At 35.4% G+C, this 72,089-nt stretch overlaps 3 protein-coding genes across 4 annotated transcripts; 1 reads left to right on the top strand and 2 right to left on the bottom strand.

The window, feature by feature from the left end:
- Positions 1-17,151: 17,151 nt before the first annotated feature.
- LOC139858559 (germacrene A synthase short form-like) lies at positions 17,152-54,333 on the bottom strand. Of its 2 annotated transcripts, XM_071847402.1 has the most exons (8): positions 54,195-54,333; positions 50,895-51,362; positions 19,735-20,005; positions 19,277-19,652; positions 18,665-18,883; positions 18,027-18,165; positions 17,679-17,927; positions 17,152-17,611 (listed from the first exon to the last, which is right to left on the bottom strand). In XM_071847402.1, exons 2-8 carry the CDS (start codon positions 50,949-50,951, stop codon positions 17,318-17,320), a joined length of 1,605 nt encoding a protein of 534 aa, XP_071703503.1. In that variant the 5' UTR covers positions 50,952-51,362; positions 54,195-54,333; the 3' UTR covers positions 17,152-17,317. The 2 variants fall into 2 exon arrangements, with proteins under 2 accessions (XP_071703503.1, XP_071703494.1); XM_071847393.1 differs by lacking the exons at positions 50,895-51,362; positions 54,195-54,333 and adding an exon at positions 20,127-20,275.
- A 2,349-nt stretch (positions 54,334-56,682) lies between these two features.
- On the top strand, positions 56,683-59,524 carry LOC139858549 (alpha-crystallin domain-containing protein 22.3-like). The gene is made up of 3 exons (XM_071847387.1): positions 56,683-56,801; positions 58,144-58,478; positions 59,083-59,524. Exons 1-3 carry the CDS (start codon positions 56,785-56,787, stop codon positions 59,325-59,327), a joined length of 597 nt encoding a protein of 198 aa, XP_071703488.1. The 5' UTR covers positions 56,683-56,784; the 3' UTR covers positions 59,328-59,524.
- A 1,136-nt stretch (positions 59,525-60,660) lies between these two features.
- On the bottom strand, positions 60,661-62,677 carry LOC139858538 (uncharacterized). Its single transcript, XM_071847378.1, has 3 exons — positions 62,505-62,677; positions 61,458-61,576; positions 60,661-61,003 (listed from the first exon to the last, which is right to left on the bottom strand). Exons 2-3 carry the CDS (start codon positions 61,561-61,563, stop codon positions 60,864-60,866), a joined length of 246 nt encoding a protein of 81 aa, XP_071703479.1. The 5' UTR covers positions 61,564-61,576; positions 62,505-62,677; the 3' UTR covers positions 60,661-60,863.
- Positions 62,678-72,089: the final 9,412 nt, after the last annotated feature.

The raw sequence follows: 72,089 nt of genomic DNA, 5'->3' as shown, positions 1-72,089 counted from the left end.
TTGTGGTCAGTATATATAATACTTTTGACCCCATATAAGTAATGCCTCCAAGTCTTTAATGCAAAAACAACAACGCCCAATTCCAAATCGTGAGTCGTATAATTTTGCTCGTGAATCTTCAATTGTCTAGACACATAAGCAATTACTTTCATTCGTTGCATTAATACACAACCGAGACCTTGCTTTGAGGCATCACAATATATCACAAAATCATCATTCCCTTCAGGCAATGACAATATAGGTGTCGTAGTTAGCTTTTTCTTCAACAATTGGAACGCTTCCTCCTGTTCATCCTTCCATTCAAATTTCTTTCCTTTATGCGTTAATGCAGTCAAGGGTTTTGCTATTTTGGAAAAATCTTGGATGAATCTTCTGTAATAACCAGCCAATCCTAAAAATTTACGTATATGCTTCGGAGTTTTCGGGGTTTCCTAGTTTACAACGATTTCAATCTTTGCCGGATCAACCTGAATACCTTCTTTGCTCACAACATGTCTGAGGAATTGAACTTCTTTCAATCAAAATGCACACTTTGAAAACTTAGCGTACAGTTTTTCTTTCCTCAACAATTCCAGTACTTTCCTCAAATGTTCTTCATGCTCTTGATCATTCTTTGAGTAAATAAGTATGTCATCGATGAAGACAATGACAAACTTGTCGAGATATGGTCCACACACTCTGTTCATGAGGTCCATGAACACAGCTGGTGCATTAGTCAAACCAAACGGCATAACCATAAACTCGTAATGACCGTATCGCGTCCTGAAATCAGTCTTCGAAATATCATCCTCCTTTACCCGCATTTGATGATATCCAGAACGTAAATCGATCTTCGAATAAACCGACGAGCCTTGTAGTTGATCAAATAAGTCGTAGATTCTCGGTAGTGGGTAACGGTTCTTGATGGTAAGTTTGTTCAACTCTCTGTAGTCGATACACAACCTGAATGTACCATCCTTCTTTTTGACAAAAAAAAACAGGAGCTCCCCATGGTGATGTACTTGGTCGTATGAAACCACGCTCTAGAAGTTCTTGTAATTGGCTTTGAAGTTCCTTCATTTCGTTGGGTGCGAGTCTGTATGGAGTACGAGCTATTGGTGCAGCTCTCGGTACAAGATCTATTTAAAATTCAACGGATCGGTGTGGAGGTAATCCCGGTAATTCTTTCGAAAATACATCGGGAAATTCTTTTGCGACGGGAACATCATTGATGCTCTTTTCTTCAGTTTGTACTTTCTCGACGTGTGCTAGAACAGCATAGCAACCCTTTCTTATTAGCTTTTGCTCCTTCAAATTACTAATAAGATTTAGCTTCGCGTTGCTCTTTTCTCCGTACACCATTAAGGGTTTTCCTTCATCTCGTACAATGCGAATTGCATTTTTGTAACATACGATCTCTGCTTTCACCTCTTTCAACCAGTCCATGCTGATTATCACATCAAAACTCCCTAACTCTACTGGTATCAAATCAATTTTAAATGTTTCGCTACCCAGTTTAATTTCTCGATTCCGACATATATTATCTGCTGCAATTAATTTACCGTTTGCTAATTCTAGTATAAACTTATTATCCAAAGGCGTCAATGGACAACTTAATTTAGCACAGAAATCCTTACTCATATAGCTTCTATCCGCACCCGAATCAAATAAAACATAACCAGATGTATTGTCAATAAGAAACGTACCCGTAACAAGCTCCGGGTCTTCCTGCGCTTCAACCATATTAATGTTGAAGACTCTTCCTCGGCCTTGTCCATTATTATCCCCCTGATTTGGGCACATATTTTTGTAATGGCCCTTCTTCCCGCATCCGAAACAGGTAATATCGGCATAACTTGTTCCGGCATTATTTGTTCCCTTAGCCATTGATTCGTAGATTTCGCACTTTGTTGCACGATGGACCTTTCTATTACACTTAGTACACACTGCTGTACAGAGCCCAGTTGGATGGTATCCTTCACATCTCTGGCAGAATTTCTGCCTCTTGTTGTTATTGTTGGGATTGTTGTTGTTGCGGTTGTTATTGTTGTTGCAACGGTTGTTGTAGTTGTTGCTGGGGTGGTTGTTGTTGTTGCGTTTGTTGTTGCGAAAATTGGTGCGATTGTAGTTGTGATTGTTGGGTTGATTATTGAAATTGTGACCCTTGTCACTGGTTTCTTCCCATTTCCTCTTGACTTGTTTCGTATTGGCTTCTTCGGCCGCCTGTTCTTTAATCCTTTCCTCAATTTGATTTATAAGTTTATGGCTCGTGTGAACTTATATCCTCTTGGATCCTTTTCGATAACCCTTTTACAAATGCGTCGATTTTCTCTTCTTCATCTTCGAATGCTCCCGGACACAATAGGCACAACTCTGTGAATCGTCGTTCGTACGTGGTAATATCAAACCCTTGTGTTCGTAACCCTCTAAGCTCTACCTTGAGCTTATTAACCTCGTTTTTGGGATGGTACTGCTCGTTCATTAAGTGTATGAATGCTGACCACGGTAGTGCGTAAGCAGCATCTTGTCCCACATGTTCTAGATAAGTGTTCCACCATGTTAACGCAGTACCCGTGAAGGTATGCGTAGCATACTTTACTTTATCTTCTTCAGTGCACTTACTTATGGCAAACACCGATTCAACCTTCTCAATCCACCGTTTTAATCTGATTGGACCCTCAGTTCCATCGAATTCCAAAGGTTTACAGGCAGTGAATTCTTTGTAGGAGCATCCTACACGAGTTATCGTGGCGTTAGTTCCATTGTTGGATTCAGAGTTATTGTTATTTTGCATCGCAGCCTGTACTGCGGCTATATTTGCTGCAAGAAAAGCACGGAATTCTTCCTCGCTCATATTCAGGGTGTGTCGAGTAGTTGGTGCCATTTCCTTCAAAAATAGCCAAAGAATTTAGTTAATCATATAGAATATCAAGAGTAGTCAATAGTATTTCGTAGCATAATATGAACTTATTTATAAAAGCTTTTTCTTCATATTAGCGTTTTATAGTTTTTTTTTTTTTTTCATTCGGGTAGTACCTGCCCGTTAAGTTCATACTTAGTAGCTACTATACAATTCAACCACTACAATTCTATATGAAAAACTGATTATAATAATATTTCGCGTTCAAACTATTACACAATATTTTACAAACTTACAATACCGCTATATAGCATAAAATATAGCACACAATATCATTGATACAAAGCAGTTTCAATGACAATCCTAGTTAATACGCAAGTCGTTCAACAAAGGCAATAAAGACACGTAGTTCATAAGTCCAGAAACAAATCATGCATTCTGGTTTTACTAAGACTACTTCCCATCCTTGGTTTTGTGGAACATAACCGTTGTGTCCGTTGATAAGACAGCATGTTGTAACATCGTCAAAGGGACGAGGGTTTCCTAATGTCCAACAGCCCCGTAACAATCTAAAAACCTTGTTTCTCACCCCAACTACTAAGTTCGTTACTTCTGGGAATGTTTTGTTTAATAGTTGTAATCCGATGTTCTTTTTCTCACTTTGGTGAGAAGCGAACATCACTAACCCATAAGCATAACATGCTTCTTTATGTTGCATGTTAGAAGCTCTTTCTAATTCACGAAGTCCTATGTTGGGATAAGTTGAGTCAAAATAGGTTCTTAATCCGTAGCGCAAAATTGCACTTGGGTTCTCCGCATTTAATGCTTTAAAGAAAACATGGCGTAGCTTACGGTCTCCCCAATGTGATATACCCCAACTTTCAAAGGAAAGCCTTTTATAAACTAAGGCATTCTTGGAACTCTCATCAAATGTTCTACAAACTAATTTCGCCATAAATAATTGCGTCGACGAATTCTGACCAACTTTAGACAAGATTTCATCAATCATGTCACCGGGTAGGTCTTCTAAAATTTTTGGTTGTCTATCCTTAACGTCCATTGTGTTTTTATACTGTAAAACAGACGAGGATTAGATTTGTAAAAGATAATTATCAAATAATACAAGCACTTTTTTTTTTACATACAACATAAAAGTACAAGCACAATTATATTACATATATTACACCGCATGATTATAACCCTTTATTCCGACTCGCTTGTTTCTTCTTCTTCGGACTTAGTTCGTTTTGCTAATTTTCTAGGGATATATGGTGCTCCCCTAATACGAGCTGTCGTTTTCCACAATGTTTTAGAAAAACCTGATGGTTTAGAGGTTCCCGAGTTATTGTTACAATTTAGGAAATACGGATGTTGTCGATACATATAAAGTTCATCGGGGTTGGAATCAGGTTTCTCTATTTTTATACCTTTTCCTCATCGGGATCCGATTCATCGGAGAATTGGTAATCTTCCCAATATTTTGCTTCCTTAGCGGAAACACCATTGACCATTATTAACTTTGGTCCATTGGTTGAGGATTTTCTTTTATTTGACCGTTTTTCTGTGCTTCCTAATATTTCCCCCTCCGGAACCTCTTCTTCTTCTGGTTCCTCTTCTTCTGGTTCCTCTTCTTCCGGTTCTTCTTCTTTCGGTTCTTCTTCTTTCGGTTCTTCTTCTTCCGGTTCTTCTAGAATTTGTGAATCTTCCCAATATATATTCGACTCTTCATTATTATTAGGTGAGTCAATAAAATTTGTACTAAAGGTAGACATCTATCACACAATATCAAACACGTTAAGAGATTAATATATCACATAATATTTACATGTTAATAATACATAGTTTCCAACAAAAATGTTAAGCAATTATTTTTAAAGAAAACACGGTCGAAGTCCAGACTCACTAATGCATCCTAACAAACTCGATAAGACACACTAATGCAAATTTTCTGGTTCTCTAAGACCAACGCTCGGATACCAACTGAAATGTCCCGTTCATATTGATTATAAACGTTCCATATTAATTGATTTCGTCGCGAGATTTTGACCTCTATATGAGACGTTTTTCAAAGACTGCATTCATTTTTATAACAACCATAACCTTTATTTTATCGATAAAGGTTTAAAAAGCATTACGTAGATTATCAAATAATGATAATCTAAAATATACCGTTTACACACGACCATTACATAATGGTTTACAATAAAAATATATTACATCAAAGTAAGTTTCTTGAATGCAGTTTTTACACAATATCATACAAACATGGACTCCAAATCTTGTCCTTATTTTAGTATGCAACAGCGGAAGCTCATAATAATCACCTGAGAATAAACATGCTTAAAACGTCAACAAAAATGTTGGTGAGTTATAGGTTTAACCTATATATTATCAAATCATAATAATAGACCACAAGATTTCTCATTTTTCATAAATATCATTACACTCGCAAGTGCATAAAAATTATTCATATGCTGAACACCTGGTAACCGACGTTAACTTAATGCATAGAATATCCCCAAAATAGAACCTCTCGTCTGTATAATAATCTCGAAGTACTAAACCATCCATAACCTGAATGGGGGTTGTTAAGCCCAATAGATCTATCTTTAGGATTCGCGTCAATTAGGGGCCATTTCCCTAATTCCTAGGCTACCAGACTTGAAGGGCGATATTCGGTTTAATAATCCAACCATAGAATGTAGTTTCGCATACTTGTGTCTATTTTGTAAAACATTTATAAAACTGCATGTATTCTCATCCAAAAAATATTAGATTTTAAAAAATGGGACTATAACTCACTTTCACAGATTTTTACTTGGTCAGGATGTAAGACTTGGCCACTGGTCGATTCACGAACCTATAACAAATATGTATGTATATATCAAAGTATGATCAAAATATATTCACAACACTTTTTATTACGTTTTAATGATTTAAGTGTATTAAGTCAGCTGTCCTCGTTAGTAACCTACAACTAGTTGTCCATAGTTTGATGTACAGAAATAAATTGATATATATTATCTTGAATCAATCCACGACCCAGTGTATACACGTCTCAGGCTAGATCACAACTCAAATTATATATATTTTTGGAATCAACCTCAACCATGTATAGCTAACTCCAACATTACTGCATATAGAGTGTCTATGGTTGTTCCAAATAATATATATACATGGGTCGATATGATATGTCAAAACATTTGCTGTGTCTATGGTATCCCAAGATTACATAATATATTAGAATACATGTAATACAATATAAGTTAGCTAGGATATGATTGATATAGATTTGTTACCAATTTTCACGTAGCTACAACAAGCAAAATTATCCAATCTTGTTTTACCCATAACTTCTTCGTTTTAAATCCGTTTTGAGTGAATCAAATTGCTATGGTTTCATATTGAACTTAAGTTTATGAATCTAAGAAGAAAAAGTATAAGTTTATCATCGAAAATATAGGTTACTTGTCATTTACTAAAGAGGTAGTCATTTCCGTCGAAAGAACGACATCTTGATGACTATTTTGAAAAACATACTTCCACTTTGAGTTTAACCATGATTTTTGGATATAGTTTCATGTTCATAAAAAAAATCATTTTTCCAGAAGAACAACTTTTAAATCAAAGTTTATCATAGTTTTTAATTAACTAACCCAAAATAGCCCGCGGTGTTACTACGACGGCGTATGTCCGGTTTTACGGTGTTCATCGTGTTTTCAGGTTTTAAATCATTAAGTTAGCATATCATATAGATATAGAACATGTGTTTAGTTGATTTTAAAATTCAAGTTAGAAGGATTAACTTCTGTTTGCGAACAAGTTTAGAATTAACTAAACTATGTTCTAGTGATTACAAGTTTAAACCTTCGAATAAGATATCTTTATATGTATGAATCGAATGATGTTATGAACATCATTACAACCTAAAGTTTTGTGGATAAACCTACTGGAAAAGAGAAAAATAGATCTAGCTTCAAAGGATCCTTGGATGGCTTGAAAGTTCTTGAAGCAGAATCATGACACGAAAACAAGTTCAAGTAAGGTTTCCACTCGAAATAAGATTGTTATAGTTATAGAAATTGAATCAAAGTTTGAATATAAGTATTACCTTGAATTATAAAGATATCTTACTGTAAATAAGAAAGATTTCTTGAGATTGGATGATCACTTGAAATGGATTTGCAAGATTGGAAGTAAGCTAGCAAGATTTCTTGAAGTGTTATTGAATGGTTGTTTTTATGATGATTAAAGCTTGTAATTGAAGCTAAAAGATGGTAAAAATGCTTGGAGATGATCAAGTATGATGTTAGGAGTATTTTGAGAGAGAATTTGGAGTGTAAGTATGAGAAAATGGAATGGAAAAATGGGGTGAAATCATAAAAACGAAATTACTTGTTATAAAGAAAAAAAAAGATCCTTAAGTTTGTTTTTATCTCATTAGTCATACAAGTTGTTAAATAATGGTTCCACATGTTTTTGACTCTAAGATGGCTGCTAAGAATGAATGATTAAAGGTGTATATACCAATAGTAAATACATCTAGAAGCTGTGTATTGTACGAGTACAAATACGGGTGTACACGAGTAGAATTGTTGATGGAAACGAATGAGAATGTAATTTTGAGCATTTTTGCTAAGTAGAAATACTTTGATATATGTCTTGAAGTCTTTCAAAAGTGTATTAATACATCTTAATATACTACATGTATATACATTTTAACTGAGTCGTTAAGTCACCGTTAGTCATTACATGTAAGTGTTGTTTTAAGACCTTTAAGTTAACGATCTTGTTAAATGTAATTAATCCATTGTTATTATACTTAAATGAGATGTTAAATTATTACATTATCATGATATTATAATGTATGAATATATCTTAATATGATATATATACATTAAAATGTCATTACAACGATAATCGTTATATATATGCCTCGTTTCGAAATTCTTAAGTTAGTAGTCTTGTTTTACATATGTAGTTCATTGTTAACACACTTAATGATATACTTAATTATCATTTTATAATGTTAAACATAGTGTATCAATATCTTAATATGATTCATATGTATTTAGTAAGACGTTGTTATAACGATAATCGTTATATATATCGTTTGCGAGTTTCTTAATTCAATAAACTCATTTTTATGTATATCACTCATTGTTAATATACTTAGTGAGATACTTACTTATCATAATCTCATGTTAACCATATATATATATCCATATATATATCATCATGTAGTTTTTACAAATTTTTAACGTTCGTGAATCGCCGGTCAACTTGGGTGGTCAATTGTCTATATGAAGCACATTTCAAATAATCAAGTCTTAACAAGTTTGATTGCTTAACATGTTGGAAACATTTAATCATACAAATATAGTTTTCATTTAATATATAACATGGAAAAGTTCGGGTCACTACACCCGTCTCTTAATCAAAACAGGTACTTTATTCTCTTCATCGATGACTATTCTAGAATGACGTGGGTTTATTTCATGCATGAAAAATTAGAAGTCTTCACGATATTCAAGAAATTCAAGAATTACGTTGAAAAGACTAGTGGCCATTGTATAAAAACACTAAGGAGTGATAGAGGGAAAGAATACACCTTTACACAATTTAGTAAGTTTTGTGAAGATGAAGGTGTTAAACGCCAACTCACTGTTGGTTATGCTCCTGAACAAAATGGCGTCTCTGAACGTAAGAATAGAACTGTAATTGAAATGGCCAAAACAATGATGCATGAAAAAGGCATTCCAAACATTTTTTGGGCTGAAGCTGTATACACAGCTGTATATATATATTGAATCGATGTCCAACGAAATCCGTAGAAAACATGACTCCGATAGAGGCATGGAGTGGAAGGAAACCGTCGGCAAAACATTTACGAGTATTTGGATCTATCTGCTACATCCATGTTCCTAAGGAGAAACGTCACAAACTCCAAGAAAAATCAGAAAAAGGAATATTTTTTGCCTATAGCACACAGTCAAAAGGCTATCGAGTCTATAACCTGTTGGTGATTTTAGTGTCATCAGACATTTTGTGTGATAAGGTGATTTACTTGAGACAAATGGATTTCTAGTTAAGCTCTATAACAAGTTTGGAGAGTGTGGAGTGCACGCTCGTTCGAGTTAATTCAATAAGGTATTGGAATTTACATCTTTTCATGGAAAGATAACCATGAATGGTTACATCTCTTCATGAAGAGTGATGTCATTTATAAAAGATGTAAATGAAGAGTTGCATCTTTTCGGTGAAAAGTTGCATATTTACATTGAAAGGTTGCGTCCTTTCACTCGCACCTTTTCACTTCCTATAAATATAGGAATATGTTTTTGCTTTCAAGATGAACATAAAAACAGAAACACACACATACTCTCTAACAATTTGATCAGTGATTTCATTGCCAAAAACACTGATTGCGTTCTTGTCTTATCCCTGTAAAGATTTCGTGCAACCGAGGCAATCGTAGGGTCGAAATACTTTATAGAGAAAGTGAACACACGATTCAAGAACGAATCCGGCAGTCAATTCTAACCCTCATTTCTAACAAATCTATAAAGTATTAAGTTGAAAAACATGGATTGGAATCGGATGGATGTTTGAAGTTGTGAAATTTATCTGAAACTCTCTGATTAAGAAGATGCATGTAGTGGAATCTACATGGGATATCAATCCTTCTTACTTACAGATACGCTATTCTGTCCTTTCTATTTATTTTCATGGCATGACTAATTAACATGAATTACATGTGAGAATTAATTAATTAAATTAATTAACATGTATGAATATCACTGTGATTCTAAATGATATTTTGGCGTTGGTATTTGCAATGGAATTGCATACAGGAAAAGTCATGTATACATATGTATGTATGATGTATCCATGGAAATGGTTTTTTTTTTTTATAAAATATTGTAATAAATGATTGTTCAACAAAATCACGTGACCGCATGGTGGGCAAGAATTTCTGCAAAAAAGGATTTTTTTTTTTTTTGTGTGTGTGTGTGTGTGTGTGTAATAGTTACAAAGATTTGGTGGTTAATTGAACTTGCCCTTAGACCCTTTGTGTTGCATCTTTATTTCTGGATTTAAAATCACGAGATTATTAGTTTGTCATGAAATTTTGCAAATCGATAATTTGTTCGACTATGAACGATACTATGTTGAGTAACCAACGTTCATGAAAGTTGTGGTTAAGTTGACCATAATTAGTCGTTGGTAACTGGTGAAATAAGGGGCAACAATAAACCATATAATTTTGGTGAAAGGGTTAATGTCGGTACATGAGGTGTCGGTTACTACATGGACTTTGTATAAAGTCATAACTGTTTCATTTCATGTTATTTAATTGTAGTAAGTATAAATTCATGTTGTTTGATTCTAATCCATAAAAAGATTGTTATGGTGTCTGTTAAGACATGGAAACCAATAATCTATTGATTACATGAATTTAATATGGATAACAATATCTTGAAGATGTTATAACTTCGCATGCGACTCTAATGATATTTTCATTAACATGTGGATGGATATGATGTAACCAACATTGTTACGATGATAATTATATTTATATTTCAAATAAATTGATCATATATTTTGAAGCATGGACTTGTTTCAAATATTTGATGGTTATAATTAGGTCATCAATATGATCCAACAATTGCTACAATTATTTATGGATACTTGATGTCAATAAAAGAATATTTTGATATATTCTTTGGATATTAATATGAACGCCCCCATGGTCGTTAATGTTATTATTGTTGATAAAACAATGGTGATTAGTAACAATTGATAGGATATTTAACGGGTGGTAATAATCCGTTGGTTAAGTCTAAAGACAATATTATATTATTGTGATGTGACTATTTTGTTACTAATAAAATGATCATGAAATCTTTACTCATTGGTGAGACATGTCTACAATAACCATTTGATGATTTATCAAAATGGTACAAGTTAGTGAAACAAATATATTTTGATATGGAATAAGGATTAGATGTTGCTTAATTGTTTCTGAGTACCGATTTGCTTTGAAAATTGGTGATATGATGTATGTGATACATCAAGTGACTAATTTAGCATGGTGTTAGAAAGATTAAACATGGTCTAGTGGTATTCATTGTGATGGGACTTAAGTATTTTAATACTTGTAAAAGTCAACCATAGACTATGGTTTAATTCACAATGATAATCCTTAAAGCATAATAAATTATATTGAATTTACTATTTACTCTTGATCAATAAGATGATACATCTACAAGTTGTTGGATTTACACTTGGTATAGATGAGATATCTTGGATCAAAAGGTTGATGTTGAGATTATGGATATTATAAACGTGTTGTCATTACTTCTTGGTTTTAGAAGTGGACTAGCCAAGGTATGTTTATAATAATAATCTTACCATCTAATGCAATGGTAATAATTGTGTGCATAATGATAATGGTGATACATTATCAAGGGTGTACAATTATAGGTTTACATTGGTGACTTGTGAAAAGTGGACATGTGCAATGACTAATCAATCAATTAACTTGAGTACTCCCGTGTTCCTTATGGTATAATAAGAACTTGGTAAATCCTTGGTTTAAAGGATTGCTAAAGAAAAGGAAAATTGATTGAATTAGTAATAAATGAGGTGGTGATTCCTAGTTATGGGATGTCATGTTACTAAGGCATTTAGTTAAGTATACAAGGAAAAGTCTAGACACTTATGCCTTAGACAAATTATGTTTCGTGAGTTGATCACAAATGAAGTGATATATGTGAATTTTGTTGGGTCACAACAAAGTTTAACTAAATCACTTGACAAAAGCATTAGCCGGAGGCGCGCAAAGGTTGGCTAATGATGTGGGATTGAAGTCCAACCAGATCTTCCAAAGTGAGACGCCCAATTCCCTTCTAGTACAACGCTAGGAGCTGAATTCAATGAGGTAAGCTTACTTTCTGAAGATTGAAACACATAAATATTCTGATCCCAAAGTATGTGTTTAGACCCGTAAGTGGAGTTAGGTTGAAGTTTAACTTCTTAATAGTTCTTTTGAAAAATTGCATATGCGGGTGCAAGATGTAAAAGAACTACCTATGTGAGCATGAAGTTTTGCCGCTTCAATGGAGCTTTGGACTTAGCTGCCAATATGTTCACTGAAGGATTGGGACACATGGCTTATAATAGTGTCAAGATTGTCTTAGGGATATGTAAGAAACTGATGTGTATATTATTTTATAGTTTTCATATGAATTGAAGGGTTCAATTCTTCGTGAACACCCTGATTTTCGAATTCTCGTAAATATTATACTAAGTGGAAATTCAATTCTTCACGAACATTTCCATTTATGCATTAGTTTGTTCTGTTTGTTTAGTTAGTTTAGTAAATCAAGGATTACACTAAAATGGGGGGGATTTGTTGGTGATTTTAGTGTTATCAACAATCATTTTAGTTAATTGGGATTTACTAGAAAGCAAAGGCTTATCGAATTAAGCTCAATGACGAGTTTGGAGAGTGTGGAGTGCACGCTCGTTCGAGTTAATTCAATAAGGTATTGGAATTTACATCTTTTCATGGAAAGATAACCATGAATGGTTACATCTCTTCATGAAGAGTGATGTCATTTATAAAAGATGTAAATGAAGAGTTGCATCTTTTCGGTGAAAAGTTGCATATTTACATTGAAAGGTTGCGTCCTTTCACTCGCACCTTTTCACTTCCTATAAATATAGGAATATGTTTTTGCTTTCAAGATGAACATAAAAACAGAAACACACACATACTCTCTAACAATTTGATCAGTGATTTCATTGCCAAAAACACTGATTGCGTTCTTGTCTTATCCCTGTAAAGATTTCGTGCAACCGAGGCAATCGTAGGGTCGAAATACTTTATAGAGAAAGTGAACACACGATTCAAGAACGAATCCGGCAGTCAATTCTAACCCTCATTTCTAACATAACCTAAAGACCAATAACATCGTGATTAGCCGAGACGTGGAGTTTGACGAAGAAGCTTCTTGGATCTGGGAAAAAGATAAAGTTGAAAAGCAAACATATCTGCCAAGGATATCTATTGAAACTCCAGCTCAATAACCACTACAAACGGAGCATTCTAGTGATGCAAGTACCGGAGAAACGAGCCCTACTACGCCAACTTCTCCGACGGCCACATTACCCATAGCGCAAGAAGATTCAAGTCCGGAGTCAACACCGGGAAGAGTTAAAAAGTTAGCAAAGGTGTACGAGACTTGCAACTTCACAACTATAGAACCTGAAAGCTATGAAGTTGCATCCAAAGATGAAAAGTGGGTGGCTGCTATGAATGAAGAAATTAGAATGATCGAGAAAAACAACACATGGGAGTTAGTTGATCATCCCGAAGATAAAGAAATCATTGGAGTTAAGTGGGTTTACAAAACAAAGCTCAACCCTGATAGTTCTATACAAAAACATAAAGCAAGGCTAGTAGCTAAAGGCTATTCGCAACAGCCTGGAGTCGACTACAACGAAACTTTCGCACCTGTAGCACGACTTGATACTATAAGAGCACTTGTGGCGCTAGCAGCTCAAAGAAGGTGGAAGATTTACCAACTAGATGTAAAATCAACATTTCTAAATGGATTTCTGGAAGAAGAAATTTACGTGGAGCAACCACAAGGGTTCATTAAGAAAGGAAAAGAAAATCAAGTCCTAAAACTAAAAAAAAGCCTTATATGGACTTAAACAAGCACCACGTGCTTGGTATAGCCGCATTGATAGCTACTTCACAAGTTCAGGATTCAGGAGGAGCCAAAGTGAGCCCACACTCTACATCAAAACCCAAGGTAACTCTGACACTCTCATTATTTCCTTGTATGTCGATGATCTTATATATACGGGAAACAATGAGAGAATGACACAAGAATTTAAAGAAGACATGATGAAAACATTCGAGATGAGCGACCTTGGTTTGATGCGCTATTTTCTTGGCATCGAAATCAGTCAAGAAAATGAAGGCATCTTCATATGCCAAAAGAAATATACTGAAAATCTCCTGAAAAATTTAAACTATACGGTTGTAAAACTGTCGCGACGCCACTAGTTGCAAATGAGAAGATGAGACAAGATGATGGATCGGAGAAAGCGGCTGCTTCAAGATTTAGAAGTCTCATCGAAAGCCTACTTTATCTGACAGCAACAAGACCAGACATCATGTACGCAACGAGTCTGCTATCTAGGTACATGCAAAACCCTACTCAAATACATTACGGAGCTTCTAAAAGAATACTACGGTACTTGCAAGGTACCATGGACTATGGTATATGGTACAAGCCCACAATAGACTCGAAGCTTCATGGATACACAGATAGCGATTGGTCCGGATCGGTAGATGACATGAGAAGTACTTCAGGATACGCATTCACACTTGGATCTGGTGTATTCTCATGGACATCAAAGAAACAAGAAACTATGGCACAATAGACAGCCGAAGCCGAGTACGTCGCTGCTGCTAACTCAGTTAATCAAGCGATTTGGCTAAGAAGAATTCTAGAAGACATGGGCGAAAAACAAGATGAAGCTACAAAAATATTCTGCGACAACAAGTCTGCAATCGCAATGGCAAAGAATCCTGTGTTCCATGGCAGAACAAAACATATTGACATCGAGTATCACTTTCTACGAGAAGTCTCAGCCAAGAAAGATACTGAATTAAAATACTGCAAGACCGAAGAGCAGATTGCAGATATTTTCACTAAAGCACTACCAAGATCAAAGTTCGAGTTCTTACGCAACATGCTCGGAGTAACATCAAAAAACATTAAGGAGGAGTGTTAAAATAGTAATGTTTTTCTAGTTTATTCTAGAATTAATTAAATATAGTTAGTAGATTATTAATTAGAAGAAACTAGAATTACCTGGTAAATATTAGATACTTAAGAAGTATTAACTAGAAGATAGGAGAATATGTAGAACTTACTAGAGGGAGTTGATCACCGACATTTGAAGCCTATAAATAGGCCAAGATGTATTTCAAATCAAATGTACTCAACACACAAACAGATCAACAATTCTCAATAAAGATTCAAACTTTCTAAATATCAAGTCTTCATATTTCTTTTACTAAACATCCCCTCATAAATTTAAATCAATATTAATCAACTACTAATTAATCTAAACTAAAACTATAACAATTCTAACAAGGTGGATTAATAAATTATTAAAAACTTGTCCCAGACTGTCGCTGTATAACATCAAAGTGATGCTCACGTCCTATATAAATATATAAATGTCCATATTAAAAGAAGTTGTTGGACGGTTTGGTGTAACCACGTACGATTACATAATTCGATCGATTCCAATTTATTTATCTATCAAGTTTGATCACTTACTAATGTTTATTAACCACGTGCATTTGTGGTTCATTATTTTGCTAGAGATTGTAAGTCAACATGTTTTATTTACAACAAGATTTGAACAATATGGACAATGATCATCATCCCATACTAAAAAAGGTTAGAATTGTTACTAAATCGATTAAGTTGAGGGAAACGATAAAATTAATCTAGTGACCGTGAGTGTTCAAAAGTTAGTATTTTAGGAGCCTAGATAGAGAGAAAAATTGTGACCTCGAATTGCCATATTTGTTAAATCTTGAACCAGAACATGTCAGTTTTCAAAATCATAATTATTTGAAACCCAAAATGCGGGACCAAAAGTTGGAAGTTCTGGGAAAAGAACGAGTATCCGTGAAATGCACTCCATCTAGAGCAAAACATCTTCATGCTAATGATACATTAATTTTAAATTGGCGTCCAAATTCTGAACGTATGTTGTATGCAGTAGGACCATCAATTGTGCAATGTTAATTGTGATATGGCTGTATTGGATCACTTATTCGTGACTATTTTTTAATAAGTGTACAACTATAAGGCCTACTTACAAAGTCGTAAGTGCAACTAAAATAGATAGCAAAACGGGCAGGTTAGGGTCAAAATGGGCTGCTGTTTATGCAAGTCGAGTTGTTCTTATCATATATGCTATACTATTATATATAAATCATATCATTTCAATAAATATATCGCATCGATGGGCCCATTAGAGGACAAGAATACGTCAAAAGAAGCACTCAAAAGTCGTGGTTCGAAAAATCAACCTCTACTAAGAACACAAAATCTTCTTTGTTAATTTTGTGTACTTACAGATATTTTAGATTGTAAAATTTGGTTCCAAATATTGTGTGGAGGTCACCAAATAAACGAAGAACTGATGTATTATAACGTTCACACAGAGGTCCAAACTTCAAAAATAAAAGCAGAAATGTGTGTGAAGAGTATATGGGTCCCAATAACTTGCATCATGACTCGTATAAATTTAAACATATGTATAGGTATAAAAAGGTAAAAGGTATAAGGTTTTCTCTGTTCGGGCTATTCGGGAGGGCAAGTAATCCTACCTCATGCTCTGATGACACAATCCAACATTCCCACCCTTCTCTGGCCACCACTAAACATATGTATAGATATATATAATTATAAAATCATATTTTGCATACCAATTAACCCAACAATAAATACGTAAACAAAGAGAGTCGAATATTGGCACAAACAAATGTTAGTGCCATGAACTTATGTTGCTGCCTGATAGCACGACTAGGTTTTGTTGTTTCCCAAGCAAGACCAATATTCGGTAACCTACCAATTTCTAATTTTGATGAAACCTGTTTGGAACCTCATCCACTTACCTTAATCCGAAATCAGAAATCAGTAATTAGATTGTAGTTCACAAATTGATACACCAAAATAGTACTCAGATACTTTTTTTAGAACCAGTAGTACAGGCATATATACATGTAAAACTAATACAGTATCAGTGAAAATTTCTACTTCAGAAAGATTCACATACAAGTACAAAATTTACCACACACAATATGATACGTGTATATGCTCCGACTACAAGTTGTACATGGGTCTATCAAGTAGCACTTTACCAATAATTCAGTTTGTATGAGTGAAGTTATGTTACACGTTCAAACAAGAAGTCAGGAAACTTTCTCTACATCATGGCCACTAACTCATGCACATAATTAGTAGTTTTATTATGTAGTAGTTTTATCATTTGTCGATTGGTAGTAACCGCTACTAGTAACCGTATGGTACGTTAGTATAAATATGTACATGTTTTATAATTATGATGAGGAATGAATTGTTTGGGTTAATCCAAAGTCTCTCTTCTTAATCTTGTTTCTTGGGAGATTAGCCATCTCGAATCGGCTTTATCATTGGAGTTAGCGGTCAACTCGAAGAGACCGTATCGCAATATATTCTTTTATTCTTGCTGGAACAATTATTGGAAGTGAACACGAAGCTGCTTAGTACACAGTCACATAATTAACAAAAAACATAGCAATCACCATCAAAATGGGTAAAAAATCAAGAAACAACATAAAGATGTACCATCAAATGGGTACAAGATCAACAACAACGTAGCAATGCACCATCAAACAGGTACAGACTCAACAAACAACATAGTGATATACTCTTTTATGGTCTTTTCAGGAAACGTGAACCCGTCGTCATATCTATATATCACATCTATCATTCTAGTAAGGTTAAGAATCAGGCCAATCATATCTATCGACACTTCTTTCGTCACGAGACATCCCTCATTTACGTCTTTCCATGAATCTTCAATTATTTTATTGAGCTCGTTAATAGCATCCTTTTCTGACACGCCGTAGGTCTTCATATATGATTCAACACCAGTGATACAAAATCCTCTATCACGCTCGAACTTTATAAACAAAAGAATTTATTGTTAGGATACATGATGTTTTATGTATCTGAAATGGAAACTTTACCTTGTAAGACATGACATCATCTTGAAGTCTTGAAATCACCTCCGAAGCTTGTAAAGATTTTGGATGGCTTTTATACCAAGACAAAACATCTTCACTAACTATTTCACCCATACCCATTAAAGCAGTTTTCAAAATAAGATCATAACCGGAAGTTATCAATCCGTTCTTCATATACTCAGTAAATGAAGGTACATATTTTCTGTTTACCCACTCAGCTTCTTGGAGATAGCCTCTTGCTGAGTTCTGGAACTACATTCCATTGCAGAGAAAAGCAAACATTAAGGTGAATCAATTGCACAAACTAAGATAATTATTAAAAAAAAAAAAAACAGAATGTATATATAGTACCGCTTCTTTTGAAGCGATAACGGTATTTGCTCTCCCTTCTTTAGCTAGTTGTTCTTCAAGTTCAGCATACTCATCTATGAGACTTTCGTAGAATGGTCTAATGTACTCTGGAATTTGCTCCATAGCAGAAATGTCCCATCTTAAAGTAAATAGTATGTTAACATCATGATTTTCTTAAACAAATAGAACATATAATATGGTTCAATTTTCTTAATGTGTTCTTGCAAATGTCTTTTGTTTTTAACGGCAGTATTAAGGTCACTGACGGCGGCCATTAGCCACCCACCCAATCATATCAGACTCACATGTCATGCTCACTTCCTACACCCGTTAGGAGAAACCTCATGATATTGCACCCAAGGAAAACTCCCGAGGGAACTGTGCTAGATTTGAGCATAACCTACCATTTGTAAGAAACCTTCAGATGAATCCATAACCAATTGAAAAGCAAATTGCATTATGGAAAACCACAATTGAGGCTCGAACTCGAGACCTCTCGGACACCCAGGAAAGGGCGGTAACCACTAATGGATATGGTTTCTTGCAAATATGTCTTAATCATGATTCTTTCGAACGATATTATATTTTGGAAATATACAAAAAAGGAACATATGATGACTATCGTGTATATATGGTACCCATTTATTGCATCTGTTAGAAGACGGTTCTCTTCAATTGTAGCATAAGAGTCAACTGTGTCATCTAGAATAAGGGAAAACAGAGTAATTTTTGTGGCGATGATTCGTGCCGAAGAGTAATGAGGCTCAAAGTATAGTCCTGACATCCATAAGTAAATCTCTGGCACCCTATTCCTTACATAAGGATTAGTCTCTTGAACCTTCATATCCGTCCACCACCTGAAAGTAAAGTGTAGAAAGTTAAAGTCACAAGGTACAAACTTTGCATAATTTCCAGCATATTAATTATCAGCTATTATGGTTTTGTTGACCAAAAGGCAGCTATATATATATATATATATATATATATATATATATATATATATATATATATATTTTTTATTTTTTTTTTATTTTTTTTTTGTAGTTTACTGGAGTTTTCCGGACTACGCTATGTCGTCCCTAAATGTCGAATTTCTTGTAGTGTCATCACCTAACTTGTGTGCATTAATCTGCCATGACAATCTACAACACAAGTTCTCACTGGTTACTTTGGGTTTGTTTTCGTTTTATTTAATAATTGGTTTGTCGTATAGTTATAGTTGTTCTACTAGTTTTCAGACAATAACTTACTTTGTGACAACGCGTAATTCTTCCTTTTGTTGTAATTGCAAGTAGTTGAAGTGCAACTTCGCAAGCTTTAGTAGTGAGCCATACGTTGAACATTCTTTTTCAGAGTTCCGCAAATAAAGCCTTGCCTCCAACATTGGCATCCCTTTATGGCATGGTCTTATTAATGATTGTTTAACCTGTCGTGCAATATCGCCTTCCAAAGTGCCAACAACATTTTTAAGTTGATTTTCAACGAATGTAACCGCTTCATCTAAAATCGATTCTCCTCTTAATCTCATCTGTGCAGCTTCATATAAACTTAACATACCCTTCACATCGGTAGTAATGTAACTTTTGAATGTACCAGAGCCAGCATCCTTGAATTTGTTAAACACGTCTTCAAAATTGTACATTAAATTATTATTAATTTTTTATTCAAAAAGTGTAATATTACACGAAAAGAGGTACTAAAAACTTACCACAAGGTAGTTTGAAACCAAGGTGTCGAAAAATTTGAAAGTTAGTTGAAATTGTGTATAGATCAAATTCAGCATAATCTTGCAACTTAAACTCCTTAAAAAGGCTGTTAAGCTGGCCTTTAATCTCTTGCAAGAACATGTATGCCAAACCTATACGGTGTGTTGAATAGATCAATCCCAGTTTCTTATTTGAATCCGTTGATGGATCTACGATCAATCTTCTCAATTCTTCTTTCACCTCCTCCATGGATTTAGCATATCCTTCAAATTCCTATAAAAGAAACAATGTGTTGTAGTAAATTAAACTATAACACACCTGAGCAATTTTGTTGTGTACTATATATATTTAAGATTGTTTTGTTAATGTACATACTACTTAAGGTTAGCCTTACCGAATAGTCGAGACAAGACTCTAGGACGTAATCATCCCATACCGAAGGAGGGAAATTCGCGAGAGGACGTACTGAATCCTTGGTAATTTTGGTGTTTGAATTGAGCTCACCAAAAGTATTCATGTGCAAATATGAATGAAAAACAGGTAAACTATACTTGTAACAATAATCTTTAGAAAAAAAACTTATTTGATCATATCCTTGGTTAAAATCCATGAATGATACAACATATATATACACAAAAGTCTAAATATAGCACGTGAACGAATTGTCTTTGCATGGGTGCTATATGTGAAAAGTTCTAGAACAGACATTAAAACACTTATAAATTCTTGATTTCAGAAATGTAGAGTTACATATATACTTCTCTTTACAAATTTATTAACGGATTCAAACTTACACCACTCTTTGGTTTACCCATATTAGTAAATCTAGTTCAATTTTTTTTTTTTTTTTTTTTACTTGGAGACTCCTTATAGGTTTACCAAGGTTAGTTGAGAAGTTCTTATTGCTAACGAACGTTAATAACTTCGTTTATCGCGAGACACATGAGTATATGGTTGTCTAACTAATACTTACTCCATCCCATATTTAATGTCTAGTATTCTTTTTTTTTAGTTGTCTTACATTAAGTACATGTTGGTGATTTTGGTGTGATCCAACGAATTATTTTGTTTTAATTGAATTTACTAGGTATAAAGTGTTTGTGATCTATCGATACTTCAAACGAATTCGGTGAAGTGTGGAGTGCACGAAGGGTTACAATCAGTTGACTTTCAATGAGCATTCCCAAATACATTTGACTTTCAGTTACATGGGTGGAGGTGTTCATACTGTCCATTTCAATGTTCATTTTTATATTTTAATTTTTTAATTTTATGTATATTTGTATTATTAATTATTGTTGTTAATTAAAATAAACTTCACAAATTAGAACAAAAAATACATAATTAAAATTCATAAAACAAAAGATTTAATTACATTTATTCATAAAATAAACAAATTACTTAATTAAATGCATAAAAGTACGTGCCGTCGTCTCTGCCACCCCCCCCCCCCACCACCACCAGCAACAACAACTTTGCTGCTGTAGCATCAGCAACAACAAGTAGGTTGGTAGTGTATAAGGCTGCTTTGGTTTTTCACGACGAGTAGGTTAGGGGATGATGGCGACCTGGTCTGAGAACGAGGCAACGGCCAGGTCGGCACCAAAATGGTTTGAGTAGGACTTGTAAGCTACAGGTTGAGTGCGTTGCGAACCTAAATAAGCGAGGTCGAAATCATCGACTGTGACAACCCGGAAATTTCCGACCAAATTTAAACTTGATCTTTATATGTTTCCGACATGATAAACAAGGTCTGTAATGTTGAAATCTCAAAAACTTTGAACTGTGTTCATGTAATCAATTACCCTTTGACTGTGCTCGACGATTCACGAACATTTATGTGTATATAGATATATATAATATAGTTATATTAATTGAAAACGTTAACAAAGTATTAGATGTATAATACTTTACATAAACGTATTTGTTTCAATATATGTTTAATATATTTATCGACGGAATTAAAAGATAATATTAAATGATTGAATTATCAGATACATTGTGATATGATTACGAGTCTATGTTATGAGGTCCACTGTGATTTAAGAAATCTATTCTTTTTGACAACATTTGGAAAATGGTAAAGTGATTTATAAGTAAGAATAAATGTGTCAATTAACGGGAACTAGACAAGGGTTAGTGGAAATTCCTGATTAATTTCCAATTCATGTTTTATAATATTTTCCTCGTGATCTTGATAAGATAACTATGTTAACTTTCATTTTATTAAATGTGAAAGTAAGAACGTGGAGTGTAAATAACTTAGATGTTGGATATTGTCAGTTAAGTAACTCGACATTTTTCATTAAGATGATTTCATACGTTTATTTAACCTTTGGACTTTATCTCATGCTTCACCAACAGACTGTAATTTAAAAACTTGAAACCTATTATGAATATATATAATTCTATATTTCTAAAACGTTTTATGATATAACGATTTCCATTATTTTAACCTTTTAACAAAATGATTCTTAAATATATTTAGTTTTGGAAAACAAAATTATCATATTTATTTGATTTAGTTCCAAACGTACAAAAAAGTTTTCAGTTTAAAAAGAACTTTATTATCAAAACGTATATAACTTTTATAAATATCTAGAACCACTTTTGACAACTCATTTCTTAACCAGTATGATAAAGATAACGATATTTATATATTATTTTATTAAATATATATAACGATTTAAATTAATATTATATATATTTATACGCGTATTATACGTACATAGTTTTATACTTTTACTATACTTTAACTTTACCTTTTACTTTACTTTTACTTTACTTTAACTTTAATAATTCACTTTAATAATTCATACTTTAATAATTCACTTTAATAATTCATACTTTAATAATTCACTTTAATAATTCATACTTTAATAATTCACTTTAATAATTCAAAAATCTATTATAAATAGAATTCAATATGTTTCATTATTTCATAGAAACTTGAAAATATATTTCTCTAAACTCTCTCAATCGATTTACATATATATATTTACTCAGTATTATTTCAAGATATTATTAGTATACATAAAATACTACGACGGAGTTATGTTCAGGCGATTTCAAAATAAGTTTTCAAACAGGATAGAGCTAAGGAAATTATGGGTTATAGCTATGGAGGTTATGGGTATTGTACGAGGGTATTGCTCGTGAGGTCACCCTAACGTTTATCATTTTCGTTGCGTCTACGTACTTTCCTGCAATATTGAATCACAATATTGATACGTGAGCATTCATATTTTCACTTTTATATATTATTAGTGTATCCCTAACTAGTGCTCGAGTAGATAGGATTATACATGCTTGTACGTTTATTATCGTCGCTAGATAGGTTATGTTGAATCCTGATTTAGATACATATGCTACTGAGATAAGGTATATGTTATGCATGTCATTGGAAAGCTGACGAAAAATTAATAACTTTTCATTTAGAACTCGTATGATTTCGATGAACGGATTAAAAGATATAGTCAACTGAATTATTATTACTTTTAGTATATTTATTGTTATTTTTATTATTATTACTATCGTTATTATCGTTAAAGTTATAATTAGTATTATTATCATTATTATTATTATCATTATTATTATTATCATAAAAATAGTTATTAGTATTATCATTATCATAATATTTATTATTATTAGTATTATTATAATTAAAACTAATATTAATAACATCTAATTATTATGATTACTATTATTATCATTATTATGAACGCGATATAAAAGACGACTAAAAGCTATTAACAAATTAATTAGGAAATAATGAATATAAGTATCATGATGAAATTAAAATATTGAAAGACATTGATTTAGATAAAAATATCGTTTTCATTATTTTTACTATTAAAAGTATTATTAATATTAAAACTATCATCTTACAAGATCATCATTTTAATAGAAATATTATTGTTATTATAAGATATCATTATTATTAACATTTAGTATTATTATTAATTATCATTTTGAATAGAATTATTATCTTTATAAAATGTTATTATTAAAACTGTTAATATTAAAAAGTATCGTTACTATTATCATGAATAGAATTATCATTTATCATACTTAATATCATTTTTAGTAAATATAAATATTGTTATTTTTATTAGTAGAATAATGATAATTATTATTATTACAAAATAATACAACTTTTACTCATTATTATTACTATCAATATTATATTTTATCAAATAAATATATAATACAGAGACATTTTTACCACACGTAATATAATTACATTAATATTACATATCACTATATTTTTATGATATTAAGTTAACTTTATAAATTTTATTATTTAAGATATATAAAAGTATATTTTTATCATATATAAATTTTTATTATTAATAAATGACTTATATTATTTTCTCTAATAAAATCTGATAAATATATTTAAATATATAAAATGATTATTTAAATTTCATATTGAACATGTATGGACCTTGTAAATCATTTTGGGTCAAATCGACTTTTGTTGACTTTTACATACCGATCTCGAGCATTAGGATTGTGATACACTACGACCTGACCTAAATTGTTAGACAGTTATTGACCAATATATATATATATATATATATATATATATATATATATATATATATATATATATATATATATATATATATATATATATATATGTGTGTGTGTGTGTGTGTGTGTGTGTGTGTGTGTGTGTGTGTGTGTGTGTAATATAGGTTCATGAATCGAAGGCCAACCTTGCACTTGTTCAATGACGCCATATGTATTTTTACTACGAAATACAGTATTGTGAGTTTCATTACTCCCTTTTTAAATGCTTTTGCAATATATATTTTTAGGACTGAGAATACATGCACTTTTTTTAAATGTTTGACGAAATAGACACAAGTAATCGAAACTACATTCTATGGTTGAATTGTTATACCGGATATCGCCCCTGTTGAACTTGGTAGCCTAAGAATTGGTGTTTATTATAATTGCCACCAATTGACGCGAATCCTAAAGATAGATCTATGGGCCTTGACAAGCCCCAGTCAGAGAATTTGAACTGCTTTAGTACTTCGATGTTTATATGTTTGGGGATATTCTAGATGCATTTTGTTAATTTCGGTTACCAGGTGTTCAATCCATATGAATGAATTTTAAACACTTACGAGTGTATGATTATTGATTAAATGAAATCTTGTGATTTATTAAAATTATGGAAATGATTGATTACGATAAACTAATGAACTCACCAACCTTTTGGTTGACACTTGAAAGCATGTTTATTCTCAGGTTTGAAAGAAATCTTCCGCTGTGCATTTGCTCATTTTAGAGATATTACTTGGAGTCATTCATGGCATATTTCAAAAGACGTTGCATTCAAGTCATTGAGTTCAATAAAGATTATTACTAAAGTAAATGACAGATTAGGTCATTTATAGTTTGGATGTTATGGAATGGTATGCATGCCTGTCAACTTTCGATGAAATGAAAGTCTGTCTTTTAAAAATGAATTCAATGTTTGTAAAATTTATCATATAGAGGTCAAATACCTCGCAATGTAACCATATGTTATTGTATTCATTCTTATGGATTTGGACGGGTCGTCTCTGTAACATCCCGCCTTTTTCCGTTTACTTTTCCGTTTAACTATTTAAAGTCCGTTATATGATTATGACATCCCTCGTTAATACGCGTTTTAAAATATCTCGTTTAGGTAATTCACGCACCCGCAACCGAACTAGAGGGACCATTGTTGCCAAGAGAGCAAAGAGGTGACTAGGTCAACTAGTCAACCCTTCACTCTCATCCATTCATTAATTCTTTTTCTTTTTCCTTTTTCTCTAACACTTTCACTAAATCTCTCAAACACCACTTCAAGGATTCATCATCCAAATCAAATCGAGCAAGCATCCATCTAAACAAATTGCATATTCGGAATCCTCTCATCTTCCTCTTCGATTCCATACCGATTTCATCAAGTTTGGGTAACTTTCTAAAATCACTAGATTTTGTGTTCTTGATGTTTTTAACTTATAAAGTTGTTAATTAGTGTCTATGGCATATGATTTATATGTCCGATTTCGTTATTTGAAGTAACTAGTTTGAATATGAACTTTGGTGTGTTTGATTTGGTGATTTGGTTGTTTGAATGTTGTTAAAAGTGATAAATGCATGTATTAAATGTGTTCCTAGTATCACTAGCTTCAATTTGATGTGTAGGTTGTTTTAGAAAACTTCATAAACATGATTAGTGATTTTGATGTTGTTGGTTAGGGTTTGATAGAATTTAATGTGAACATTTAATGCTTTAAATGACATGAAATGTTATTTGTAAGTGTTAGGTTGTATTGTATGCTTGATCACCTTCGAAACGGCATATCATTCATGTAAATTGGTTGCCGAATCATCAAATTTCATTTATGAACTTGAATGCATTTAATGAGGAGCCTTGAATGTGATTTTGGTTGTTGTAAAAGTAAATGTGATTGTTGAAATGTGTTTAGTTGTTTTCCTTGTCAAAATACCTTTCCGATGATATAAGATACATATTTTGGTTGTTTGTGGGTCATAAATGGTGATTGTTTGAAGTTAGGTTCGTGCATAAAACTTAAAAACTGCCAGATTTCTCTGTACAGGTAATGGCGCGGCGCTCCATATACCCGCGCGGCGCGCCAAAGTGGTCTGTCCAACTTTGTCAATTTTCGAATAATGTTTGCTATGCTACGCACCTCCGATTCACACGTAACTTGTTCTAACATGCTCATACATGATTAAAAACCTCAGAAAAATAGTTCGGGACCCGACCCGAACGTGTTGACTTTTTCGTTGACTTTGACCGACCAAAGTTTGACTTTTTGTCAAACTTAACCAAATGTTTATGCAACCTTCCTAACTTGTTTATATACTTGTATCTTGCATGAAACTTGACAATTTGATTTCACATGCTACATAATCGAGTCGTAACGAGCCGTAGGACTAATTGAACATCTTTGACCTATCGTGTTTACCGTTATTGATACGACCTATTTGTTTAGGACAAGACTAGCACTATCCTTCGCACACGTTACTTTGTGAAGTACTTTTCATACGTGCACTCAAGGTGAGATCATAGTCCCACTTTTACTCTTTTTGAACTTACATTTGGGATGAGAAAACATAAACATTTCTTTTACTAAGTGAACACAAGTACAGGAAAACAAACATTCTACATACGAGTTTAGAACAAAATCCTCAATTCGATTATCATTAGTTACACTTGCCGGGTGTAAGCGAGAACTTATGTTGTATGGATCCATATGGGTTTGACAAACCCTCATTCAAACGGTTCGTTACCGTTTACGAATGAAATATATTTTCGTGAAACAGTGTATGTTCTAACACTATTGTGATGGGGTTCTATGGAAGGAAAGTTAAGCATTGATAATTGGGTGCTCGTGAAACAAACTTTTGGAATGTATTACTATTATATCAATGTTACAAATCTTGTGGTTCATTTGTACTTACTTACTTAAACCTATGATTTCACCAACGTTTTCGTTGACAGATTCTATGTTTTTCTCAGGTCCTTGAACGTTTTGTGATACATGCTTCCGCTCATTACTTTTGATGCTTTGCTTGGATATCGAGTATACATGCATACGTGGAGCGTCTTTTGGCTACTTTTAAATTGTGTCGCATATGTTTCAATTGTACTTTAAACTTTGTTATGTATCTAGTTGTCGAACTACTTTGTAAACCTTGAAACATCTTTACTTTTGAAATAAATGCGACATACTTTTGGTCAAACGTTGTTTTAAAGACTTATGACCACGTAACGGGACCTAAGTAGACGGCGCCGTTAAACATGATTTGGTCGGGTCGCTACAGATGGTATCAGAGCGTTGGTTGTAGGGATTTAGAGTTCATTGGTGTCGACCCCGAGTCATAGGGTACATTAGTGAATCTAGACTACAACCGGCATATAGACTGAAGTAAGAACTACTTGACTATGTGTGCATTATACTCGAACTCTCCTATCATATCTAACTCTTATTCGATCTTGATATCACGTTGTTAAATTTGATTGACACGCCACCTTGACTTTATGAAGTAGTGTTAAATGCACATGTGAATCGGGGTAATATAATTTCCGGGATTATATTACGGTGGTTCACATGGACGTTCCGACATTATGACATAAAGAATTTAAGGCGGGTTAAGGAAATTTTATCTTTATCCTTATTCCATATCACGGTTGGTATTATTGAGAATACTAACCAACGATATTCTTGTGTCTTGAAGGAACAATGGCTCGTCGACGCGCTCCTCCCGAAACTCCCGAACAAGCTCTACAACGAATGATAGCCACCGCCGTGGATGCGGCCATGGCCGGTCACTCTTCCAACAACAATAACAATAACAACAATCACAACAACAACAACAATGGAGCCGGTAACTCAAACGAAGGGTGCTCCTACAAATCCTTCATGGGGTGCAAACCTCACACTTTTGATGGAACCGGGGGACCGGTCGTGCTCACCCGATGGTTTGAGCAAACGGAAGCCGTCTTTAGCATAAGCGGTTGTCGGGACCAAGACAAGGTCAAATACTCCACTCACACCTTCGCCGGTGTCGCTCTTACATGGTGGAATACTTATGTACAATCGGTGGGTACCGATGAAGCTCACGCCCTCTCTTGGGCCGATTTGAGGGAAAAGATGATTGTCGAATATTTCCCTCGTGAAGAAACCCGAAGGCTCGAACAAGAGCTAAGAACTTTAAAGGCGATCGGAAACGATCTCAAGGCTTATAATCAACGATTTTCCGAACTAGCCTTGATGTGCCCAAATCTTGTGAACCCCGAAGCTTTAAGGGTTGAACTTTACATGGATGGCCTTCCAAAGAGTATCAAACACGGAGTAATGTCATCCAAACCCACTAATCATCAAGAAGCTTTGAACATGGCCCGCAAATTGATAGAAACGGTTGACGAAATCGTAGTTCCGGCACCTAAGGCCGAGGATAAATCGAGCGGCAACAAAAGAAAGTGGGAACCCTCCCAATCAAGCAACAACAACTTTGCTAAGAAGCCTTACACCTCCGACGGCAAGAAGGGTTATGCCGGGAACCTACCTCTTTGCAATAAATGCAACAAACATCACTTTGGTGAATGTGGCAAGTTAATTTGCCACCGGTGCCAAGGAGTTGGTCATAAGGCCAATGAGTGTAAAAGTGTTGCCCCCATCGCTCGAAAGGGGCCCAATGCACCAAAAACGGGCACTTTTTATGAATGTGGCCAAACGGGCCATTATAGAAATGCATGCCCAAAAAGGAAAGATAACACCAATACGCGCGGCCGAGCTTTCAACATCAACACCGAGGAAGCCCGAGATGATAATGAATTGGTCACGGGTACGTTTCTTCTCAACAACACTTATGTTACTTGTTTATTCGATTCGGGTGCCGATAAGAGTTTTGTATCCAAGACTTTGACTCATTCTTTTAATACTCCACCACGTCCACTAGATACCACTTATACCATTGAAGTGGCCAACGGAAAACTATTGAGTGCCGACACATATTACCGGGGGTGTACGTTAAACATTTTGGGTAATGAGTTTGAAATTGACTTGATACCCATGGAACTAGGGAGCTTCGATGTAATAATCGGTATGAATTGGCTAGCCAAAACGAAATCTCACATCCTTTGTGATCTTAACGCAATCTGAATCCCTATCGAGAATGGTGAACCTTTGATCGTCTATGGCGATAAGAGTTGCACCGGACTCAACCTCGTTTCGTGTATTAAAGTTAGAAAACAACTCCGTAAGGGTTGTTTTGCAATCCTTGCTCACGTTAAGAAAGTCGAGTCCGATGAGAAGCACATCGATGATGTGCCAATTGTTAGTGACTATTCCGATGTATTTCCCGATGAATTGCCGGGTCTTCCACCTCATCGACCTGTTGAATTCCAAATCGATCTTATTCCGGGAGCCGCACCCGTAGCACGTGCACCATATAGACTCGCTCCATCCGAAATGCAAGAATTGCAAAGTCAAATCCAAGAACTACTTGATTGTGGTTTTATCCAACCTAGCCATTCACCTTGGGGCGCTCCGATTTTGTTTGTTAAAAAGAAAGACGGATCCCTACGAATGTGCATTGACTATCGTGAACTAAACAAATTGACGGTTAAGAATCGATATCCTCTCCCTCGCATCGATGACCTCTTTGATCAATTACAAGGGTCTTGTGTATATTCAAAAATCGATCTCCGCTCGGGTTATCATCAATTGAGGGTTAAGGGGGAAGATGTCTCCAAAACCGCTTTCCGGACTCGTTATGGTAGTTATGAATTCCTTGTCATGCCATTTGGTCTCACTAACGCACCGGCGGTGTTCATGGATCTTATGAACCGCGTGTGCAAACCGTATCTCAATAAATTCGTTATTGTGTTCATCGATGACATATTGATCTATTCTAAAAATGAAGAAGAGCACGAACAACATCTCCGACTTGTGCTTGAACTCTTGAGACAAGAACGACTTTATGCCAAATTCTCAAAGTGTGAATTTTGGTTGAAGGAAGTTCAATTTCTTGGTCATGTTGTAAGTGATCAAGGTATTAAAGTCGATCCCACGAAAATCGAAGCCATTAGTAAATGGGAGACTCCTACTACTCCTACTCACATTCGTCAATTCTTGGGCCTCGCCGGGTACTATCGTAGATTCATCGAAAACTTCTCTTTGGTTGCACGTCCTCTAACCGCATTAACTCACAAGGGAAAGAAATTCATTTGGGCGACCGAGCAAGAATTCGCGTTTCAAATCTTGAAGACAAAACTAACCACCGCTCCTATCTTGTCACTTCCCGAAGGCAATGATGATTTTGTTGTATATTGCGATGCCTCGAAACATGGTTTTGGGTGTGTATTGATGCAAAGGAAGAAAGTCATTGCTTATGCCTCTCGACAACTAAAAATTCATGATCAGAATTACACTACTCATGATCTCGAACTTGGAGCCGTTGTCTTTGCACTTAAAATGTGGAGACACTATCTTTATGGAACCAAGTGTACTATCTTCACCGATCACAAAAGCCTTCAACACATCTTCGATCAAAAGCAACTAAACATGAGACAACGACGGTGGATTGAAACTTTGAACGATTACGATTGCGATCTTCGTTACCATCCCGGGAAGGCAAACGTAGTAGCCGATGCCTTAAGTCGAAAAGAAAGAGCGGTGCCTCTTCGTGTCCGAGCTTTAAACATCACCATTCACACCAACCTCAATAGTCAACTTCGTGTAGCCCAAGATGAAGCTCTCAAGGATGAAAACCTTTCACACGAGCTCTTGAACATTCTCGTCTCTCGATTCGAAATTAGGGAGACCGGACTCCGATATTACGCCGGAAGGATTTGGGTGCCTAGTTATGGAGACCTACGAAGCCTTATTTTAGATGAAGCTCATAAGTCACTGATGTGTGAAATCTAGTATATAAATTATCTCTGGAAATATGCCTGATTTAAAGATTACTACACACTAACGGGCAGTGTACCCGATCGTGCAATAGTATAAAAATGGTAATTCCAAGTATCGTTCCAAGGACAGTATTAACGTGAGAATTAAGTTTGAAACTAATAAAAGTAAACTAAGTTAAACTATGAAAATTGAAATTACGAGATAGTTTGTTTTGCGGCTATTTAACGATTAGCCAAATCAAGATAGCTTTGAAAATAAAAGACAATATTTTTGGTTTTTAAGTTTAAATAAAAGAAATGCAGACTCGACAGAAAAATAAAGATATTTGAATTCAATGGATAAAAGAATGTTCGCCTAGATATCCTATTCGCAGTGTTGGATGATTTGTTATTAAGCACTAGTTATATTAATCAATGCACGCAATTACTGAGTCGGTTTACCCAGAGTTCTCTTTTAGCAAACACGTCAAACTAGGATTAATTGGCTTAGGGTTCCCTTTTACCAAATACCATCTTTCGTTTGTGACTTAGTAACTAGCTAATTATAAGATTAAGATTCAATTGGTTACGCGTTCGCTCCACACAATTCACCCCTATTTTGGTTAATTACGTTACCCGGTTTTCCCCCTTGGTCCAGTAAGCACCCAATCGGTTAAGACAAATCAATTGGAAATTAGATCACTAAATTGAAACAGGGTTCCCTTTGTTCAAACAAGTTTCACTAATCAACCTAGTAACAATAATTAACACCCACAAGAATGGTTCTTTAATCAAAACTCATAATTAATCATGCATCAATCAATAAAACATTAAAGTATCATCCAAACACTTGCAAATATTCAATCTAGACAAACATTAAAGGTTTAGCCTACAATCATGGCTGAAATCAAAATAACAATCAAAGACATAGAATAATTCATTGTTGATAACAAAAGAATAAAACTAATTAAAGATTGAAATCTGAAAGATACACGAATCGAGACTTGTTCCCGGAATGATTAATACCTTAGAATGACCTTGAAGATCTCCAAAAATCACCTAAGTTCGTCAAAAAGTGGCTGGAATTCGTCAGGATACGATTATGAATAATTAGGGTTAAATTCGGGCTTAAATACTTGCCAAAATAGCTGAACCGACAGACCTGTCGCGCCGCGGAGTTAGTGGTCGCGCCGCGACATTATACATGAAATTTTGATCTTCTTAACTCAAGTTCTGATTTGAAAACACGTGTACGGCCGCGCCGCGGAGGCCTTTCTCGCGCCGCGGCAATTAACTGTTTCTGGTTCCTTCGACTTTTACACACTTTCTTATCTTGAATCATCTAAAAACCCAATATACCTGCTAATTACTTAACGTTTCCATCCTCGGTGCACCATTAGGAATAACAATCCAACAAAATGCCCCATAAACTTCATAAAACACCACTTTCTAATAATTAGCTCGTCAAACTTCGAACAACTCAATATTATCAATATAACCGCCAAATCGTATCCAAATGGACCAAAATGTACCGATATCGCCAATGAAAATGTGTATAAAATACGCGATATCAAACCACCCCACACTAGAGTTTTGCTTGCCCTCAAGCAATAGAACTCGAAAATTATCTTCTACAATATAATAACGTCTTCAAATATGATTGTAGAACCAATGAATCAAGAAACCAACAAGCATCTAGCGTGGGCACGATTTGGCAAAAATAACAACCATGGTTCCCACTTGCATTTCCCCAATGTAACTTCCCTCGAATCATAAGTCTTCAATAGCATCGGGAATCAAGTGGGAACCTAGCACCAAGGAATAAGCAATCGAACACATGTGCCAAGAGAACGTACGGGCTACCCCGCAATTGGTCAAGCCAAGCCTCCCACAGTACCTAACATCGCGAGATGTCGGTAGAAAATAATGTGCTTAGGAGGATACACATTACGTCCGGATATCATCGACGGTTATGAGGTAACCATCTAATCCGTTATGTCAACCATAAAGATTGAGGTTCATCAGGCTTAAAAGCTGATATCTTACCTTTCCGGAGGTTATCCACTGGGAATCTGATCAATCACTGACATTTTGTGTATCATGGTGCGCTTCCCATTAAGCTAGCAAATCTCCCTCATTGAGAAAAGCTTCGACTACCAGTTTCCCTGTTTGATGTTGAGGCCTGGTAGATTTCCAGTCGATTTTAGCAATGACTTTTCAAGACTTTTCGTCACCCTACAACTGGTCTGGACTACAACTTCTGAAATAACTCAGCAAGTGTGTCGTTCGGGAGACTTGACTCCCTTTAGGATGGAATAGATACATCCTGTGTGGTCATAAAAGGTGGTCGAGCGCATACATTGTCCTTGTTAGGAGAAACAATGAAGACCGCCCTATAAAGTTTTCGATCTAGCGTGTGGCCCGGCTTCGACCACACGATCCAATCACCGTTCATACGGTTGACACCCGTTTTAGTACAAATGACCTACGTATGAACTGAATGTTCATGTAGGATTTCACATTCAAAATAATGAACGTGTTTTGAAAGTTCAAGACTTTCTCCTCTAACAGTACCTCATCGTGAAATGATGGGTAATGAAATGGCACGCTTAAGAGGTATACGAACCAAGTAGGACGATCGGAAGACTTTACTTCCTTATGAGTGGATCTGAATCACTCGGAAGTGCCAATCTGTTTCAATTGACACCGGTTTTGAAAAATCCCGAAAACCTTCGGGTTCCATAGCTTTTGGCTATGGGTTGTGTTGTCTAAGCAAACACAAGCACGTAGCTATTGCTCCTGAAAAGGACAGCACTGGTGAAGCTCAAGGCTCCTCTTCCCACAGTACCACATCATTAAATGATGCAATAATAAAATGATATAGTTTCGGAAGTATGCTATACCAAGTAACCAAAAGTTTTTGATCTGGCACGTGATTCGGTCACAATCACGCTATGCAATCACCGCTCTCTCACGATTTACACCCGTTTTGGTACAGGTGACCTACTATTGAGTTCTTCGAACTCGTAGGATTTCATGTTCAATGGTAATGAACATGTAAAACAACTTTGGCTTCTTTAAACATCATGAAATATAAATTCCAAGCCATACTTAAACAAAGGTTTTGGTCGAATTTTTAACTACTTTTATATATTTTTCTCTTTTTAACTAACTAATTTTTTCATTTTTTTTTATATTTTCCCCTAATTTTTCAATTTTTTTTTTTTTACAACCAAAACCCCGTGAACGTCAAGTCTTTAAAATATCAAAACCAAAATAATGATGATTCTGTTAATAACCAACCCGAGAGATTTTACATCCCCCACCCCACACTTGAGATCAAGTAATGTCCCCATCACTTGAGATCAAAAATGGATTAAAATCAAAAGGGTAAGAAAAATAAAAACTTATCGAGCTTAACCACAGATCGTGGAATGACAGTGACAGATGGCGCTGAACTGACTGCCAGCATAAGAACATCGTCCATTCCCGATCCTCACACCAATACCATCATTAAAGTAGTTTTGCTGAACTTAATGCCAGACTTGAAAAACCGTTTCACCAACACACCTAACAAAAAGAAAAACACACCAAATACATAAATGGGCAAGGTGGTACCACCCGGTACCAAAACGCCTTGCCCCAAATAGGTCTCAAAGTACATCATACGAAAAATAAAAATATCAAGTACAACCAAATCGAAAAGAAAATAGTCTTAAACCAATACAACAAGATCAACGGGCACGCAGGCCCTCATCACTGAAACCCGTCATACGGCCAGCTGCCGTACGGGTACTGCTGCTCATATCTGCGCTGGGCATCCTGAAATCTCTCACTCTCATCATAAATCGGGGCCTGAACTCGAGGCCTAACCTCACTCCGATAGTAGACTGGTTGCTGAGCGATGGTACCAAAATAATTCTCTGGATCGTGGTAATAGAGGCGATCGTTGTGGCGCTGCCAGTCATGACCATAGGCAATCCACTGCTGATCATGGTTTATTTCATCCAACCTTTCCTCCTGCCTAACATTACTCGCCTCAACTCTTTGTTGGCTCGCCCACATTCTGTTATCATGTTCCCGCTGATCACTACGGAAATCACGAAACCCACTCGACATACCAACCTGTATATTACCCACCGATGAAACCAAACCATCCCAAATTTCTTGGGAAATTCCCCATTGCTGCTCACCCCCAGCTTGCACATTTGGAGCAACCTGCTCCGGCTCATTCATACCCTGATTAGCACCCCCAACCTCGGGTGCTTGTGGCTCGACAAACGGCACCGCTGTATCTCTACTCTCATTCCACATAACGAAATTGGCATTAAAATAAAACCTTAGATTAAAAGGTTTCATAATCTGCAGCTGATCAGTCAATCTGGTGCATCTACTAAAATCAATATCGAACCATTTTGCAATTCGTGTAACAAAATGGCCACCAAGAATTGGCCGTGTAGATCGAACCTCTCGTGAATGATTTGACAAATATGTGCCAATAAGATTGCACAAATCCACATGTGCACCTCGTGTATACCTAAACAAAATCCATAGCTCGGTGGAATTAACTTTATCATTCCCATTCCGTCGGGCACAAAAAGTACTTGATAAAAGCTTTTGAAACAACCGTAAGTCTTTTCGTTGAATATCAGAGCCCTTGGATTCATTTGACACAAAAGGCACCAAACCTGATATTTCCTCCCAAAAATCACGCTCAAGATAGCCTTCCTGATTACCAATAAACTCTGTCTCCTGTAAATACCGTTTCAAAAGATTATCGGTCCACCCTTCAAACAAATTCAACGCTCGCGCTAAATCAAATCGACTCATCGCTCTTCTCTCGCCCCCCAATCGAAAAGTTAAGAACCCTTTATCTTCCCCATTTCGTCTAGTACGAAAGCTTAGAGAGGAGAAAAATTCAACAATTAATTCCCTATAAAGATGCTCTCGTAGGGACATAGCGCGTTCCCATGCATCTATTTCGAACCCACAATAAGACAACGACAATATGGAAGCAATTTCCTCTTTAACCTCATCAGATGCTCTGTCTAACTCATCCCAGCTGAAGAACCAAGTAGCTTGGATGTTTCGAACCGAAATAAATGCATAGTATTGAGAAAATTCTTCCTGAACTGTTTCCAACCACACTTCCGGGTCGGTTCGTCGTTCTTCCTCCATACGGGCCTGAGCCGTGGAGGAGGATGGTGCACTAGCTCTGCTTCTCTGCACAAATTAAACAAAAACAAATCCAAACACAAACATTGAAGAGTTAGCGTTAAGCGAAATCAACATGTTCCACATACTTGTATCAATTGTCATCAAACTCGTTTCAACTTCAATTAAACATTTAAACAATAGCAAGTATCCAAAACATATGTTTGTGTTTCATGTATCACATTCAAACTAATTCCAAAACTCTTATAGCATAAATGTGTTTCTTTAAACAACTAACTTTAAACTCCATATAACAAACTTCATCATATCAACCATCCAATTACATCAAGATTAAACAACTCCACATTCAAATAGTCATCTCATTAATCACAAAAACTCAACAAACTTAACCAATTCCAAATTCTCACATGAAACCCGCCCAAATTACCCCACACTATCTTAAAACATACCATCATTAACAATCAACACCCTTTCAAACAAAATCCCCAAATATTTAATCATGAAATTCGAATTTAATCACTACCATAATTTCAAGAATCAATATCATGCATAATCAACACAATGAATCATGAAGAAACACAATAATATCAAATTCATCAACAATTAATTCATATAAAAGCATAAAAGATTCAATTAAACATAACCCCTTAAATTTTCAAACATAAACCCTAAAATTAACAAGATTAATCAAGATTAATGAAAGAAAAAGCAAGAGATTAGTTAAAATCGGACCTTAACCGGCATGATGTAGCAATTAATTGAAGAAATTAAGAAGTGATTTGGGTAATTGAATTTAGGGTTTGAAAAGCCTTAGGTGTTCTTGAGATAAGTGTGTGAGAATATTTGGTGTAAAACTGATGCATATACCCTAAAAAGGGTCAAATTCGCGACGGGTCATGTAATTATTCGGGTTGGCCCATTTAACTTTAAACAAAACCGGGGGTTCAGTATCTGCGCGCCTGAAATGTCGCGCCGCGATGTTAACTGCCGCGCCGCGGCAGTTCACTACCCCTGATAGTTAATTCTGTTAAGAAACGTGAATCCCCAAACCAATGATACCTCGCGCCGCGACCAAAATTGCCGCGACGCGGTATTACACATATTTAAATATCATCTTTTAAGTCCCTTTCTGTTTCCAACCTATGCACTTCTCCGCGCCGCGAAGGCTGTTGCCGCGACGCGGCAATACAAAGGAAACAGCCACTTCGTTTTTTTTTTTTTTTTTTTTTTACTTAATTACAACCATTAATTAACCTTAAACCTCAAAACCAACTAGCAATCAGTAAAAACCAATCATTTAGCATTTTAGACTCAGCGAACCCGTGATCTTAGCAAATTATACAAACTATACAACAATGTGAACCTTATTTAACGAGTCGTTCACGCAACTCGTCCCCAACTTCAAGTGGCGTTGGGATCGGGTTCAACGCGAACCTCATCATCAATCACTAACGGACCATCAACATACTTCTTCACACGATGTCCATTAACCTTAAAGGTGATACCATTCGCATTTTTCAACTCGATCGTACCATATGGGTACACCTTAACAACCTCAAATGGTCCCGTCCACCGGGACTTAAGTTTTCCCGGTAAAAGCTTCAATCTAGAGTTAAACAAAAGCACTCGGTCGCCTTCGTTAAACTCTTTCGGACCCTTTAACTTCCTATCATGCCATTGCTTGGTCTTTTCTTTATAAATCAATGAATTCTCGTACGCATCAAGGCGTAACTCACCAAGCTCATTCAATTGCCCCGCCCTTAGGCGTCCGGCTTCCTTCAAATCTAAATTGCACTTTTGAAGTGCCCACATAGCTTTATGCTCAATCTCCAACGGGAGATGGCACGCTTTCCCATAAACCAACCGATAAGGAGTGGTACCAAGTGGCGTTTTGAAGGCGGTTCTAAACGCCCACAAAGCTTCATCGAGCTTATTTGCCCACTCCTTCGGATTCGACCCCACAGTTTTCTCAAGAATACTTTTAAGAGCTCGATTGGTATTCTCAACTTGTCCGCTCGTTTGGGGATGGTATGAAGTAGAAACTTTATGGACAACTCCATATCGCTTCAATACCTTCTCCATTTGAGCGTTACAAAAATGAGTACCCCTATCGCTAATTAAAGCTTTAGGAGTTCCAAATCGAGAGAATAAACGCTTAAGGAACGAAATCACAACTCGTGCATCATTTGTGGGTAAAGCTTGCGCTTCGGCCCATTTAGACACGTAGTCGATGGCAACGAGTATGTAACTAAAATTCTGAGATTTCGGAAATGGCCCCATAAAGTCAATTCCCCAAACGTCAAATACTTCACAAACTTGGATGCTTTGTTGAGGCATCTCATCACGTTTGGTGACTTTACCGGCCCTTTGGCACGAATCACATGACTTACAAACCAGGTGGGCATCTTTGAAGATTGTCGGCCAATAAAAGCCGGCATCATAGACTTTACGCCCCGTAATTTGGGGTCCAAAATGCCCACCGGTAGGCCCACTATGGCACTCGGTTAAAATCCGCATACACTCATCACCGGAAACACACCGGCGGATAATACCATCGGGACAACAACGAAAAAGATAGGGATCCTCCCAGAAATAGTACTTAAGGTCACTGAAGAATTTCTTCCTCTTTTGATGTGACCACCCTTTCTCCAAGAATCTCCCAACTAGATAATTAGCAATGTCCACGTACCACGGCTCATCAACCTTATCCACCTTCATGAGATATTCGCCGGGAAAATCATCATGAATGGTCGTCTCATCGAGAACCTCACGGGAGGGGTTCTCAAGACGTGAAAGGTGATCGGCCGCCAAGTTTTCAGCACCCTTTTTATCCCGGATCTCCACATCAAATTCTTGCAAAAGCAAGATCCATCTAAGAAGTCGTGGTTTTGCATCCGGTTTAGCAAAAAGGTACTTTAGAGCAGAATGGTCCGTAAAGACAATAGTCTTAGATAAGACTAAGTAGGACCGGAACTTATCAAACGAAAAGACCACCGCAAGGAGCTCTTTTTCAGTGGTAGTATAATTTAATTGCGCTCCTTGCAAGGTCTTGCTTGCATAGTAGATGGGTCGGAAATGCTTCTCGACCCTTTGACCCAAAACTGAGCCAACAGCGAAATCAGATGCATCGCACATAAGCTCGAACGGAAGGGACCAATTCGGAGCAATTATGATTGGTGCATTGATGAGTTTCTCCTTCAAAAGCTCGAATGCCTTTTGGCACTCGTCGGAGAATTTCCACGGGGTGTCCTTTTCAAGGAGTTTATTCATCGGGTTGGCAATCTTAGAAAAATCTTTAATGAATCGCCGGTAAAAACCGGCGTGCCCGAGAAAACTCCTAACACCCTTAACATCGGTAGGGGGTGGAAGGTTCTTAATAGCGGTAACCTTTGCGGGATCCACCTCTATACCGTTTTTAGAAATCTTGTGCCCGAGAACGATGCCCCCTTGAACCATGAAATGGCACTTCTCCCAGTTGAGCACAAGATTGGACTTTTCGCACCTGACCAACATCCGTTCTAAGTTAAGAAGGCATGAATCGAAAGTGTCACCGAAGACCGAGAAGTCATCCATGAACACCTCCATGCAATCTTCGATCATGTCATGGAATATGGCCATCATGCACCTTTGAAAAGTGGCCGGAGCATTGCAAAGGCCAAAGGGCATGCGTCGATAAGAGAACGTGCCATACGGGCACGTGAAAGTAGTCTTCTCTTGGTCCTCGGGCGAGATAGGAATTTGAAAATAGCCCGAGAAACCATCGAGAAAGCAATAGAAACTGTTTCCCGCCAACCTCTCTAGCATTTGATCCATGAAAGGTAGCGGGAAGTGGTCTTTACGTGTGGCGTCGTTCAACTTACGGTAGTCGATACAAACACGCCACCCCGTGACAGTCCGGGTGGAAATTAACTCATTTTTATCATTGGTGGTAACAGTCATACCACCTTTCTTAGGTACACAGTGTACCGGGCTAATCCATGGACTGTCAGAAATCGGGTAAATCAGACCTGCATCAAGGAGCTTAATTATCTCTTTCTTCACGACATCTTGCATGTGCGGGTTTAACCTCCTTTGGCGTTGCACCACGGGTTTGGAGTTATCCTCCATTAGGATTTTGTGGGTGCAATAGGAGGGACTAATACCCTTAATGTCGTGAATCTTCCATGCAATGGCCGGTTTATGGGCCTTTAGCATGGTTACAAGCTCAGTTTTCTGACCTGCTGAAAGAGAAGAAGAAATAATTACCGGAAGCTTAGATTCCTCATGCAAGTAAGCGTATTCCAAATGATCTGGAAGTGGCTTCAATTCAAGCTCGGGAGGTTCTTCAATCGAAGACTTGCTCCGGTAATTTGAATCACGTTCGAGTTCTTTGAACTCCTCTTCAGTCGGCTCATAGCCGTTTTCCATCAAGGTGGTTAAAATATCCACCTCCTCAACCTGCACATCCTCATCAATCTCAACCAATGAGCATTCTCCTGAACCCTGTAACTCTGGGAATTCCTGCAAAAACTCAGACTGGACATTCACAGTGTTAAGAAAATAACATGTATCATCAGTGTAACCAGGGTATTTCAAAGCATGGTCGATTGAGAATGTTGCACTCAAATCATCTATCCTAAGGGTCAACTTTTGGCCATAAACATCAATCATACACCTAGCAGTATTTAAGAATGGCCGACCCAAAATTAGTGGAATCCTTTCATCCACTTCCATATCCAAAACAACAAAATCCGCCGGAAAAACTAACGACCCGGTCTTCACTAGCATATTCTCTATGATTCCACGAGGGAATTTAATAGAGCGGTCGGCTAGCTGCACAGCCATACGCGTGGGTTTTAACTCCCCGGGGTCTAGCTTTAAGTAAATAGAATAAGGCATTAAATTAATGCTAGCCCCCAAATCCGCCAAAGCCCTCATACAGTCTAGATTACCAAGTAAACAAGGAATTGTAAAACTTCCAGGATCCTCAAGCTTCTCGGGAAGCTTGTTTGCAACTACCGCTGAGCATGCGGCATTCAACCTGACTGAAGACACGTTCTCCAGTTTCCTCCTGTTAGTCAGCAAATCCTTAAGAAACCTCGCATACTTAGGTATACCTGCAATAACATCAATAAAAGGCATATTTATGTTAACTTTTTTAATCAAGTCCATGAACTTGGACTTTTCGGCCTCTAGCTTCTCCAATCGCTGTTTCCTCGGGAATGGGAGCGGTGGTTGATACTCTCTAACTACCGGTTTAGCAGCAACAGTAACCGGTTCCTTAACAACTTTTTCAGCCACCTGTTCCGGCTCCTTTTCCCTTTCCGGTTCACTTTCAACAACCGGCTCACTATCATTAACTAACGGTACCCGCAAATCATACTCGTCGGGCTTCCTCGGTGGATGATACGCTAAACCACTTCGGGTGGTGATAGCATTAACATGCCCGTTTTTCGGGTTAGTATCCGTCTTGCTAGGTAACTCTCCCGGTTTCCTCTCACTACTCTTATTAGCAAGTTGACCAATCTGCTGTTCAAGATTATGAATAGCTGCTTGTTGATTTCGAAACATTTGGTCATTCTTTTCATTATTCTGAGTAACGGTAGTGACAAGTTGAGTCTGAGATATCACTAACTTCTCGATCATAGCCTCAAGGTTGGACTTTTTCTCTTCGACCTGTGGTTTCTGAAAATAACCGGGAGCTTGCTGCTGAAAACCTCCACTAGAACCCGGTTGGAACCTCGAACCCTGATTACCTTGCGGATTATAAGGATTATTGAAATTCCTATTAAACTGAGCACGTCCCTGAAACTGATTGTTATTCTGCTGACTAATATAGTTGACCTCTTCTTTCTGATTCATAGTCAAACCCGCATCACAATCTTTGCCCAGATGCAAACCTCCACAGTATTCACAACCAACCTTCATACCATGAATATCCTTGTTCATCTTCTCCAAATTCCTACCAAACGAATCCAACTTAGCACTGATAGACCCAAAATCATCATAAGCACCTGTACCTGTAGTCTCTGTTCTCTTAACTGAAGCGGAATGAAAAGACTCATGATCCTGATGCCACTCATGAGAATAAGCAGCTTGCTTTTCAATGATCTCTAACGCCTCTTCTTCAGTCTTATCCATTAACGTACCACCTGCAGCTTGATCAATACACTGACGCGTAGGAATATCACAACCTTTGTAGAAAATCTGAACCTTCTGTAAATCATTCAACCCGTGTTGCGGACACGAGCGTAACAAAGTAGCAAAACGGTCCCAAGCATCAAACAATGTCTCACTGCTCTTTTGTCTAAATTGAGAAATATCTGCTTGAAGTCGAGCAGCTCGAGATGCAGGGAAAAACTTTGACAAAAACTTATCCTCCAAAGTCTCCCAAGATCTAATCGTACCCTCGGGTTGCTTATCTAACCATCTCTTAGCTTCTCCCTTAAGAGTCCAAGGGAAAAGTCTTGTCTTAATTGAAGTGTCGGCAACCTCATGTAGCTTAAACAAGTTACAAACATCATTAAAATTACGAAGATGCTCGTTAGCATCCTCGGTATCTTTGCCATAGAATCGGCAATCAGAAGAAATCAAATTCAGGATCGGCCCTGTAATTTGAAAAGGCTGAGTAATATTCGGTTGAGTAATCGAATTGCCTTGGCCTCCTCGGGTGGCCTTTAACTTTTCAGCCATAGTCTGAGGACGGGGTGCTTCTCCTTCGGCCATTTCTTCAGGTTCTGTAGTATCAGACGAAGCGTAAGAGTCTTCTTCGTTAAAAATTTCAGGTGGTGTCTCGGGCACCACAGTCTCAGAAGTACTTCCCAAATTAACGTAAGTATCACCCGATGAAACTGATGAATCCACTGTTAACTTTTGCTTCTGACTTAAAGCTTTAAACAACTCTCTTTCAGGCTCGTCAAATGGTTTAACAATTGGAGAATCTGAAGAACGCGTATGTTGCATGCACTACCTGTAACTGCAAGAACACAGCTAATAAACCGATTAAACGCACCGACTCAATTAGAATTAAATTAAACTAAACAGTTAAAATTAACTAAGAACAAACTTAATTATCAAACTTAATTTTCAACACAACTGTCCCCGGCAGCGGCGCCAAAAACTTGATGTGTGAAATCTAGTATATAAATTATCTCTGGAAATATGCCTGATTTAAAGATTACTACACACTAACGGGCAGTGTACCCGATCGTGCAATAGTATAAAAATGGTAATTCCAAGTATCGTTCCAAGGACAGTATTAACGTGAGAATTAAGTTTGAAACTAATAAAAGTAAACTAAGTTAAACTATGAAAATTGAAATTACGAGATAGTTTGTTTTGCGGCTATTTAACGATTAGCCAAATCAAGATAGCTTTGAAAATAAAAGACAATATTTTTGGTTTTTAAGTTTAAATAAAAGAAATGCAGACTCGACAGAAAAATAAAGATATTTGAATTCAATGGATAAAAGAATGTTCGCCTAGATATCCTATTCGCAGTGTTGGATGATTTGTTATTAAGCACTAGTTATATTAATCAATGCACGCAATTACTGAGTCGGTTTACCCAGAGTTCTCTTTTAGCAAACACGTCAAACTAGGATTAATTGGCTTAGGGTTCCCTTTTACCAAATACCATCTTTCGTTTGTGACTTAGTAACTAGCTAATTATAAGATTAAGATTCAATTGGTTACGCGTTCGCTCCACACAATTCACCCCTATTTTGGTTAATTACGTTACCCGGTTTTCCCCCTTGGTCCAGTAAGCACCCAATCGGTTAAGACAAATCAATTGGAAATTAGATCACTAAATTGAAACAGGGTTCCCTTTGTTCAAACAAGTTTCACTAATCAACCTAGTAACAATAATTAACACCCACAAGAATGGTTCTTTAATCAAAACTCATAATTAATCATGCATCAATCAATAAAACATTAAAGTATCATCCAAACACTTGCAAATATTCAATCTAGACAAACATTAAAGGTTTAGCCTACAATCATGGCTGAAATCAAAATAACAATCAAAGACATAGAATAATTCATTGTTGATAACAAAAGAATAAAACTAATTAAAGATTGAAATCTGAAAGATACACGAATCGAGACTTGTTCCCGGAATGATTAATACCTTAGAATGACCTTGAAGATCTCCAAAAATCACCTAAGTTCGTCAAAAAGTGGCTGGAATTCGTCAGGATACGATTATGAATAATTAGGGTTAAATTCGGGCTTAAATACTTGCCAAAATAGCTGAACCGACAGACCTGTCGCGCCGCGGAGTTAGTGGTCGCGCCGCGACATTATACATGAAATTTTGATCTTCTTAACTCAAGTTCTGATTTGAAAACACGTGTACGGCCGCGCCGCGGAGGCCTTTCTCGCGCCGCGGCAATTAACTGTTTCTGGTTCCTTCGACTTTTACACACTTTCTTATCTTGAATCATCTAAAAACCCAATATACCTGCTAATTACTTAACGTTTCCATCCTCGGTGCACCATTAGGAATAACAATCCAACAAAATGCCCCATAAACTTCATAAAACACCACTTTCTAATAATTAGCTCGTCAAACTTCGAACAACTCAATATTATCAATATAACCGCCAAATCGTATCCAAATGGACCAAAATGTACCGATATCGCCAATGAAAATGTGTATAAAATACGCGATATCAGTCACGATACTCGATTCACCCCGGTGCCAATAAGATGTACCACGACCTTAAACAACTATATTGGTGGCCGAACATCAAAAGGGACGTAGCTACTTATGTTTCCAAGTGTTTGACATGTTCCAAAGTCAAAGCCGAACACCAAAGACCGTCCGGACTACTTCAACAACCCGAGATCCCGCAATGGAAGTGGGAAAGGATAACGATGGATTTTATCACCAAGCTACCAAAAACGACGGGCGGTTATGATACCATTTGGGTTATTGTTGACCGTCTCACCAAATCCGCACACTTCCTTGCCATGAAAGAAACGGACAAAATGGAGAAACTTGCACAACTTTACATTAAGGAGATCGTAGCCCGACACGGTGTACCTTTATCGATTATCTCCGACCGAGATGGCCGTTTCGTTTCTAGATTTTGGCGTACTTTGCAAGAAGCATTGGGAACGCGTTTAGACATGAGCACCGCATATCTTCCACAAACCGACGGACAAAGCGAACGCACAATTCAAACCTTGGAAGACATGCTACGAGCTTGCGTTGTCGACTTTGGAAAAGCTTGGGATAAGCACTTGCCTCTCGCCGAATTCTCCTACAACAATAGTTATCACGCGAGTATTAACGCTGCACCATTCGAAGCATTATATGGCCGAAAATGTCGTTCTCCTCTTTGTTGGGCCGAAGTAGGCGACAAACAAATCACCGGTCCCGAACTTATTCAAGAAACAACCGAGAAGATCGTTCAAATCCGAGATAGGCTTAGGACGGCCCGGAGTCGTCAAAAGAGTTATACCGACAAACGACGCAACGACCTCGAATTTCAAGTCGGTGACCGAGTAATGTTAAAAGTCGCACCTTGGAAAGGTGTAATTCGTTTTGGGAAACGCGGGAAGCTAAATCCGCAGTATATTGGTCCTTTCGAAATTTTGGAGCGTATTGGAACCGTTGCTTATCGTTTAGATCTTCCGCCTCAATTGAACTCCGTTCATCCTACCTTCCATGTATCTAACTTGAAAAAGTGTCTTGCCGAACCCGATATCGTCATCCCTCTCGAAGAACTTACTATTGATGACAAACTTCATTTTGTGGAGGAACCGGTTGAAATTGTGGACACCTCCGTCAAGACATTGAAACAAAGCCGAATCCCGATTGTCAAGGTTCGTTGGAATGCCAAAAGAGGACCCGAGTTTACTTGGAAAAGGCAAGATCAAATGCAAAAGAAATACCCTCACTTATTCCCGATTCCGGAAACGTAAAATTTCGAGGAAGAAACAACAACTACTACACCTACTTAAATTTCGGGACGAAATTTCTTTTAAGGAGTAGGTAATGTAACATCCCGCCTTTTTCCGTTTACTTTTCCGTTTAACTATTTAAAGTCCGTTATATGATTATGACATCCCTCGTTAATATGCGTTTTAAAATATCTCGTTTAGGTAATTCACGCACCCGCAACCGAACTAGAGGGACCATTGTTGCCAAGAGAGCAAAGAGGTGACTAGGTCAACTAGTCAACCCTTCACTCTCATCCATTCATTAATTCTTTTTCTTTTTCCTTTTTCTCTAACACTTTCACCAAATCTCTCAAACACCACTTCAAGGATTCATCATCCAAATCAAATCGAGCAAGCATCCATCTAAACAAATTGCATATTCGGAATCCTCTCATCTTCCTCTTCGATTCCATACCGATTTCATCAAGTTTGGGTAACTTTCTAAAATCACTAGATTTTGTGTTCTTGATGTTTTTAACTTATAAAGTTGTTAATTAGTGTCTATGGCTCAAGTCTAACATGAATATATGATTTATATGTTCGATTTCGTTATTTGAAGTAACTAGTTTGAATATGAACTTTGGTGTGTTTGATTTGGTGATTTGGTTGTTTGAATGTTGTTAAAAGTGATAAATGCATGTATTAAATGTGTTCCTAGTATCACTAGCTTCAATTTGATGTGTAGGTTGTTTTAGAAAACTTCATAAACATGATTAGTGATTTTGATGTTGTTGGTTAGGGTTTGATAGAATTTAATGTGAACATTTAATGCTTTGAATGACATGAAATGTTATTTGTAAGTGTTAGGTTGTATTGTATGCTTGATCACCTTTGAAACGGCATATCATTCATGTAAATTGGTTGCCGAATCATCAAATTTCATTTATGAACTTGAATGCATTTAATGAGGAGCCTTGAATGTGATTTTGGTTGTTGTAAAAGTAAATGTGATTGTTGAAATGTGTTTAGTTGTTTTCCTTGTCAAAATACCTTTCCGATGATATAAGATACATGTTTTGGTTGTTTGCGGGTCATAAATGGTGATTGTTTGAAGTTAGGTTCGTGCATAAAACTTAAAAACTGCCAGATTTCTCTGTACAGGTAATGGCGCGGCGCGCCATATACCCGCGCGGCGCGCCAAAGTGGTCTGTCCAACTTTGTCAATTTTCGAATAATGTTTGCTATGCTACGCACCTCCGATTCACACGTAACTTGTTCTAACATGCTCATACATGATTAAAAACCTCAGAAAAATAGTTCGGGACCCGACCCGAACGTGTTGACTTTTTCGTTGACTTTGACCGACCAAAGTTTGACTTTTTGTCAAACTTAACCAAATGTTTATGCAACCTTCCTAACTTGTTTATATACTTGTATCTTGCATGAAACTTGACAATTTGATTTCACATGCTACATAATCGAGTCGTAATGAGCCGTAGGACTAATTGAACATCTTTGACCTATCGTGTTTACCGTTATTGATACGACCTATTTGTTTAGGTCAAGACTAGCATTATCCTTCGCACACGTTACTTTGTGAAGTACTTTTCATACGTGCACTCAAGGTGAGATCATAGTCCCACTTTTACTCTTTTTGAACTTACATTTGGGATGAGAAAACATAAACATTTCTTTTACTAAGTGAACACAAGTACAGGAAAACAAACATTCTACATACGAGTTTAGAACAAAATCCTCAATTCGATTATCATTAGTTACACTTGCCGGGTGTAAGCGAGAACTTATGTTGTATGGATCCATATGGGTTTGACAAACCCTCATTCAAACGGTTCGCTACCGTTTACGAATGAAATATATTTTCGTGAAACAGTGTATGTTCTAACACTATTGTGATGGGGTTCTATGGAAGGAAAGTTAAGCATTGATAATTGGGTGCTCGTGAAACAAACTTTTGGAATGTATTACTATTATATCAATGTTACAAATCTTGTGGTTCATTTGTACTTACTTACTTAAACCTATGATTTCACCAACGTTTTCGTTGACAGATTCTATGTTTTTCTCAGGTCCTTGAACGTTTTGTGATACATGCTTCCGCTCATTACTTTTGATGCTTTGCTTGGATATCGAGTATACATGCATACGTGGAGCGTCTTTTGGCTACTTTTAAATTGTGTCGCATATGTTTCAATTGTACTTTAAACTTTGTTATGTATCTAGTTGTCGAACTACTTTGTAAACCTTGAAACATCTTTACTTTTGAAATAAATGCGACATATTTTTGGTCAAACGTTGTTTTAAAGACTTATGACCACGTAACGGGACCTAAGTAGACGGCGCCGTCAAACATGATTTGGTCGGGTCGCTACAGTCTCATCGACATCCAGAAAGTATTCCTATCCATCATTTTCAAAATTGGACATTTTGTTGATGTATAAACATCAGTTTGATGTGTTTGACATTTAATTGTGTTGTTTGTGATGTTGTTATTGGATTGAAGATAATGGTGGTATAAATAGAAGTAAAAATGTAAGAAATCTGATCATGATAAGACAGAGTTTCCGTTAACATTTTAAGTTATATTATTGCACTGGAAACCAGCTTTCTAAAGGCCGGTTCCAGTATTACAAAAGAAAAGCCTGCGAACCAGCGTTTGAAAAGCCGCTTTAGGGCACGGGGTGGCAAAAAGTGTTTGGTCGTCATTTTGTGGACAAGCCGACGTTTGAAACACCGGTTTTTGGTTGACACGTGACAAACCGGCTTTTTAAAATCCAGTTATACTGGTTTTGTAAAATCCAAATCAAAATTCCTAGTTTTGTAAAGTTATTTCCTAATAATACTATTTCAAAACAAATTCGAAGTAAGATATAGCTAGCAATAATCATTTGACTTTAATATCTTCCTAGTTGACATCAAATCAAATTTAACATACAACTACTACAAAACTCAATCCCGCATATGGTAGGTATGGGGGAGTTAGATGTAGACAATGCTTCTCTTATCCTAGAATAAAGACAAATCATTTCTCCACCCGAAACGAAACACTCCCTAGAGTAGAGAAAATCATCCCTCTCAATGTTCTATGGATAGATAGATTGCTTCCAAAAGGAGACCTCCAGCCTAAAGGTAGGAACAATTTTTTAAAATAATAATAAACTATTATTAAAAAATGAGACGTCATAAAAATGGTAGAATCAAACTTCAATGAGTTTAAATCCTGCCTGGAATTCAATTTAGGCTCGACACTTGCTGTTGACTCGATTAATAGAGCCAACAAATTTAACATACACTAAACACATAATATAATAATAATAATTCAATATTCAATAACAACAATAATACGATAATACAATTAAGTAAATCAAATATGGATCAAGTAAATAATGAAATTCATTTATTATCTTAAAAGGCATATTACAATATCGATGTAAACTAATTGGTTAATGTTTTATATATATATATATATATATATATATATATATATATATATATATATATACATATTCGTTTGACAATTATTCGCATATAGGTGTTGTTCAAGCACAACACACAATTGTTTCCCAAGAAGCTAGCCGAGAGTCATCTCGCATCAAGCATGACTCAATTCCATTCCATGCTCGTGACAATGTCTTACAACAATCACAATTGTATCGAAAGTGTTTCCATAACAAAAACTAAAATACTGCATTTCACTACCCAATGCATCAACTCACAGTGAACATTTTATGAGAAAAAAAAGGTACAAATACACAACCAAACATGCTTTACAGTGTTGTACTGTACAACACTGTAAAACATGTTTGGTTGTGTATGTGTAAAAATTGGTTGTGTATATATCATCACCCGAAAAAAAAACCATTGGCAATTGTCTCTTGTCATGCATTACCAACACAAATCGCATATAGCATTTGGACACTAGATAATAGCAGTTAAGCTGAATCAATGTATAGATTATTGGGTATTTTCTAAATCTGAAATCAATAGATAACTTGTTCACATCATGATGATAACTCTTAGCAAGCTAATAGATAGTTTAGACTTCTCCAAAAGCGTACCATTTTTTTAGGCAAGACTCGTTCTCGCATAGAACATGATGCAAATCACCCAGAATAAGTCATATGATTAACTTTCATGAAAATTAATAACCAATTTTATATGCATCTACGACAATTATAAAACGTGCGAAACTTGGTACAAGATCAACTAACTTGAATGCAAAGTGAGAATGAGATACTATCATACATTCATCATCACCCTAACTATCCACATAACAAGTAAAAGCACCTGGCAGCTTGTCAAAACAATGACAGTAATAAGAGCTATGAATTTGTTGAGAAAAAAGTAAAGAAAAGTGTGTTAGTGTTAAACATGCAATAGTCACAATAATGCTAAAGGTGGCAATGTCAACCCATTTACCTAAAAATGAGTCGATTTGGGTTAAAATTTGTTTTAGTTAAATAGTAAAGGATTGCTAATATTAACCAGACCAAATCTTTTTTAGTATATTTAGATCTAGATCATCATTGTAATAGGTTTTCAATTTCTACAAGAGATTAAATTAATATTCAACGTGACAAATGTTGCTGGTTGATTCATCCATCCATCTGTTATATCACCTCTAATAAAATCTGTAGGAAAAACAAATCAAAAAATACCTGTAGTCATCTAGACCCCGAAAATTACCTTCGTCGTTCGATCAAATAGGTTTGTAAGGAGGGTAGATTCCCCGAATTTGTTCATTGTCTAGTTCCACAAGTTTCTCTAACTCGGCTCTCGTAAGAGTGACCAAGAAGCAATTAATATCATGTATGTTTTTTACTAGTACTGATATCGCGTTCTCGGGCCCACCAACCACATCACTCATAATGTTCAAGTAAACTTCCATTGCCTTATCAACATCATCCGAACAGCATTCAACATATATTTCGTACATTTTCCTTTCTCCGTCCGACATCTTTACGTCCATGTCATCAATAAACTCAGCTTCTGCAGGTGCCCTTATATGGTCAACTTCCATGTCTTTTTGTTTCCATTCATTTATGTTGGCCAAATGCAGTTTGTTCAGTGATGTAGTGACATCGTTTAGAGCCGTCATATCCTTGTATTTGAAACCTCTCTGTTTGATCCAATTTCTTTGCTTTCAAGTTCAACCTGTTAAGAGGACATGACTTAGGTTATGTATTATCGGTCTCAAATTTGAGTCATATGGGTTAAGCTTTCGGGTCAATTGGGTCTGGCAATGTAAACCAAAACTTAAAAAAAGGTCCAATGAGTTTTTTTTCTACCTATTAGCTCTTATACAAAATATAAAAATACTGGTCAACTGGTTATCAAATCCTAAGCGATGGGTCTAATGGGTCTTGTGAATGGGTCAAATGTAAAAGAATATGAACAGTTTGGACCTATTTGACCCATTTATGACACCCCATTTTCTAACACCTCATTTACAGCTTTCCATGAATCTTCAATTATTTTATTGAGCTTGTTAAGGCCACTCTTAACCATGACGTTCCGTCATGGGATAACTGACTGCCACATCAGCGCCACATCAACACTTACTTTCCATCACTAACCAACCACTAAACTGCTAACATTCATGACGTACCCATCACTTGGTCCCACCTCTATTTTTATATTAAACTTATATATTATTAACTTATATATAACATTTAAAATCCTAAAAATAAACATTTTATTAATAAAAAAAATATTACAATGTCCTAAAAAAAACAACATTACAAATTCCTAAAAATAAAAAAATAAAAAACATTACAAATTCCTAAAAATAAAAATAAAACATTACAAATTCCTAAAAATAAAAAATAAAAACATTACCGATTCCTAAAAAAAAACATTACAAATTCCTAAAAATGCCAAAAAAAAAAAGTTCAATACGACCCGATCGTGTCGTCACTCACGTGTCCCGAATCGCAATTATTGTGCGGGCAGTGAGGATGAGGTCGAACGCAGAATTTTCGGGTCCAAATACCAATACAATACAACTCGATTCGGTTGCATTTGAGTTTGGCTCTCCCGACAATTTCATGCCATTCTTTTTCGGTCGTGCTAAACTCGAACTTATCGGTTTCTGGATCACAGTAAGCAAAATCCGAGGCCTCGAAGCCAACATTATCGCGTATGTAGTCGAACAAACGCTCCGTGTCCCAGTAGGTGATATCGAGATTCTCGAACGACTTACATCGCCCGTCAAGGTACAACCTCCAATCTTCACTCAGCTCTCCCGCGTACCATACGTCCATCGAGAAAGTTAAACGCACCATCGTATGTGTTTGTATTTTTGAGAATGGCAGTGTGTGTTTTTATGTTTTAGAATGGCAGTGTGTGTTTATGTTTGAGAATTGCAGTGACAGTGGAGTATACTGCCTTCATATACATGTATATATAGCAAGTTTCAAACGTTCAAATGTTTAACCGTTGTAACGTTCGATTAACAGTAGCATAACCCGTGAATGAAATTGTCATGCAACGAAAAAAACGAGTACGGGGTGCGACGGCGGAAGGCATGACGGGCCGCTAATATCGGCGCCGTTAAAAAACGCGCCCAACGACGGGAGCAAGAATAAACCGTTAAGAGTGCTCTAATAGCATCCTTAGCATCCTTTCTGACATGTCATGAGTTATCATATATGACCAGTTCTGACCAGTTTGGACCTATTTGACCCATCTGACCCATTACCCGTTTCGACATGTTACCCAAACCGACCCAGACTGACCCGTTTAAAATTTTACCCATTTGACCCATGACCCATTTCAACCCAAAACCGTTTTGACCCGTTACCCAAACCGACCCAACCTGACCCATTTGCCAGGTATAAATTTATGAATATTTATAGCAAACAAACAACTTGAAGAAAATGCTAAATAGGGAATAGATCAAAATCGTGAAAGTACAATATGCACACAGTCTCCTATATATTGCACAATTCAACTTAGATTATCATCGTGAAAGATGTATATTTTATGATCATATTCGTAGCAATAGCTATTTCTTCGATGGAAATTTAAAAGGAAATGAAAAGGTGTGTGTGGATTGAACCAGCTCACACAGATACTTCCCTCGAGACATTGACCATTTACCTAACTGAACAACCCATTTTACCACTTATGCACATGTGTCATATTTAAAATGAACTACAATTACTTTATCCACTATAACCAGCTTGGCCGTCCTCCAATGCTTTTCGATCGCCTAATGTAATACTTTTGAAGAATTATATCCTTTAAGGATCTTAATTTTCCCATTTGAAAAGGCAAAGTGCTTATCGTATATACAGTTAAGTACTATTACTTAAAGGATATACTATACGCAGACCCAGTTTCATCAGATATCAATACACTAGTTAAGGTCTTATTGTATGTAAGACCGTTACTTAAAGGCAAAGTGCTTATCGTTATTATTTTAGTTAAGGGTGCATTTGTTCGCCTCTTAATGGAATGGTTCAGTGTTGAATGCTGAACCATTCAGCATTCAGTGCGTTTGTTTCTGACCTTTGAATGACATATGGTGCTGAATGGTTCAGAATTCAGTGCTGAACCATTCAGAGATGAAACATTCTCTAAACCATTAAGAGCTTAAATTTTCTGTAATTTTCTTCTCAAATCTTATCCTGAATACTTAAATAACAAATATATTGAATATTTTATTCATGTTACACTTTGATAAGGTAATTTTACTCAATTTATATCGTTCATTCTAAATGATTATCAAACAGCTTATTTTCATTCGGAACAAACTTTATTAACAGGCTTTGAATCATTCAGATTCTGAACCATGTGCTAAATCATTCAGTTTTATCAAACGCACCCTAAGTACTAATACTTATCTGATGAAATTGGGTCTGCGTATAGTTCAAAATACGTATTGAATGCTTTTCGATCGCCTAATGTAATACGATGTTAAGGTTTCGTTTGAAATTAAAAAAAAAAAAAAAAAAACAAAAAAAGGGTTTATTACATAATTACCTGAAAATGAAGTATGCGTTGGATACCGCTTGCTGATTCTGTGACCTAGCAATCCCTCCTGGCGGTGAAGAAAGATATTACGTCGACTGTTTTTATTGCGGCTGATCAGGGAACCGATTCGTGGGTGTATCAGGTCGTAGGGCATTGCAAAGAAAGAAAGTAGATAGAACAAAAAGTAAATAAATAAATATAATAAATTATAAATGTTATGTTATAGATAAATAAAATAAAAATATAAAGATAAATTAGACTCTTAAACACCACCCAAATACTTTTAAGTAAGTCAAAAACAACCGATTAAATAGATAAGTACAATTTCTAAAAATTTCATGAAAATCGTAGAGAATATCGGAGTGATTTTTATAAGATGTGGATGGTTAATGTAATATAATGTAAAACGTAAGAATAAGAATTATGAGTATAATTTACTATAAATAAATGGGGTTGCTGATAATAAAAAAAAAAACTATGAAAGTTGGAGTAGCGTTGAGAAAATTAAAAAAAGAAATCGAAAGAACTTATTTTGACCTGTGTGATTATCAACCATTGATGTGAGTTTGAAATTTTAATGTGATATATCTGGTGTGGGTTTGAGTATGTGGTGTGGGTTCGAGTCTAACTATATGGTGTGAGTGTAAATCTTCCGTGTTGGTATGAATCTATTATGTGATTGTGAGTATTTAGTGTAAGTATGTATCAATTCAATTGTTTTTTTTCTTCTCAAAATTAGATGGTTCATATGTATTCACCTATTATTTATGGATATGTGTTAGACGATGTTATAACATTAATTTTAAGTTTGTTCATTAAAAAGGGTCGAAGTCTTAAAGAAATTCGATCCAACTCTGGTTTGAGCATCTCCCTAACATACCTACTTTCGAAGTTATCATTTGTCTCTTTATGGTATGCGTTTGAGTGTGAGTTTGTGGTGTGAGTGCATGTCTTTCGTGTAGGTGTGAGTCTGTTGTGTGATTCTGAGTTTTTACTTTCAGTTGTATTATTCATTTTTTTATCTCAAAATTAGGTCGTCTGTATATTTTAACCTAATATTTTATGATTATGGATCATATGATGTCATAAATACTAGTTTAACTTTTGTTCAATTAAAAGGATATAAGTATTAATAGAATTCGATCCAATCTCAGTTTGTTAGCCTACTTACTTTCGAAGCTAGACTTTGTCCCTTTATAGTGTGGGTTTGAGTCTTAGGACCTTACTTACCACTTAATGGGTTGTTGCTGTAAAACTCTTAGTTTATAAGTAACATTGTTGTTTATTTGTCACTTAAAATGTTACTGAATTTAAAAATTAGTCTATTTTCAGAAGACATGAAATCACACACTCATTCAGAATAATAGTCAAAAATGAAAACAAGGACAAATTCAGAAAACAAAGTAAACAACACATGTCTGTGGTGTGAGTATGAGTCTCTCGAATGGATGTAAGTCTATTGCATGGTTATGCGTCTTTAGTGTGAGTATGTATTAATTCAATTGTTTTGTCTTGAAATCAGGCCGTTCATTTATTTCACCTTATATTATACATGTAGATAGATATGGTCCATATGGATAAGATAATGACATAATACAAATTTAAATTTTTACACATTCATATCCATTTAATATATTTAAATTTTAGTTCTTCAATTCATATTCACATACATATCAAGTACTCTCCATTTAGATCGTCTATATCCACCATTTACGAGTTATTCGATGCATATCCACTATTTCATTGATGTATATCGTTCATTTCCACCCACTGTTGCAAAAGACCCCGTCTCAAGCCGTTGCGACGGTTTGGTGACTTCCCCGTCTCGTCTCTAAGAAAACCGTCTAATATGACAGTCAACGGTCAAAATTCGGGACAAAGTTGAAAAAAATCGGGTTAAAGTCTTTCAAAATTCGAAAAAATTAGATAGTCGGTAAAATTAGTCATATTTTTCGTATTTTAGTTTAAACTTTTTGCATTAAATTAAGGGTGATAGCGATAATTGGTACAATCAGTCAATTAAAGTTTTTAACTTTAAACTATGTATACATATATACATATATATATACTTATATATTTAAAAATCAACTTTGGTCAACGTGCGTCTCGACCCCCTGTCTCGATCACGTCTCGAACGTCTTGACCTTTTTTCAACCCGACCGTCTTGACCCCGTCTCACGTTTCCACCATTAAGTGGCTGAGTGAACAAGGGTTTATAGAATAAAACTGAACCGCGATAGTAAAATTAGTGAAATGTAAATATGAAAATTGAAAAGCGAAACTAAAATTTGAAACGGAAAAATTAAATTGACGTTTGTACCCTCACATGTGTCGCACGTGCCATGAAAAATCACATGAAAATGTCGAGCGTTCGTTTCCACAGTAAGGCTTTGTTCCAGAAATTTTGTTGAGAAAGAAATGAAATGGAAGGGAGGTGAATGAAGAGGAATGATTGAATTCAATCTTTCCAAACCCTTTCCATTCGTTTAAAAAACAACTCTGGAACACCCTAACTGATTACTTCCGCTTTAAAGTCCACCCTCGTTCAAGAAAATTCAAAATCTCAAAAACCCTCGTTCACTCTTCAATTGCGTCTCTCATGGCTGCTCCCAATGGGTATGTTCTTCTTCAACCTATTTACGAGCTTCATACATGTTTTCAGAATCTCCGTTTTCTATGGGTTTAAATCATAAAACCCTAATTATTGTTTTGGCATGGACCCTGTTCATTGTGAAAATTTTTAATGTTGTTTTGTATCTACAGTTGTTGAAATAAGTTTTTTCCTTTTTTATTTTATTTTGTTTTTTTTTTTTAAATTTTTTATCAAAAAGACTAAAGTTACTTGCTACGATGCTTTATAATTTAAAATAAGATGCTAATTTCTGTAGTGTTTTGATATTGTTTTCAATATTATGTTCCTTTTCTGGCTGTCAGTTTTTTTTTTTTTTTTTTTTAAATAGAAGATTAAGTTGCTTTCCTTTCACTTCCGCTGAGCTTAAAATTATTCGCCGTTGAATCTTTACATGTTTAGTGATAAAAATATTGTTAATAATTGTTTTGCGTTATTTAATTATTAATTGTAGATGTTGTGTGGCAACATGCAATATGGAATCTTTACATGAGTAATGAGTTCAGTTTACTTGATGCTTTCAAGTATCAAAATGAACCAGTGTACCGTCCTTACTAAACCATGTTTAAACTATCAATCTTTTATGAGATCGTTTAGTTACTAGTCTCTGATGTTAATGTTAGGATTTTGAGTAGACGTGGCAAAATGGGCGGGTAGTGTATCTTGTCAAAACGGGTAGTTTAGAAGTTATAAATATCAATCGCGCCGAATTCGGATTCGAAACTTATAATTGCCTAATAAAACCTTGTAGGACGTCTTAGGCTGGGTTTGATAAAACTGAATGATTTAGCGTTGAATGTTCATAATCTGAATGATTCAGAGTCTCTGAATAAACTTGGTTCTGAATGAAAAAAACTGTTTGATAATCATTTTGAATAAACAATATGAATTGGGTAAAATTATCTCTATAACGTGTTACATGAATAAAAAGATTTAATATACTTGTTTGTTAAGTTTTATGGACATTATTTGAATAAGATATTACAGAAAAATTGGGTGCTTAATGGTTAAGAGGGTTTTTCAACTTTGAATGGTTCAACACTGAATGCTGAACCATTCAACATTATATGTCATTCAGAGGTCAGAAACAAACGCGTTGAATGTTGAATAGTTCAACATTCAGCGCTGAACCATTCGATTAAGAGGTAAACAAACACACCCTTACAATTATAAAATATTCCGGGAGCATTGAGCCATGTGCCTTAGTTTATGAAACGTAAATGGGTCCGTTGACTGTCTATGTGGGTAATTTTCTCTATATGTAGTGGTTGAATATTGTATTTGATAAACTAATCCAATTTTTTTATACCATTCTCTTGTGAATTTCAGATCTCACCAATCTTTTGATGATCAACCTGCAATTGATGTAGCACCTATTAACTGTGTCTCGTACAATGGCCCATCTCTAGATTGTTTTGATTCCGATATGGCACAGCAGAACGAAGTGAACGTGCCTCTGAAGTATGAGCCAGCAATGGTTTATCTGCCTCAAGGAGCCACTGTTAAAGAACTGGACGACATTTTATCGGTCGCAAAAAATGGAATAGTGGTCTCTGGGAGTGCTGCTGCTTCAGTGGGACCACTTATCGGTTCACTTGATATTTCAGAATCGAATGACGGTTATCTTTTTCGTGTTGCTCTGCCAGGTGTCAAGAAGGATGAAAGTAAGTATCAGTCTGCCCTCAATATTTTAAATTGTGATTTATACTTGATCTCATATTCTTATGCTTTCTTAAAAATTTTAGTCAACACAAAGACTAAGGCTGCAAACGAGTTGAGCTCAGCTTGAGTTCACCTCAAAAAGCTCGTTAGTTTATAAAGGTATAGTTGATGACTCCTATATATATATATATATATATATATATATATATATATATATATATATATATATATATATATATATATATATATAAATATGTAGAAGTTGAACTTAATAATAAAAGTCATTTCTTTACCCCAAAAAAGATGAACAATCATTTCTAAAGGTATATGAAAATTATAACAAATGTGAACAAATGTGACATAAAACAATGATATCATGATTAATGAATCATACTTAAATTCCAAATTATACACTCACCTACATTAATTTACCAGTGGACATCATAGAGGAGCGTTAAGCTGATAAACTATGCATTTTTTTTCTAGTGAAAAATGAACAATTGTAATCTCTTAGATTAACATAGTTCTATAGCAACATGTTTAAAATTACAAGTCACTTAAGTTACAAATGATTGATTTGTTTGTATTACAATATTCAATCTGCAGCGTTTAAATGTGATTTACAAATGGATGGAGTTGTCACTGTCAACGGAGTGACAAGCACAGGGGAGAAGAAGATTCTCGCCCACAACATGGTGTTTGAGATGCACACACAAAATTTTTGCCCACCAGGCGATTTCTCAGTTTCCTTCAAGTTGGGTGCACATGTTGACCCTTCAACCCTGGAACATGAATTCGATAACGGTGTTCTTGAGGGAGTTGTTAAAAAAAAGTGGCTGCATTATTCATGATTTAGCCATCAGTTGTATAGATTAAGAACATATTGGTCGTCTTGATGTATTTTGCAGTTAAACATTGTAGCTAGGTTCGAAAGGCATGTTTAGTTGACGGATTTGAATATTTGAGTAGTCGGATTTGTAATCCTGTGGCAAGGATCTCCCCAATTGCTTATGCCATTTTTTGGTATTGAACTAAAGAAATTATTAAAAAGTGGTTTATAATTAATGAATGTGTGCTTTTTTTTTTTTTTTTTCAAAATAACAATAACATTAAAAACTGATCTGAAGATCAGCAAGCACACCCGATACAAAGATTCCAACAACTAGCCAATAAAGGGTATAACAAAAGGATACTTAAATAACGGCTACACTAACCTTTAAAAAATAATAAAAAAACATAACAAACGGCCAGAGCCGAAGCCGCCGGTAAAAAACTTCCGGCCAGAAAAAGGGTCCGACGACCACCCATCGTCACCTGCAAACAGAAACCACAACAAAAAAGGGCAAACCTTCACAAGCAAAAAACCAGATCTCCATGAAAGGAGTTTGCAGTCTGATTTTCCGAGCAAAAGGAGACCGGAAAGTGAGAATCCGGCATCGAAGAATATAACTTAGGCGAGTAGACAGACCAATCAGAGCTCAAAAGACCCAAATCTGACGAGAAACAAGGTGACCCGAAAACACCACAAGCCGAGAAGGAAACGTCGGCCGAAGATGTTTTCAAAGACAGAAACCACAAGAAGAAACGGCAAACCTTCATAAGCAAAAAAAACTAGAAATCCATTAAAAAAAGTTCGTCGCCTGATTATCCGAGCAAAAGGAGACTGGAAAGTGAGAATCCGGCATCGAAGAACATAACTCCGGCGAGTAGATAGACCAATCAGAGAGCTCAAAAGACCCAATTCCGACGAGAAACAAAGCGACCAGAAAACACCACAAGACGAGAAGAAAACGTTGGCCGAAGATGTTTGCAAGGACAGAAACCACAACAAAACACGACAAACCTTCGGAAGCAAAAATCTAGAACTCCATGAAAAAAGTTCGCCACCTGAATTTCCGAGCAAAAGGAGACCGGAAAGTGAGAATCCAGCATCGAAGACCATAACTCCGGCGAGTAGCTAGACCAATCAGTGTGCTTTTACTTACTGAGTTATATTTTCTCTCTTAAAGTAATGGATGACAAGCAACACAATATTGTGAATTTTTTACCTTAAAAAAAGAATAGATATTCTAAGAGGAACATAGGCTGGAATATCTGTTATATTTTCGAGGTCATTACTTATTAGTGCTGATATTAAAGTCTAAACTAGATTCAGTAGCTCCATGAAGATATAACCTCATTTATTTCAAGAAAGATTAGAAGCTTGAAATAGCTTGAAAATAATCAAGACATTTGTTTATGAGCAAGTTTGATTATATATTACCACAAAAATACAACACATACACATGACTCCTAAAGTTCCACTAAAACTATGGCAATGATGTTTAACTCTCTTAGTCTCTTTTTTATGTCTTGAGCTCAGTTTGTTGTTGACTTGGATTCAATAGTTAATGGCCTTGCATATCGAGCATCTCATCTAAACCCTTTAATCTCTCCAATCCCTCGCTGATCAAGTAACGAATTTTCTGTTTGTCATTGCAATCTCTGTTGTTCTCCATCTCCTGTCTGATTGTATGCATCAACTCACCTACAAATATTTCTTTAAATGGTTAGAAACATCAAAGGAACTTGTATACTCTAATGAAACTAATAAGGGACTGCTGCAGTCTGCACGCTATTGGTGGTAAAATGGGCAACAACAACGGGTTAGGCAAATGGTAACATAGTAGTTACAAGTCTGAACCTCTATAGCCTATAGGTACGAAAAAATGAAATTATTTGTTTCCAGAAAACTGTGAGTTATGATAAGTTTAAAACTATGTTAAATCATATTTATAAGAATAAAAACAACAAGTATAATTTACCAAAGCTAAAAAAGATAACATAATAACATTTTTATTAACAAATCGGGTCATAACAACTGAAAATTGAAGGTCATGTACTCTTTTGTTTTTTACTCTTTTGGGGAAACTACCATATAAACACACTTAAATCAATTATGAAACAGCAAGCGTATTCTTTAGTTGCATAAAGATGTTCACCTTTACTCGGAGCAGGTGCTCTTTTGGCAACTCTTAGAGCTTGCCTGTACAGCTTTAGCACCCGAGCACGCAAAATGAAAGCCTGCAAGTCCAAAGAGGCAACCATAACTGACTCTCCCCTGCAATCCAATGAATTCATATTCAAATTATAAATGTTATCATAGACCGTAAAGATATTTTAGTTATATCTCGTATACAGACAAAATATGTATTTTATACATAGATATATTGCAATTGAATAAAAAAGTAGTATCAAATTATGAGTCAATTTGGTTTATATCAATTACTTCACATATGCCATGAAAAACAAATTTCGATTTATAAGTTAACCCACAGAATGGTGTTGACGGGTCAACCCAACTCGGCATGAGGTTTTCGATATAATGAAGAATGGCTTGTAAGCAACTTATATTGAAATGGTGACTACTGCTTCACCAAAACTTGCTTCACTTTTATTAAGAGTGAAAATCGATATCGGAACAACCTCATCACGCACATGCACGGACGCGCAAGGGCGGACCTATTTACACTCCAGTGGTAGCACGGGATATCACTGAAATACGCGATGCATTGGATTTTTTTTTTGAGTTTTTAACTAGTGATACCACTGGATAGTGTAATTTTTTTTTGTATTTTTAATTAGTGACACCAGTGACTACGAATCCTAGATCCGCCACTGCGGACGCGCGCACCCATACACACAGAGATATACCCTCTGTATTTGAAAATGGATAACAAATTTTAAGGAAGGAATACATCCTAAGATAACTCATACGATATTTCAGTAATAACTAGAACTAACAATCAAAACAGGCAGCTGTAAAAGTTCTTATATGTAACAAGGAATATGTAGTTAGTTAGAAGTAACGCTTAAATCAATATTTGATGATGGCATATGGTAATTGAAACTGCAATTTTTAAATCGAGTGTAACACATGGTCTAAGAAAAACGAAATTATCAACAAATTGATATAAGTTTAGTAGTCGTATATTTGCATAAATAATGGAGTATAACTGAAGAAGAGCAGGTGGTGAAAGAAAACTTACAATCAAATTTGCGCGTAAGTGAAGGGGAGAACAGAAGGATACAGAGAGTGTATGAACCAATGCCAAAGGATTTCCTGATCTTTATTGGATTTGCCCCAAAAATGTTTGAAACTTCTTACATTGATTTAGGGATTTAGGGTTTCACAAAATGTTGGGGGTGAGTATCACTATCTGCCGAAATAAACCGTGGAAAATTAAAATTAAAATATAAATTAAATAAAATGAAATAGGCGCATGGTTACGTGGCTTGTTATTTTCACGGTCTCACGGTAATCTTTGGTCTTTTAAAGTGAAGATATTAACTAAGAATATTTATTTAAATATTTGTTTTTCTTGTAGTTTGAAAAGATTCAGTTTAATTTATTTACTCGTTTATTTGTTCTTCTTCCATTATACGTAAAGTTTAAGTCTCGTTTTTTTTAATTAAGTACGTTGTTTACTGTAGTAAAAATATATTTTTTTTTTTTAAAAAGCAAGAAAAATATTATTAAATCACAAATACAATTACAACATGATAACCTAAATAAGAGGGTTATAATACAACACTGACACTTGGTTTCAAAGCTAGCAAACCAATAAACTATATACATTGTATTCTATTACACTAATTTCAAATAAACGTTTGGATCATTTAACCACGATAACCACTCGATCTTCTTCTTTTTTAGACGAAGAGAAATCCACTCGTACGATTTAACTTGAACCTCGTTAAAAGCAACCAATGTATTCCAACTTTTGCCACGAAACACTTTGTTGTTCCTATTCTTCCATATCATGTATGCGCAAACTATAACAACCCCCTTTTTTCCATTCTGAATTTACTAATTTACCCTTAGGGATTCGTTTTCTTGTTCTGTGCCTCATCATTAGGGTTGTTATCAAGACATATTAAATGCTTTATAAATAATGCTCGTAATTAAAAACCTGAAACCCTAAACCCTAATAGTAATTAATAATCTAAATTCTAACCCTAAAGGTTTATTAATATTATAAGCCCTAACCCTAATAATAAAATTAATAATATAAACCTTAACCCTAGTGCTAATTAAATTATTAACATTATGAATATATATGTAAATTATATTACTTTTGTTAATAGTTAAAGTAATATATAATATATAATTAACTTTATAACAAATACAATTATATATATTAAAACTAAATAGAAGTAAATGTAAATTAATAAAGTTAGGGTCTAATATTTAAATAAAATGCAATCCTAATATTAGTAATATTAATAATAATAATAAAATATATATATATATATATAATAATAATAATAAAATATATATATATATATATATATATATATATATATATATATATATATATATATATATATATATATATATATATAGGTGCCGTGTAAAAAAAATAGAAATATGTAATGTATAAAAATCGGCTAGTATGGTTGATTAGAAAAGAAATAGGAAAATAAGCTTGATCATTAAGTTAACCAAATCCTAGTCTAATCCTAATTACTTGCATCCTAATCCTAATCCAAGTTCTTGATTACCAAGTTCCTAGACTCCTAATAAGATCACAACTCTTGTAACACATCTATATAAGGCTTTGTTGTTTTCATAATCTGCACACCACAAAATAATCCAAAACCCACTCCCTTTGCTGCAAAATAGTCGACTAATCTCTCCAGCTTTTTCCCTCTTATTCCAGTCGACACCTGCAGCTCCCAATGTTTTTTTTAGTCGACAGTTTACAACACATCATCATCATCCTAGTCGACTACAACAGCCCCAAACCATCTGCTGTAGTCGACACTCAAACCCTCACCAAAACAGTCCCTATCTCGCTACTTTTAGCAATCCAAAAACAGCCCTTCAACCCACTATTATTCGCCACTCCCTGCTGCTGTTTCCTGCTGCTATCGTGAACCAAAACAGACCCAACAACCTGCTGTGTTTTCCTGCTTGTTTGCGTGATCAAAACAGCCACAAATCCCCTTAGTTGCTGCGCCTATTTTTCTGGTTTTACTGCGGTTTCTGTTGTAACGACCCTGGATTCTCCAACATTTATTTATTAATAATTATTATTATTAATACGTGTGATTAAACGAATGTATGTTATTACATTTACATGTTGCCATGACTGCCCGTACTTGATTCTTTAATGCCCGAAACGTCCTTGTGACACGCGTACATTACACGAATAATATTTTTAGAATATTATTTACATTCATGATTAGTTTTATTAATCATTTTGATTAACTGTGGTTATTAGTTAACTACTTGGGCTTTAGTTGGAATAATTTGTGAATTACTTGAACTTGGGCTTGCTAAATGTTGTGGACTCATGGTTATGGACTTATAAGCCCACCCTACACCTTAATGGACTTAATTAGCCCAACACCCATGTAAGTACTACCTTAGGATTTAACTAGATGAAAAACTTAGTAAAAATCTATTTACCATTTACTTGCACCTCATTCCCATACAAGCACCCTTAATTACCATCCTTTTAGTCAATAAGCATGCAAGTAGTAGTGGGCATCTCCCACCCTCATTGGTGGTGGAAAATCAAGGCCACAAGGCATGGGGAGGGAAGTTTTTGGTTTCCAAGTTTGACTACATAAACTCTTGTTCCACTTCACCCTTTCACACTTCAACCTTGCATCTATTTTCTCTCTTTTTCTCTCTAGTTCTTGTAAGTATTATGAGCAATTCTCTCTTCTTTCTCCTTGCTAAAACCGAACCACAACATCCCTTTAATCATCATTATTTACTTGTTGTTACTTGTTCTTGTTATTGTTACTTACTTGTAGTTGTTTTGATTACTAGTTCCTTATTGTTACGTACAAATTACTAAGAAGCAAACTTTCTATTTTGATTCTTCATTTATCTTGTGTTAACAAGAACATGCAAGAACAAAACTCCCAAGTTTATGTTCTACCTCTATTGTTTTAAAAGATTGTAAGTTCATGGTTGTAAAAATCATACTTGAAGCTCATGTTGTAAACTTTAAAGTTTACTTCCTTAAAGATCGAGACTTAGGTTTGAATCTTTAAAAGTATGAAACCCATGAACTTACTACTTGTGTAATTAGTTATTTCTCCATTTGTTCATGTATTAAAATCGTGATTTTTGGTTGTAGATGGTCAAATGTTACAAGTTAACTTTGATCTCATTTTTCTTGAACTAAAGATAAACTTTAAAAGGTTCAAGAACATAAAAATTTACTTAATAACTTTTGGGTCTTGGATCTTCAAGATCAAACTAACCACTTAAGATCTTGATTAGTTAGTTTATTTTCAAGTTTGTAGTACAATATTACTTTTCTAATTCATGCATGTGTTGAATCTATGATCTTGATGCAACTTTGGTTCATCAAACTTCATACAACTCTTATGTGAGTTGTGCTTCATATCATAGACTTACACTAGTGTTATGATGGTTAAATCTTGGTTAAGATGATGCAAACACATCAATGAGTTGTACACTTGAAGCTATATGCATCAAGGATGAGAACCATGATGAACATCAAGCACCAAGACCACCGGAACTCACTTTTAACTTCCTGTTTTCTGTTTACAGCCCTCTGTCCTACTGTTTCTGTAACAGACCAGTAGACCTGGCCTACTGGGACCTTTATTTTCAAATAGATCTTTTCGAGTAGATAAATTTTCATATAAGACTCGTCTTAATCCGAGTTACGGTTTAGAATCTATGGCCCTCCGAGCGTCACTATGTCCATTTATTTTTCTGTTTTCTGTTTATAGTTTCTGTTTTTCTGGTTTCTGTAACAGACCAGTACACCTGGGTTACTGTAACATTGATTTTCAGATATCTCAGTTCGTGTAGATAACTTTTCATATAGGACTCATCTTAATCCGAGTTACGGTTTAGGATTTATGGCCCTCCGATCGTCACTATGTCCTTTTAACGTTGTGCAGAAATTTCTGACCTACTCGTACTTAGACCGTCGCCACGGTCAAGCGAAGACGAGTTTGCTTCTGTAAATTTTGCCACACTTAAAGGACTTGTATACGGAGCCATGGCCACTGGTCTCACCTTATTTCAGTAGGTGTAGAGGCCGTGGTGACTGACCGAACTCAGCCCTTGTTTTAAACTACTTTCATGAACGAAACTTACTTTACGCCTTTTGTTTGATGATGAATGATGATGACCCTTAAGACCTTATTTACATGCTTTTAAACCTTTTGGGACGATTTACTGACTTAGTACTATTTGACTTAGGTTGAGGACCTTCGGACCGATTACTTGCACACCTTTTCCGAACCGACTTTACGACTACATTATCATTGTGAGTTATAGCATCCCTTTTTACTTTAACTATTTGGGACTGAGAATACATGCACATTTTATGTTTTACATACTAGGCACGAGTACTTAAAAACTTATATATGTGTGGGTTATACAACGGCACAAACATTCCCTTTAGCTCGGTAACGTTTAATCATTGGTTTTTGAACCGTGAATGCGAATCTTAGATATGGATCCATAGGGTTTGACATCCCCACTCGAGCTAGTCGCGCTAGCATTTAACGAGTGATTAATACTTCGTAATCATACGCACTTGCCAAGTGTACTTTCAGGGGGTATAAACGTTAAGTTAGTTACCAAGTGCCCACGGTTAAGCATATACTTTATCATATCGTTTTGAAACGCTCTTTGTAGAACTGAAATCTCGTGGCCTACCTTACTGTAACGACCCTGGATTTTCCAACGTTTATTTATTAGTAATTATTATTATTAATACGTGTGATTTAAACGAATGTATGTTATTACATTTACTTGTTGCCATGATTGCCCGTACTTGATTCTTTAATGCCCGAAACGTCTTTGTGACACCCGAAACTTACACGAATAATATTTTCACATATTATTTACATTCATGATTAGTTTTAGTAATCATTTTGACTAACTATGGTGATTAGTTAGTTACTTGGGCTTTAATTGGATTTATTTGTTAAATACTTGAACTTGGGCTTGACAAAGCTAATGGACTCATGAATAAGGCTTATAAGCCCACCCTACATATTAAATGGACTAATTTAGCCCATCACACTTGTAAGTAATACTTTCAAACATAAAATAGTTAGTTTAAGACACTTGGAATAATTAAGTAGGTGGAAGACAAGTTACTTACAAGCATGCTAGTCATCTTTCCCCCATATATTCCCCTTTTCCCATTCCACACAAACACCACACCCCATGCAAGAATTTAGCATGTTGACCACCCCATTGGAGGACTATATGGCCGTGACCTTGGTGGGCATGGGGGGGAGAATTCAAAGTTTTTTTTTGACTACATATTACTAGCATTCACTCCACTCTTACACACACTCTTACTTGCTCTCATTTTTCTCACATTCTTCTCTCTACTTGGTAAGTAACAAGATTTATTTTCTCTTCTTTCTCTTCATCTAAAACCGCCACCATCATCATTCTTTTACTTGGTTGTGTTATTGTTTAATTACTTGTTCTTGTTGTTGATTACCTTCTTGAAGTTGTTTGTTGTTTTAAAGAATCAAACTCCCTAGTTTGTTCTTCATATTATCTTGTTATTCAAGAACAAGCAAGAACCTAAACTCTCTAGTTTATGGTTCTACAATTGATGTTTTAAAGATTTAAAGTTCATAAGTTCTAAAAATCATACATGCATTCATGTTTGTAAACTTGAGGTTTACTTTCTTAAGAATCAAAGCCTTGGCTTGAATCTTTAAAGTATGAATAACCATGAACTTATTACTTGTAAATTTAGTTTACTTCTTCGTTTCATACACTTTTAATTTCATGATTCTTGTTATAATGGTCAAAGTGTTACTAGTTAACCTTGACCTCATTTATCTTGAACTAAAGTTAAAAGTTCAAGAACATGCAAATGAAACTTTTAATTATAACTTTGTACACATATGTTTGATCTAACTTTTGGGTATTGGATCTTCAAGATCAAACAAACCACTTATTATTTTCAAGTTTGTGGTACAATATCACCTTTCTAATTCATGCATGTGTTGAATCTATGATCTTGATGCAACTTTGGTTCATCAAACTTCATACAACTCTTAAGTGAGTTGTGCTTCGTATCATAGACTTACACTAGTGTTATGATGGCCAAATCTTGGTTAAGACGATGCAAACACATTAATGAGTTGTACACTTGAAGCTATATGCATCAAGGATGAGAACCATGATGAACATCAAGCACCAAGACCACCGGAACTCACTTAAACTTACTGTTCTGTCCAAACCCTACTGACCTGCTGTTTCTGTAACAGACCAGTAGACCTGGGCTACTGAGACAAAGATTTTTAGATAGAACTTTTCGAGTAGATAACTTTTCATATAAGACTTGAAATGTCCCGTTCTTATTGATTAAAAACGTTCCATATTAATTGATTTCGTTGCGAGGTTTTGACCTCTATATGAGACGTTTTTCAAAGACTGCATTCATTTTTAAACAAACCATAACCTTTATTTCATCAATAAAGGTTTAAAAAGCTTTACGTAGATTATCAAATAATGATAATCTAAAATATCCTGTTTACACACGACCATTACATAATGGTTTACAATACAAATATGTTACAACAAAATAAGTTTCTTGAATGCAGTTTTTACACAATATCATACAAGCATGGACTCCAAATCTTGTCCTTATTTAAGTATGCGACAGCGGAAGCTCTTAATAATCACCTGAGAATAAACATGCTTAAAACGTCAACAAAAATGTTGGTGAGTTATAGGTTTAACCTATATATATCAAATCGTAACAATAGACCACAAGATTTCATATTTCAATACACATCCCATACATAGAGATAAAAATCATTCATATGGTGAACACCTGGTAACCGACAATAACAAGATGCATATATAAGAATATCCCCATCATTCCGGGACACCCTTCGGATATGATATAAATTTCGAAGTACTAAAGCATCCGGTACTTTGGATGGGGTTTGTTAGGCCCAATAGATCTATCTTTAGGATTCGCGTCAATTAGGGTGTCTGTTCCCTAATTCTTAGATTACCAGACTTAATAAAAAGGGGCATATTCGATTTCGATAATTCAACCATAGAATGTAGTTTCACGTACTTGTGTCTATTTTGTAAATCATTGATAAAACCTGCATGTATTCTCATCCCAAAAATATTAGATTTTAAAAGTGGGACTATAACTCACTTTCACAGATTTTTACTTCGTCGGGAAGTAAGACTTGGCCACTGGTTGATTCACGAACCTATAACAATATATACATATATATCAAAGTATGTTCAAAATATATTTACAACACTTTTAATATATTTTGATGTTTTAAGTTTATTAAGTCAGCTGTCCTCGTTAGTAACCTACAACTAGTTGTCCACAGTTAGATGTACAGAAATAAATCGATAAATATTATCTTGAATCAATCCACGACCCAGTGTATACGTATCTCAGTATTGATCACAACTCAAACTATATATATTTTGGAATCAACCTCAACCCTGTATAGCTAACTCCAACATTCACATATAGAGTGTCTATGGTTGTTCCGAAATATATATAGATGTGTCGACATGATAGGTCGAAACATTGTATACGTGTCTATGGTATCTCAAGATTACATAATATATAATACAAGTTGATTAAGTTATGGTTGGAATAGATTTGTTACCAATTTTCACGTAGCTAAAATGAGAAAAATTATCCAATCTTGTTTTTACCCATAACTTCTTCATTTTAAATCCGTTTTGAGTGAATCAAATTGCTATGGTTTCATATTGAACTCTATTTTATGAATCTAAACCAAAAAAGTATAGTTTTCTAGTCGGAAAAATAAGTTACAAGTCGTTTTTTGTAAAGGTAGTCATTTCAGTCGAAAGAACGACGTCTAGATGACCATTTTAGAAAACATACTTCCACTTTGAGTTTAACCATAATTTTTGGATATAGTTTCATGTTCATAATAAAAATCATTTTCTCAGAATAACAACTTTTAAATCAAAGTTTATCATAGTTTTTAATTAACTAACCCAAAACAGCCCGCGGTGTTACTACGACGGCGTAAATCCGGTTTTACGGTGTTTTTCGTGTTTCCAGGTTTTAAATCATTAAGTTAGCATATCATATAGATATAGAACATGTGTTTAGTTGATTTTAAAAGTCAAGTTAGAAGGATTAACTTTTGTTTGCGAACAAGTTTAGAATTAACTAAACTATGTTCTAGTGATTACAAGTTTAAACCTTCGAATAAGATAGCTTTATATGTATGAATCGAATGATGTTATGAACATCATTACTACCTTAAGTTCCTTGGATGAACCTACTGGAAAAGAGAAAAATGGATCTAGCTTCAATGGATCCTTGGATGGCTCAAAGTTCTTGAAGCAAAATCATGACACGAAAACAAGTTCAAGTAAGATCATCACTTGAAATAAGATTGTTATAGTTATAGAAATTGAACCAAAGTTTGAATATGATTATTACCTTGTATTAGAATGATAACCTACTGTAAGAAACAAAGATTTCTTGAGGTTGGATGATCACCTTACAAGATTGGAAGTGAGCTAGCAAACTTGAAAGTATTCTTGATTTTATGAAACTAGAACTTTTGGAATTTATGAAGAACACTTAGAACTTGAAGATAGAACTTGAGAGAGTTCAATTAGATGAAGAAAATTGAAGAATGAAAGTGTTTGTAGGTGTTTTTGGTCATTGGTGTATGGATTAGATATAAAGGATATGTAATTTTGTTTTCATGTAAATAAGTCATGAATGATTACTCATATTTTTGTAATCTTATGAGATATTTCATGCTAGTTGCCAAATGATGGTTCCCACATGTGTTAGGTGACTCACATGGGCTGCTAAGAGCTGATCATTGGAGTGTATATACCAATAGTACATACATCTAAAAGCTGTGTATTGTACGAGTACGAATACGGGTGCATACGAGTAGAATTGTTGATGAAACTGAACGAGAATGTAATTGTAAGCATTTTTGTTAAGTAGAAGTATTTTGATAAGTGTATTGAAGTCTTTCAAAAGTGTATAAATACATATTAAAACACTACATGCATATACATTTTAACTGAGTCGTTAAGTCATCGTTAGTCGTTACATGCAAGTGTTGTTTTGAAACCTTTAGGTTAACGATCTTGTTAAATGTTGTTAACCCAATGTTTATAATATCAAAAGAGATTTTAAATTATTATATTATCATGATATTATGATGTACGAATATCTCTTAATATGATATATATACATTAAATGTCGTTACAACGATAAACGTTACATATATGTCTCGTTTCAAAATCATTAAGTTAGTAGTCTTGTTTTTACATATGTAGTTCATTGTTAATATAATTAATGATATGTTTACTTATCATAATATCATGTTAACTATATATATAACCATATATATGTCATCATATAGTTTTTTTTTACAAGTTTTAACGTTCGTGAATCACCGGTCAACTTGGGTGGTCAATTGTCTATATGAAACCTATTTCAATTAATCAAGTCTTAACAAGTTTGATTGCTTAACATGTTGGAAACATTTAATCATGTAAACATCAATCTCAATTAATATATATAAACATGGAAAAGTTCGGGTCACTA

Source organism: Rutidosis leptorrhynchoides, chromosome 1, assembly GCF_046630445.1.
Source record: "Rutidosis leptorrhynchoides isolate AG116_Rl617_1_P2 chromosome 1, CSIRO_AGI_Rlap_v1, whole genome shotgun sequence".
Classification (NCBI taxonomy): Eukaryota; Viridiplantae; Streptophyta; class Magnoliopsida; order Asterales; family Asteraceae; genus Rutidosis; species Rutidosis leptorrhynchoides.
Note: the sequence above shows the minus strand (reverse complement) of the source record. Positions and strands in the feature narration are given on the sequence as shown.

What these genes read in the sequence shown, in the direction of transcription:
- LOC139858559 (XM_071847393.1), bottom strand. Translation starts at nt 20,249, where the DNA reads ATGAATACTTTTGGTGAGCTCAATTCAAACACCAAAATTACCAAGGAT. An exon ending in AGTCTTGTCTCGACTATTCG is followed by an intron (nt 20,006 to 20,126) that starts GTAAGGCTAACC and finishes TTTCTTTTATAG; the next exon opens with GAATTTGAAGGATATGCTAA. An exon ending in CTAACAGATGCAATAAATGG is followed by an intron (nt 18,166 to 18,664) that starts GTACCATATATA and finishes ATTTACTTTAAG; the next exon opens with ATGGGACATTTCTGCTATGG.
- LOC139858549 (XM_071847387.1), top strand. An exon ending in AGGTGTCAAGAAGGATGAAA is followed by an intron (nt 58,479 to 59,082) that starts GTAAGTATCAGT and finishes TTCAATCTGCAG; the next exon opens with CGTTTAAATGTGATTTACAA.
- LOC139858538 (XM_071847378.1), bottom strand. Translation starts at nt 61,563, where the DNA reads ATGGTTGCCTCTTTGGACTTGCAGGCTTTCATTTTGCGTGCTCGGGTG. An exon ending in AGCACCTGCTCCGAGTAAAG is followed by an intron (nt 61,004 to 61,457) that starts GTGAACATCTTT and finishes AAATATTTGTAG; the next exon opens with GTGAGTTGATGCATACAATC.